Here is a 72,089-nt window from a genome sequence, read left to right as displayed (position 1 = left end):
AAATCGTAGAAATAGACCAAGAGATGAATACACTAAACAGATACAGAAGGATGTAGGTTGCAGTAGGTACTGGGAGATGAAGAAGCTTGCACAGGATAGAGTAGCATGGAGAGCTGCATCAAACCAGTCTCAGGACTGAAGACCACAACAACAACAACATTAAATGAATCATTTATGTTATTCTTCTTGTGTTGGCGTTTCCTCCGTCTAGTACGTGCTCCGCTGTACCTAAGTTTTGGCAAATTTATTTTACTTAACTCTGCCTTTCCGTTCGCTGGAGTCGTCAGTTATGTAAGGTAGGGAAGCACGTGCGCCACCTGTCTGTGAATTGTGGAAATTTTGTTCCGTGTGTTATCGTATTTGAACTGTTTGCGTATCGTATTTTCTGAGACGTAAAGTGGACTCAGACCAGTATTTGTCTAAAAGAGCGAAGAAAGCCGTCTAAAATCACACTCAAGGTGGCCAGTGCACCAGCCATGGTTTTTAAATCCGGCGCGCATATTTGATCTGGGACCGGCTAACCTTTACAAGCCAGCGCGCTGCGAGTTACGCTATACGAGCAGGATGTAATAACTATATTTAGCTGAGTAATAGTATAAATAATAAATATATGTAAATAAAAGTAAACCCTTATGTTCCTAGCACTGGTTTATTCCACAGCTAATTTTTTAATAAAATTGTGTTCAGTGACGAGGCCACCTTCCATACCTGCGGTAAAGTGAAATGGCATAATGTTCGGATATGAGGTGAGTAGAAACCACGTCACGTAATCGAATATCATCAGCGTGATGATTAAGAAGTTTCTTCTGCGGAAGAAAGGGATATATATCCCTTTCTTCCGGAGAAGAAACTTCTTAATCATCACGCTGATGACTTTGAAACATAATTGGTGCACATATGTATTATCTGTAGATAAACCCTTTCTGCTATTCATACTTACTTGCTTGAAGCTGCCATCATTCCGAAGGTAGGTTTGCACGCCGCAATGCTGTACTAAGCACGGTCCTAATCAAATACCTTGTAAAAATAACTAGACTTACCTAGGGCGCTGCAGGCGCAAGATATTTTGAACCTTCGGCTGGACGCAATTGTGCAACGTTTAATTGCAAGAATCAACTCGTAAAAGTAACCAGTACTACCTTTCACAAGTACGTGGATATGTTTAGATGTTTTATATTAGGGACGTTGAGTCATTTTCAGAAGGGATGCATCATTCACTTGACATTCCTTTTTTAACAGTAGCTGCTATTTATAACAGTACTGATAGACGGGAGGATCCGAATGTTTCATTTTGTGGTGCTGTAAAATACGGGTATATCAAATGTTGGCAAGAATACTATACAGTCAGGAATCAGGATTCACCCGCATACTGCAAACAGCACGAAATGATAATAATGTAGCATACCAGATAAAAAAATCATGTAATACTAAATAAATTTCACTTCAAAAATTTGGACCACTAAATAATGGTATGCTACAATTCAAGCTCATTCTGACGTAATAACCTGCAGTTAGGGCGAATTTCTTGTGGTTCCAAACTTAGAAAATGTGTAAACAGCGACTAGTTGTCGTTTGTTGATAAATTAAATTTCTATCTTGTTGTTACATGTTTAAATGAGGCATTATGTTTGCAATATAACTCCGAATAAGAATCGTTACAACCAAAGGCAAGTAAGTTTACCACCACAATGGCCGCTCACAGCAGACCACTTACGGGATTGCGGGGCCTTGGTCCTAATGGAGGTGGTATGGCCTTGATTTCCTCAGTCCTTTGAATTAACTTAACGATCCAGTTATAACAGGATTTTCATTGTAATGTGGGCTCAGAATCATGGCGAAACTCGGCGTTTTTCTCATTAAGAAATATTGCCATTGATGAAAGAAGTGTTATAATGGTACACAAAAATCCTAGGACTGACAAGACTTCTTAACCGAGACTTTTGGATCCTTAGTCTGGATCTTTACCACTGAGCACCGAGCTACAAAAGTTGAAACATAGTTAAAGTCGAATTTTCTCCTTATTTCAAAGTTAATTTTAAAGACCGGAACCGAGTGTGGTTAAACAGTATTTACGACACTTGATTCTCAGCTAGTAGAAGCGGAGGCTATTCTGGTTTAGATTTTCCGTGGTCTCTTTAAATGACTGTAGCTTGCTAGGATGATTCTTTCAAGAGGTTTCTGCCGCTTTCTTCGTCCATCCTTGTCCACTGCTAATAACTGTTGTATCTCTAATGACTATAATGGTTCTTCCAATAAATTCATTTATGAAAAAGTTTTCAGTGTATTGGTCTCTTTTCTTATTTTTCTTGCTTCTGCCATCTTTTGCAATTTAATTTCCTATGAAGCAATGTTTTATAGATCCTAGTTTTGACTTTTCAAATTTCGTTACTGACGCTACTCACAACATTTTTTCAGTGAATGTATTTACTGTATTTTATTCGTATTTTGATCACTGAAGCATATATGACATTTTTCAACATTTTCTCCACTTATTTTTCAATATTGGATTGTGTTTACCAACAGATTTCTTTTTCCTCGAAGTTGTCAGTTTGCCATTATCGCCGACATTTTGCATATATAATTGCAGAAACTGCCGACCAATTTCATAGCTTTTAGTTTGAATTTTCTTTTGTGAATATGTTCTCTGTCCCGAGCGACAACAAATCGGCGTAGTGATGGAAGCCTAATGTCGCTGTATAGCGCCGGCCGGTGTGGCCGTGCGGTTCTATGCGCTTCAATCTGGAACCGCGTGACCGCTACGGTCGCAGGTTCGAATCCTGCCTCGGGCATGGATGTGTGTGATGTCCTTAGGTTAGTTAGGTTTAAGTAGTTCTAAGTTCTAGGGGACTGATGACCACAGATGTTAAGTCCCACAGTGTTCAGAGCCATTTTTGTCGCTGTATAGCGACTGCGCAGGGAACTGTTTGCGACCATATAGAAGGCACCGTTAGCTGTTCACCTGTCACTAATCGGCAAAACCCCTGGAAACTTGAAACCGTACGGCCGTACAGGAATTCGAACGGAAGAGTTCCTTGTATCAATCACTCCACGAACCTGCTCGTTCACAGTTTCATATGCTTTTTATTCCTGGTAAAACTTATTGATTTTCCACTTTTCATTAATAATCACAAGTAACTCAAAGCGTTAATCATTAGCTCCCACTATTACTTACGACGATGTAATGTCAAGTAATATTGATATATAATGGAAAACAGAACTTTTGATTTTTCTTATTCATAGTTATTCAAGAACTGCACAAAGATCGAATATCAAATTTGCGTATGCTAGAAGTAACAAGGGAATAATCCAATCCGAAATGTCCGAACCGGCCCTGAAATTTTTTATACGAGAAGAAACAGAGTTTCAAAATTTTAGCTGCTAAGACATAGCGCAAGTATTTTTTTATATTGAAAATTGCCAAATTCGTAACTTGCCAGGCGGCTGGAGCAATGTACACCACTAAGTACCTGTGCCAGACAGCAAGTACGCAACACGACAGGCACATAGCCTTGATTGACAGAACGTCGGTAAACAGATAACAAGGCGCAGTTCGATCGTAATTTCTAAAGTGAATTTCAGTTTCCGTTGATAGTTTCACTGACACAGTTGTTCAATTACTATTCTCTCGAATTTGCAACTCATTTATTACCCATAATAACTAGAGTTGCGTTTGTGGTATCGCTAAGTGTGAAGAGTGGAGGTAGAACTGAATTAATTTTCTTTGGTTTTCTTCGCATATGCTTGCTAATAGCAATGGTCACTGCGCACGTACCAGAGTTTCACAGTAATGCAGTATTCAGTTTCTGTTTTCATTCTCTCAAAGATAAAAGTAAGAAGAACGTGGTATACGATCGAAACCACATACTTCTCCTGAAGAACTAAATACGTATTATTTACTAGTTAATATCGTGGACATTCGTTCGAATTATGGTGAGTTTCCTCTAGAAATTCTGGAAACATGAAATGAAGGAGAAAGTAACTGTCACGGTTCCGTGAATTATGCTTCGAAAGTTGATTGTTGAGCTACTTAAAGTCCAATGCGAACAAGCTGCGCTTTATCATTTTGAGCGAAAAAAGACAGTCGCTTGTGCAGTCGATGAATGCTATGACACATTCTTATAAAACAATGCCAGTATTATGTACCAGTGGAGTACTGTTTCCGCAGCTTTATATCGGTCTTCAGGAACATCAAGAGAAATCAGCGCTAAAAACTAAAAAAAAAAGTCTTGTAAACGAAGTAGCAAAATGTGAAATCATGGGAGAGACTCGCTGCATCCGAAACGTCCTCCTCAGGAGGAGGATGAAACATGTATTAATATAATTTGGATTCCACACAGAACTAATAGGGTGGTTCATCTGCTCAATAAAGAAATTTTTCGACAGTGTAAAACATTTTCAGAAAATTTCTAGGCATATAGTTCTTTGTCACTCCAGATTCATCAGCGTAACACTATTGTTAAACTTCAGTAATTTCTGCAGTGTCAGTTTGCATAAATACGAATTTGAACCAGTATGTATGGTACACAGCACAATACGCAAAACAACCCACGATCATTTTTTACTCCATTTCAGTTCTGTATAAATAAAACTAGTAATTACCGTGAATTGCTTAAATGCATCTACAAGGTGAATCACCTAAAACCTGCACCGCAAATATTGCGGAAATGGAAAGTTCTACTGGTGTGCGATTTTCACAGACTGGATTGGTAGTCTAGAGCTCTTAATGATGGCCACCGTAATAATAATTAGAAAGTGTATTTTTGTGCAGTGTTCCGTCTAGGAAAAACGCGCATATGAGTTGATATTTACTATCCAACATCACACTTTTACACTCCATGGACACTGGCGTTCCACCTGACGAAGCCAAAGGGGATTGTCAACAGACATCGTTCTCAAAATCGTTTCCACGCAGCTCTTGATGCAGATAGGACACTTGCCTGACTCATGCCGCTTCCTCGTGGGTTTGCGCGGGAGCTAAGGTGCGGGTCAACTGCAACAGCAGCGAGAATATTAATTTCCCCTTCTTCTATCGTCACTTGTTTCCTCCTCTTACATTGTCTAGGTGTTACACTACCGCTTTCACGTAACTGGTTGAAGAGGCTGATAAGTAACTGTCGAGATGGTTGACGCCTATTGGGATATATGGCGCATACGCCGTACAGGAACGAACTGCAGTCTTCCTACACTCCCCATACACCACGAGCAAGTCTACTTTTTCTGCATTGGTACATCCCATCGTCCACTCAGCACCTACTCTTTAGCTGTCACACACACTAACTAACTAGCAAGTCGCAGTGCACTCAACGAACACACAAGCACTCTATAAGCGCCGGCCGTAGTGGCCGAGCAGTTCTAGGCGCTTCAGTCTGGAACGATGCGACCGCTACAGTCGCAGGTTCGAATCCTGCCTCGGGCATGGATGTGTGTTGTGATGTCCTTAGGTTAGTTAGGTTTAAGTAGTTCTAAGTTCTAGGGGACTGATGACGTCAGATGTTAAGTCCCATAGTGCACCGAGCCATTTGAACATTTGAACCACTCTGTAAGCAAACATAACAACATCGTACCAAGGAACTATACAGTTTGAATGGCACAAACAAATGGTACGAAAACTGTTCAAAGTGCGATTTTTCGTTAACGATTAACACTAGAATCCTGCAACAAACACCACTGACTTTCTAATTTACCTACTCGTTGTCTGTTAATCTCATTAGGCATTGTTCCATTTAGAAAATTGTATGCTCGCACAAAAAATACACTTTCAAGTTTTATCACAGTATGTTTATTGACTAAAATACGAGCCACTGACTACCGATCTGTTCTGTGAAAATCACATATCAATTGCACTTTCCATTTCCGAAATATTTGCAGCGCACGTTTTAGGTAATTCACCCCTTATATTTTGTTAGGTGCACCTAGTGCAAGAAAAACTGTTTATTCTCGTCATCCAACAGAAATTTCGCATTTTTATGAAGTTCAGGGAATAAACAAAGAACTGTTTCATTATCAGTAAAATATACGTTACTCAAAAATTATCATAAGAACGGTGCTACAGGAATTGCAAATCAAAGTCCCGTTTGATGGAAGTCGTCTGTAATTTAACATCATACACTGCTTAGATTTTCTTTCCTCTACTAGTGACTTGTGAAACAAATACATCTACGACATTTTAGCTATCGATATCAAAGCAAGTTATTCAAAAAATTATACTGTCACATGTTCGCTATGGTTTAAGTGCTTAAAACTTGCGTGTGCGCGCTTTGAACTACGCGCTGCGCGGCGCAATGTTTTCATGTCACAGCTGCGTCTGCCTATTCGCCGATCGCGGGCTAGGCAGGAAGGCTGTATAAATCGCCGTTATAAGCGATTATTCGTGGTGCAAAAATGAGTAGCTTCAATTTTTAAAAAATTCCTTGAATTACGCCTTAGCAGCCAAAATTTTGAGAGTGATTTTCTTTTGGTGAATTCTTCCTGTGCGAAAAATTTCAGGTTAAGTTTCGACATGTTGGACTGGACCATTCTCTTGTAAGATCAAAGTCTCGAGTACACGCCTCTAAAGCCAACTGTGTTGCGGTATATCATCTGAACACGTAGAAATGTTGACCTTTTTATTATGACATATTTTCTAACCTTTATTTTTCTGTTGTATGTAATGCAGTTTATCTTTTCTGTTTCAGGTGAGTCAGTTTCCCGAGAATGATTGTCCAAGTAGGTAAGTTAAAATTTCGTACATTAAAGGACACAAACTCACATGTGCACATTACCTTATCAATTCCTGCCTCATAATATTTACTGGAAGTTTTTTATGAGTACAGCTTTCCGCAGTATCATACTAAAAGCATCGGTAGTGTTTATTTTATATCCCGTTTGTAACTGCGGCACTAAAAGTAATGGACCATCGAATTTCGTATTAGCTGAACCGTACAAAATCAGAAGCCGACATTTTAAAATATTCGTTTGCTGTGAATTGTGTCCTTCGTACGGCTTTCCAACCATTTAGCTGCAGGCACTAAAACATAGGGTGATATATCAGTGGCTTCATTGTGACAGAAAATAATGTTGTGGCAGGAAGCCAGGAATTCTTAACTGATCTCTCGTCGTGAAAGCCATCTCTTCTCCGAACCCTGGGCGGTAGTATTTAAGCTCTTCAGCTGACGTCTATTTATTCGTTTTCGGTCGTTGGCTGCCGTGCGGAAAGAAGTTTGTTTTACCAGTCGTTAACGAGTCCTGGCCTGTGTAGCGTACACAGCAGCGAATCAGACGGTGTTCAGAGATGTAAAGTTTGCCCGTTCTAAGGAAACGCAGATATTTGCTCAACTTTTCTTCCGTTGTCGCTCTTTCTAAAGCATGTCATTAAAACGCGGAAGCTCTGGGCGGGCGTTAAATCAGAAACTTTTGTCAAAATGAAATACTTGCAGTGCCCTCTGCTGAGCTTTTGACGTATTTCAGACTCTTTGATAGTAGCCCTGGCGAACCTGACGACGACAAACAGATTCGTGAACAGAACTGTAGTACGTAACACGTGACGTTGACATGGTTTTTATACATGCGAAAACTGTTCTGGGTGAAAGAGCTTAGCCTAGATTTTGCTACTCTAAATTAGGAACGTTGTATCTTAGTTGGTATCGAGACAGTTAGAACTACTAAAAACGTAACGATTAAACTCCAGATTAGTCTTTATAAGAGATTTGTTGTATTTGGAAGCACCTACAGAAAAAAACAAACACCAAACTGTGACCGTACGGGCTCATTTGCCATCGGGTTTTTGATTTTTCTATATCATTTGCTTGTGCTGTATTTTTATTCTCATCTACGAGGAATTTATTTTAGTAAAAGCGGCTTCTTGGCTCACAGAACGAAAGCAGTACAGTCCATCTTAGCTTCTCCTCTACAACAGGAGCATTACCAACAGACGAAATATTTCTTTTTTGTGAAATAAAAGCGGAATAACTCCTCCCAAGCAACTGCAAACAGCTATCCAAGTTTAATGAGGCGGTTGTGAAAAGTACCAAGTGTCAAGACTAGCTGGAATTTTCAACAAAGTTAATGAATCTAGAATGCTCTCAATCATTTAGATCAGACCTTTCGAAGTGGTAAAGCACTGGAATCTCATTCGAGGTGACCTTGTTTCAGATCCCGTCCTGCTATCCAGATTTATAATTTCCTTGATGTAGTTAAATGGTTCCCTTGGAAAGGATACGACCGACTCGAACTTTTATTTCTAACCTTCCTGATTCCTTTCAGTCTTCTGGGGTGCCACAAGTAACACACTACAGACAGAAGAGACTACGGAACTGCACACACATCTTCAGACAGAAAAAAAGTAGTCTCTTTATTCAACATGCATTGCTGAAATTTTTTGTACGAGTATAATGATCCACGTATCACTGCTACACATAATAGAATATCATATTTTCATCATTTTAGTTGGCCGCAACTACGCAAACTCACACACTATTCTTCTGTACAGTAACCTGAACTACAAACCTAAGTGTCTTGCAATGATCAGTAATGTTCGGTAGAATAGATCGTATTCCCAGTGCTATCCTTTCGGAATCACGGCGAATATGTACAGTTAGCTGTTTATAAAAACACCACCCTCCCTCGCCCTCAGCGAATATTATCTCTTCAGCGCTCACATAAATTTTCGTTCCCAGTACATGTATACAGTAAATTAATACATTCACTAAACTTATGGGTAGATCCGAGCAGACATAATCATACGCAAGTAGAAACATACATATTTTAAATGCTACAGTCATACCCTTGTATTGTATTGTATTGTATGTTAACCGGGGACATAGAAGCGACGGAGGGGCTCCGTCCCTGCCGCAGCCGCAGTGGTCCACAACCCCACGACGCCTACCGCAGTCCACTTCACCCCTCCGCAGCCCCACACCGAACCCAGGGTTATTGTGCGGTTCGGCCCCCGGTGGACCCCCCAGGGAACGTCTCACACCAGACGAGTGTAACCCCTATGTTTGCGTGGTAGAGTAATGGTGGTGTACGCGTACGTGGAGAACTGGTTTGCGCAGTAATCGCCGACATAGTGTAACTGAGGCGGAATACGGGGAACCAGCCCGCATTCTCCAAGGCAGATGGAAAACCGCCTAAAAACAATTCACAGACTGGCCGGTTCACCGGACCTCGACACAAATCCGCCGGGCGGATTCGTGCCGAGGACCAGGCGCTCCTTCCCGCCCGGAAAGTACAGTCATACCCTTACTCCAACTCTTCACACGCATATTTCGTCTCTATTTTAAAAGGAATTTAACTACAATTCGTGTTCTGATTTATGGCTGTTTTTAGCCAGATATTCAGATATTATATTTACCACACATAGGACGCTGACGTCAGTTGTCCATCGTATTACCTTCCGAATCGAGGCTTGTTTTTTCATGTTTCCTTTTACTGCAGTTAGGATAATGGTCTCCTGGTCGAAAGCCGCCTCGAAACATGAGTATGTAGATTTAGAGCCTTTTCGTGCTTTAATGTGAGATAATTTTATTCAAGAACGACAAATGAAAACTTCAGTATATACACGTAGCTGAGCGATAAATTTATGAAATCTGAAAAGTTTTGTGTGGAACAGAGGACGAGTATGCAATGACCAACTTTTTTTCATTTGCCTAAGGGCCATCGGTTATTCGGTATGTTTCAAGACATTACATTATTCATACAACATTTTCGAAAGCAGCTGTTTAGTTTTGCAACTGCTACATGAAAAACTGAAGTAAGTGGATATGAAAGAACTCGTGACAGTAGAACGTAGCTTTAGCTCGAAAATGTATCGATATTAGCATGAAATGAACAAATTTACCTGAACAGTACTTACAATGACCAAGACAAATTACTGCAATTGATTACGTGAATCTATAAGAAATGCTCCTCCTCCGCATAAAATGAATTTTGATAATAATGTTAATAAGCTTTTCATAAATATGAAGAGCTGCTGCTAATCTCAACTATCCAATACACAGTACACCAGTTAACAAGCTCTACAGAACTTCGCATATTATTAATTTTGTAATGAGCAGCTGAAACATCGGCACCCATATGTTAGGAGTATGGTACTTCCCACTGTAACCAGCCACGGTCCTTTTACTGTATCGCGCGCACGGTACCAGCAGGTGTCAATGTATCAAAAACGCTTAAATTACAGTACAATTATTAATTGACCGGGTTTATTTCGTGACCGTGTTTATTTCGTGACGGTGTAGAAACACAGAAACGTACACCTGGAACAAGTGAGGGAGGCAGAAATTCGTCAATAAAAGCAAAGACGCTCTATTGTATAAGCAAGCCCTCACGTTTTCGTCTTTCTTCGTCAAGCTTTAAAAGAATGACAAAGAAAAGTGCATAGTCCAGAATGGAAAACAAAACGCAAAGGATAGAAACCTGTGCGAGCGCCAATGATGGAGCAATAACTGGAGCTAAGCATTATCGGACTGCCTTCAGATCTACATATACACTCAGCTGCCTGTGCAAAGAGCGTATCCTAGCCTTACTGCAATTGCGAATAGGACGAGGAGAGTAAAACGACCTGTGTATTTCCGTGGACACACTAGTCTGCCAGAAGATATTCGCATGCCCTCTACGTGAGATATGCTGCGGATACGGTAGAATCGTTGCGTAGTTTACCTCAATTACCAATTTTCTAAATTCATTCAGGACAGAACAACGCCGCCTTTATTCCAATGATAGTTTTTGGAGTGTAATTAGCACACCTGTTACAGTCTATGTGAGCCATTCACATTCGGAATTGCATCTAACATCCCGTTTCAGAACTTCTTCGACATCGTCCTATAGGCCGAATTGGTAATGGTTCACAAAGAGTGAATTAGTATTCTATATGGGCCACGCTGCTTTTTGAAAGATAAGAACTACATTTTTCCAGAACACACCCAAAAAACTAGTTTTCCAATAGCCTTTTCTGTTACTTATCTCCTTGAAACATGCATACACTGAAGATAAATTATGGCCATTGCCCACTGTGAGGTTGAATGCTGCCTAGTGGTGTTCGCGCACACGGTGCGGTAAGGAGGACTTGAGAGGACAAAGACAAATGTGAAATCATTCTAGCGACCATACGGGCCGTAAAAGGGAAAAGCGACTGCCATAAGAAGAGTTTGGTATGACCCGGCGCCGAGAACGTACATCTCAGAAATTGCGAAGCTAGTCGGCTGATCTAGTGTTAGTGCCTTGACGATCGATGGCAAATGGTTGAAGGATGGGGAAACTACGAGTAGGCGACAATGTGTTGAACGTCCAAGCATCATCACAGAATATGGAGGTCGTAGGCAGGCCTTTTCTGTAAAGTAGGACAGGAGGCGATCTGCGGCAAAGCGGATGACAGGATACGGTGCTGGGGCAGTCGCAAAAGCTTCGGAACACACCATTCAGCGCACATTAATGAACATGGATTCTTCTGCAGACGACGCCTACATGTTCTCATGTTGACATAACGACACCATCAGTTTCGACTCCAATGGGAACGGGATCGTCGGGATTGAACGGTAGGTCAGTGGAACAGTGTCGCCCGGTGCGATGAATCACATTTCTCGTTACACTAGGTCTCTGGTCGTGTCCGGATTCGCCGTTGTCCTGGCGAACGGCTGCTGGAAACATTGCACCGTGCCACGAATCAGGCAGATGGGACGAGTGTAATGTGCTATAGGGGACATTCACATGAGTTTTCAGGGGACCTGTCAAAGTAATCGAAGACACCATGGCAGTTGCGGACTCCGTGAACGTTATTGCGAATCACCTGCAACCCTTCACCCGTGGTGCCTTCCCCGACGGCGATGTCATCTCCCACAAGGATAAATGTCCGTGTCACAAGGTCAGAATAGTGTTACGGTAGTTTCAGGAGCAGAATTGTCAACTGACATTGATGGCTTGGAGGCCAAATTCGCTTGATATGAACCCCATATTACATCTGCGTTGCTATCGGGCGCCAGTTCTACGCCACAAAACACCGGCCCGTAATTTACGGGAATTGTGTGACCTAGGCGTAGACATCTGGTGCCGCACACCACCTTGATTAGCATATTTTGCAGAATCGGCTTATACTTTATGTGTGTGAAATGTTGTGTCGCCGCTTTAGCATGTCAGTTCTTATGTTCTGTATGTTGAAATAATAGCACCTAATATTTTAGGTTCACTACAACAGATCACAAGTAATAAAGATCTTACAAAATGAAAACAAATGCAACTTCGTGAATATGATATAACAGATTCTGGAAGAATAAAAATGCGGTGAGAGCTGACAGTATATCTAAAAACTGTTCATACGGCATTAATAAGTATAGTAATGAAATTTCTATGTTGCACACAACTGGACTTCGTAATTAAGATTGGATTGGATTGTTTGGGGGAAGAGACCAAACAGCGACGTCATCGGTCTCATTGAATTAGGGAAGGATGGGGAAGGAAGTCGGCCGTGCCCTTTCAAAGGAACCATCCCAGCATTTGCCTGGAGCGATTTAGGGAAATCACGGAAAACCTAAATCAGGATGGCCGGACGCGGGATTGAACCGTTGTCCTCCCGAATGCGAGTCCAGTGTGCTACCACTGCGCCACCTCGCTCGGTCGCAATTAAGAGGCCTTTAGCGCAGTAGTAGATTTCCTGTTTGTGTCGATCTACATTCGCGAAATTGGTTCAGATTGTATTAAAGTGTCACTAAGAGTAGCTTTACTCGGAGCTAGAGAATCTGTCGAATATTCTGGATGTCATAAATTGTAGGTTACAGAACTGGAGATGACTCTACCATCGTGATTGTTCTCCCTTCTTTCCGCACATCACGTGCCCTTGATCTAAGTTCGTGGATATAATCTCATGCATTGAAATGTGTTATAAGGAATTCCCATTTTTGCTTTACGTTCTTTTCGGGTATGTCCAAATGTCCATATTGTTCAGTGCCTCGGCGTCCTGGAATCCCGAGGTTGTTCACTATAATTCCGTATCGCTGTGGCTCAACCACCTTCTGCATTATATTTAGATGATCGATGTTTGCTGCTTGGGAATTATTAACTAATAATATGTAAGATGTGATCAGTCGTAGCTGCGAGACAAACTGGAGAGCCTTCATGATGCTCATTGCCTCTTTTGTGGGCGCTACTCTGTTGTGGGCGCTACCTCTGTTCTGGGCGGTGCCTCTTCCTAGGGCGCTGCCTCCTCCATGAGCACCACCTTTTCCGAGAACAGATTCTTCACTCTGCTAATAATAATTTCATTTATAGGAGTGCATAGTTTCACTATCGATATGTACTAATAAAAGTTTCTCGGGCTTCCCCAATGTCAGCACCATTTCATCGCCGCCTTAGAGTCTCGCGAAACATCTGGCCAACCTCCTTACCCCGCACGTTAGTCACTGTGTGTACCATATCAAGAATACAGCCGACTTTATCAGTCGAATTAAATGCCTGCGTCTTGGAGAGAGGGATATCATGGTCAGCTTTGATTTAATGTCGTTGTTCATGCGCGTTCCCATGAGATACTCCATAGATCTGCTCTCCCAGTTCTTTGACGACAGTGTTGTGGATTTATTCAAGCATACTCTGACCGCTACGGTCGCCGGTTCGAATCCTGCCTCGGGCATGGATGGATGTGTGTGATGTCCTTAGGTTAGTTAGGTTTAAGTAGTTCTAAGCTCTAGGGGACTGATGACCTCAGCAGTTGAGTCCCATAGTGCTCAGAGCCATTTGAACCATACTCTGACGTCATCGTATTTCTTGTATGATGGAGAATATTTCAACCAGACGGACGGCGTTGCGATGGGAAGCCATTAGCTCCAGTTGTAGCCAATCTATTCATGGAGTACTTTGCAAACATCGCCCTGGACACGGCTCCTGAAAATCCTAGTTGCTTTTATCGTTACGTCGACGACATGTTCTTTGTTTCGTCTCGTGGACGTGAAAAGCTGGGAGAATTCGTGGACCACATCAAAAACATACATGACAACATCAAGTTCGCGATGGAGATAGAGACAGATGATGCCTTGCCATTCCTTGATGTCCTCGTCCGCCGCAAAGCAGATGGGTGTCTTAGCCACAGAGTTCACCGGAAACCCACACACACAGACGGATATCTGCACGCTAACAGCTATCACCATCTGTCGCAGAAACGTACTGCTCTGAGGACCTTAGCGCATCGAGCCGAAACCGTCTCAGATTCCGAAAACTTGCCGAAGGAACTGAGCCACTTACGGAAAGCATTCACGGGAAACGGCTACAGCAACAGCCAGATTTCGCAAGCTGTCTTTCCGAAAATACGTAAGCAGAAAGACTCCGAAGAGGACTCGAAGAAGCTTGCGTTCTTGCCGTTCTGTGGCTCAATAACAAGAAAGATAAGTCGGCTCCTAAGGAGGCATAAAATCGATTCGTCCTTCAGGGCTCCAGCAAAAATACCACAACTCTTGAGGCCTGTGAAAGGCCTCAGAACGCTAGGAGTATACAAAATACCATGTGGGTGTAGACAGTTCTGCATCGGTCAGATTGTGCTTACCATTGAACAGCGCTGTGTAGAACACGAGATATGTTTACGTCTATGGTACCCAGAGAAATCAGGATAGCAGAGCATGCACTAGAAAATGGTCATCGTGTTGCGTTCGACAAGACATCTATTACCACTCGGACTAACAGTTTTTGGGATAGCATAATAAAAGAAGCGATTGAAATAAAAATTTGTAACAACACGCTCAATAAAGACGGCGGCCTGCAGGTAAGCACAGCGTGGGACCCGGCCATCGGAAGGTTGAAGCGGGCGCGCCGGCCGCACAACGCAAACATTAACATATATGGTGCCGGAGCGGGTACTACTGACGTCACGGAAGGCATCGCGGCTATATAAGGACGGCAGCAGCAACTAGAAGACAGTCACCACTTGACAATGGCCGAGGAATATTCGGCCGAAAGCTCGTGGATTTTAAACCACTTGACGCGGCTGGAAGCCCGAGAAACATTGATTAATAATTTAATTTCCCCCACATAATTGCAGAACCCATTTCCGTTGAACTATTGGAATTGATCCAATACATCGAGTTTTCAAGTATGGATTCTTTCTGAAGTTGCTACATTCCACTGTTAGATAAAATGATAGTACTATTGGGTTAAAAACGAGGATAAATGGTGCTGTTTTAACTAAATCTGCATTTGTCCTTTTCAGCTTGGCCGGCCGGTGTGGCCGTGCGGTTAAAGGCGCTTCAGTCTGGAACCGCGTGACCGCTACAGTCGCAGGTTCGAATCCTGCCTCGGGCATGGATGTGTGTGATGTCCTTAGGTTAGTTAGGTTTAATTAGTTCTAAGTTCTAGGCGACTGATGACCTCAGAAGTTCAGTCGCATAGTGCTCAGAGCCATTTGAACCATTTTTTTTCAGCTTGTTTTTGACGTTACCCACTCCCTCCTGTGACCACTTGTGTTTTAATTCCTCTTTAGGTGTAGCCATTATGTATCCGCAAGGAACAACACCCTTGGTGCAGTTCTGTTTAAACTGGATAACTTTGAAGCGATTTTACTGCTTGGTGTTTGGAGACCTGTTGCGAAATTGACGTTTATTCGAAGGGAGTTGCCGTTATTAGGAGTTCCACTGATTTTAAGGTACCAGAGACGTTATCGTGATTTCTTTAAAATTGCGTTGTTCGCTTATTACAATCAGACACTTTCTGACATACAGTTTGTGTGAGCAGGTGGTTCGACATCTCGTAGTTGCTTGGGTGTTTGTATCTACACTGTGTGATCAAAAGTATCCGGACACCCCCAAAATCATACATTTTTCATATTAGGTGCATTGTGTTTTCACCTACTTCCAGGTACTCCATATGAGCGACCTCAGTAGTCCATTAGACATCGTGAGAGAGCAGAGTGGGGCGCTCCGCGGAACTGACGGACTTCAAACGTGGTCAGGCGACTGTGTGTCACTTGTGTCATACGTCTGTACGCGAGATTTCCACACTCCCAAACACACGTAGGTCCACTGTTTCAGATGTAGTAGTGAAGTGGAAACGTGAAGGGACACGTACAGCACAAAAGCGTACAGGCTGATCTCGTCTGTTAACTGACAGAGACAGCCGACAGTTGAAAAGGGTCGTAAAGTGTAATAGGCAGACATCTATCCAGACCGTCACACAGGAATTCCAAACTGCATCAGAATCCACTGCAAGTACTGTGACAGTTAGGCGGGAGTGAGAAAACTTGGATTTCATGGTCGACCGGCTGCTGATAAGCCACACATAACACCGGTAAATGCCAAACGACGCCTCGCTTGGTGTAGGGAGTGTAAATATTGGACGATCGAACAGTGGAAAAACGTTGTGTGGAGTGACGAATCACGGTACACAATGTGGCAATCCTATGGCAGGGTGTGGGTACGGCGAATGCACCGTGAACGTCAACTGCCAGCGTGTGTAGTGCTAACAGTAAAATTCGGAGGCGGTGATGTTATGGTGTGGTCGTGTTTTTCATGGAGGGAGCTTGCACCCCTTGTTGTTCTGCATGGCACTATCACAGCACAGGCCTACATTGATGTTTTAAGCACCTTCTTTCTTCCTACTGTTGAAGAGAATTTCGGGAATGGCCATTGCATGTTTCAACACGTTCGAGCACCTGTTCATAATGCACGGCCTGTGGCGGAGTGGTTACACGACAATAACATCCCTGTAATGGACTGGCCTGCACAGAGTCCTGACCTGAATCCTATAGAGCACCTGTGGGATGTTTTGGAACGCCGACCTCATGCCAGGCCTCACGGACCGACATAGATACCTCAGTGCAGCACTCTGTGAAGAACAGGCTGCCATTCCCCAAGAAACCTTCCAACACCTGATTGAACGCATGCGTGCGAGACTGGAAGCTGTCATCAAGGCTAAGGGTGGGCCAACACCATACTGAGTTGCAGCATTACTGATGGAGGGCGCCACGAACTTGTAAGTCATTTTCAGCCAGGGGTCCGGATACTTTTGATCAAGTAGTGTATGGGCGGCATATCAGTAGCGGGTAGGATTTGAAGATGCGTGTCAACATTCCATTTGTATCCTATAAACAGCATTTCGAAGTACGGTCAGCTCAGAGCCACGCTTATTCGGACAGGCTAATAGAACAGGGGTATGAAGGTGCATCGGAGGATATTACTTGAGTTTTGTAAGCTGATACATGAAAGAAAGAATCGTCGTCCTACGTTACTTTGCAGCAGAGCTAGTTCATCCCTCATAACGCAGCAGTCCCGACCGCAAGGAAGGTCTATACCTTTCGTAAATAAGGCATACCTTGGAAACCTAACGCATCGCTCGGAGATTCCTTATGCCTCGGCTGCACGTGGCATTGTGATTTAGCGCCTGCTGATTAGCAGAGTGGCGGCGGTGCAGACCCCTGCACGGGGTTCCGGTGATCGATGCGGCTGATTCGCTGACTGTATCTGGCCGGGGCCTGCCTTCCCCTCGCCGCCCGCGGCGCCGGCGGCGTTCGAGATGCGCGTCGCCCGTCGCCCCCGACAAATTACGAGGCAGAGCGTGGCTCGCGCCCGCGGCGCGGGAGCGCACTGACAGATTGCAGCCTTATACGTGCTGGCGCCGCTGACAGCTGCCGCCTCCCCGGCCCATTCTGCATGCGGAAACGTGCAATTTTTAGCGATCGATGTCGCTGCGCCTCTACTCGTGCTTCTCTGTTCCTAGCCCCCTCCGACACTGCTCCTGAGCGAACGTTACTACGAAATTAACGTCCACTGACAGGACAAAGGGTCCCGGATAAGCACTGTGAAGACGGCGCTATTACTAGCATCTCGTAATTTGGGACGACGAGAGGGTATTGCAGAGCCAGTACTGGACGTTCTGGTGGGACCTAACGACTGGGATGACCCAGCGCCTGTCAGACGACATTCCTGTACCCAAGGAATCACGCGTGTAGCAAACTAACGGTGTTGGTCCACATGGCAGCGTGATGGAAAAGTAAAGTAAATTTGTACGGCATAACTAAAGTGAAGTCTTATACCCGCCAGGTTAGCCGAGAGCGCTAATGCCCTGCTTCCTGGGCTCGGGTAGGCGCACCGGCCCCGGATCGAATCCGCCCGGCGGATTACCGTCGTCGGTCGGTGTGCCGGCCAGCCTGGATGTGGTTTTTAGGCGGTTTTCCACATCCCGCTAGGTGAATACCGGGCTGGTCCCCACGTTACGCCTCAGTTACACGACTCGCAGACATCTGAGCACGCTCGCACTATTCCATGAATTATACTCGACCCAGACAGCCAGGGGTACGCTACTTCCGTCCCGGGGGGTATGGGGTGGCGGCAGAAAGGCCATCCGGCCACTCCTTTCCACTAACCTTGCCAAATCCGTTCCTAACAATGCCGAACCTGCGTCAGCGTGGGACATGGCACCCGTGAAAGAAAGAAAGTAAAGCGAAGTCTTATGGCTCTAAACGTGCGGGCACCGCAAGATGTTCAATCATTACTTTTCCTTATGAATAGTAGTGGTTTTAATTTAAGTGTAGCCGTTTAGTACTGGTGGCCGTGACGAATATGTGCATTGTTGTGTCTCGTTTATGTTGCCGTTGATGGTGAACGGACAGAGGAAGAAGACACCCAGTATTGACAGATAGCCCACTCTTCTCGTAAAGTACACACGTTACCTCGTAAGTAACTACCAACGCCAACGAATGTGTTGCTGTCAGTAGTGTCATTCTGATGTCGCGAGACAACAAATTGGTTGAGTCTGCGGAGTCACAGTCAACCACCTTCCCAGTTCTTGTTCAGCTTGGGGCTCTGCTTCTACAACCGACATCGAAGGAGAGTTGTTGGAAGGGTTCTTGAGTGACCAGCCGGATACGGTCGTGGAATGACCACGATATTTCGGCGAATAACCGTTCCGCCATCATCAGGGGGTACTGATGCAAGGGTCTGACAGCTCTCTGCCGCTAGTATTTATCCTTCGCGGGTCCATCTGCAAATACGCGTGACGGTGCGCGGCGTGTCCGGTGGTGAAACCCTTCAAACAGCATATACGCCGTGAAAGCCTCAGATCACAGTTCCAGTGGAACTATCGAAAATTGCGCGTGAAACGTGTTTGGATTATGACACAATACCTCCAATTATATGACGTTACAGGGATTTATCCCTGTTCCAAATTCAAATGGCTCCAAGCACTATGGGACTTAACATCTGAGGTCATCAGTTCCCTAAACTTAGAACTACTTAAACCTAACTAACCTAAGAACATCACACACATCCATGCCCGAGGCAGGATTCGAACCTGGGACCGTAGCAGCCGTGTGCTTCCGGACTGAAGGGCCCAGAACCGCTGACACATCGGAGTGGCTAAATTAGATTTAATGAAGCTTGTAGAAGACGCAGTATACCAAAGTCTACACTCCGTCGTCGTCTCAATGATTTAAATAAAACATCGAAGTTTGGAAGGCGTAATGATATGACAGCAGAGATGGAAGATGAAGTAGCACAGCATGTAATTAGGTTAGAGAATAGCTCCTTCGGAGTAACTATTGCTGAATTAAAGAAACTTACCTATCACCTTGCCGAGAAATATCATCTACCACATCACTTGAATAACGAAAAAGATAGCCAGTAAAAAACGGTATTACATGTTTATGAAAGACCGTACCACTCTCTCCTTTCGAGTTCCCGAAGCAATGTCGATTGCACGAAGGCAGAGGTTTAATAAAGAGCAAGTTAATGAGTTTTTTGATAAATATGAGAAAATGCTAAATGAAGAGAAGTTTGACTGCTAACCAGATATATAAGGTGGATGAAACCACGTTATCTACAGTTCACAAACCATTAAAGTAACTGCCCGAAAAGGCAAACAGGTGGACTCATCCACAAGCGGAAAAAGGAGTCTTACAACGGCATGTGTATGTGCTGTTAACACAGCAGGTGAATTCATACTTTCGATGTTAATATTTAAACGCAGCGGAATGAATGATGACTTGAAAAGGGAGCTCCACCAAACATAACATATAGATCCTCGACAAATGGATGAATAGCATCAGAAATATTTGTACAGTGTCTAGAACATTTCATGAAATGTATAAAAGTAGAAAAAAGGCATCAGAAACAGATGTTGTTTTTATTGGATGGTCGTAGCACACAAACCAAATATTTAGAGGCACTTGATTATGGTATAATCATGCTATTACTTTCTGCTCACACGACTCATCATCTACAGCCATTAGACAGATTGTACTTCAAACACTAAAAAACAGCTGCTATGAACCTATATCTTCGTGGCTACGTTCAAATACTGGCAGTGTCATAAAACAAGCTAACATTGCAGAACTCCTGGGTAATGTATATCGCATATCAGTTTGTATTAACACAGAGCTAAACGATTTTAAGGCAACAGGCTTGTGGCCATGTGATAGAAAGTAATTGATCACTGTGACGTTTTGTTACATTATTCCATGGATTTAATATGTCATCGCCGACTTCTTATCTGAAGTACGACTTAGGCTATAAGAAGTACGGATTAGGAAACCAGTCACCTTAATCGTAACGAAGCTACAGATTTCAAAAAGATATAAAACTCATTTTGATGAAAGATTTTTTATTTGTGTGGGATGGTTGATAGCTTAAAAAATAAAGATTCAGTGTACGCAAAACAAGTTATGTTATTTAAATTACCCTACCAAATACAGTAATTCTCTCTTAAGAAGTAGGCCTTGAGCAACCTTACCTAGCACAGCCACTGCGCAATATTGCTCGGTCGTGTACGGGCGAATAATGGTACTGGTTCAGCAGCGAAGCAATGAGGAGACCTGCAAGAGAGCCTCTGTTAAAGAAACAGAACAGTCTCACTGGATCGTGGAGGTCTGGAAAGAAGTCAGTAACAGCTGCTGATGTCTTATCTCGTGTCCTGAATATAACTTCCTAACATATGAAATGAGCTAGCTCAGACGTAAAAAGGACTGTCGTGTTGATATTGAAAGTTTAAGGGAATACTCTGAGACTTCCACAAGTGCCGCGTGGCACTTCAGTAAGCATAACGCGTTTTGTTGCCAATACTTGTTTGACAGTAGAAAAATAAAGACGTAGCTAGCGCTATCATGACACAGATCGTACGTCTCGTCTGCTTTTTAGGGTGACCGGAAATGTCGTAACAACTGACTGTAAGCGGACTGAGACTCCGCTGGAACACTCCTCGCGTGTTTACCGACTGTATCATCGTGTAATGAACAACCATTCCGCGTTTTCTACACAGCCAATAAAGAAGTCTTCCACGTATCTGTTTTGTTTTCTTTGCGGGTCGCAAACGTTTGAGGCTGTCGACTTGCCGTAGCCGGACTGTATTAATCGCAGGACCGACGTCTTCCCTCGTAAAGAATAAGCGTAATAGCGGTTGTTTCCTTTGTAGCCGGCAATGAGGCCTATAAATCGGGCTCAATAAAAACGGGCCGGCTTCGTAAAGCGCATGCCTTTTTGTAGAGGGAGAGCGCAAGCAGCTCCAATTGCGCCAATAAAGAGCAGCGCTGGCGGCGGCTGCGGCGGTCGCACCTCTGGCGCGAGGAGGCAGTGGGCCATGCTGGACACGCGTGGACACGCCATTGTCTTCCGGCGCGCGCTGCGGACACGCCGAAACACGCCTGGTGCGCCCTCATTTGCATAGAATCCGGCCGCGTATTTACCGGACAAGCCCTTACTGCCCGCCTTGTACGACTCGCCACTGACGCCCCGATTTATGTGCTGGCCGATGCGAGGCGTGTGTGGCTGCGGCCGTTATTTGTTGGTGACACGCTTATTCCAACAATGCCGTCGTTGTTCCCGTCTTAATGACGTCAGTTTATGACTTTATGACCGAGAACACTCTGTAAGTTTCTGCCTGCGGCACACAAAATCAAAAATTTAGCGACGAAATTTTAGGCAACGGTACTTCGATAGAAGGGAACATTTATTTTCGAAACATTCATTTTTAAATGTTTCATACTTTATCTGGAAACATGATACTTCGTCAAAGTCATTTTAGAAAAAAATTCACTTCTTAGAATGTATAACTAAAGGTGTTCTTACCGAACAAGATAATGTAATACGACAGTGAACTCGTATACATACTGCGCCAAACTTTTCCCCTTCAAATAAGTTTTAACTCGTTGCAGATAGTTGTATCCTAATTCCACCAAAACGAATGATCACCAGTGGCTCGTGTTTTGGTGTGTTCATTGATCGTAAAGATACATATCAACGTTTTTAAACTACTGTACATTTTGCCCCTGAAAAGCAGATGTATGAAGCAAATTCAGTGATGTAACTCTGGGGTGGTGCTAGTTCCCATCAAGAACGCGGTAATTTTACGGGCGGTGAGCCATTCAAACCATTGCAACAACTGTACGAACAGTCTCCACTATCAGTTCATTTCCTACAGGTCTGCTTTTCAGGCGCGAAATGTACCATAGTTATAAAAATAAAATCTTGGTACCAGTACCTCGGTGGTTGATAAATTGTGAAATCCGTTGGCCATTGTTACATGAACCATTATTATGATAAAGTTAAGCACCGCATCCTACATGTCTTCTGTTCATTCAGCATTCATCAGCTGAATTTGGAATCCCCTGTGTTCTAAAATTTACAAATTTCTTCAGGTGGCACATACGGTAATACCGTACTTAAAACAGATTCGTGTTCGAGGAGAGATGCGAAATACGATCTCCGCTTTACGCATCAGCGATTGTACCCCTACACCGTGGACCTTGTTCATCATTTCACAGGTAGCCCTTTACCCTTCTGAAGGAAGGTAAGTTGTAACACACACAAACGTGAGAGTGCAGCGTGACCATGATTTCCACACCTGGTAAAATATAAAGGGCGTTCAATTGAAAACGAGACAGATGGAAAAAGAAAGTAAACTGTTACTATTTCAAAAGTAATGGCCATAACTGTTAGTACATTTATCACATTTTGGAACAAGACGGTCAATGCCTTCATGCAAAAGTATTTGCGATTGTCTACGGAACCATGATTGTAAACCAGTTGTGCCCGTCTTCGTCCGGAGCATGTCGACGTACACGAATGTCTTCCTTCTGGGCTTCAAAAACATGGAAATAGAGTGTAAACAGATCGGAACTGCATGGAGGATGTACACGGAAATGCCAAAGAAAGTGGCACATCTGCCTAATATCATGTAGGGCTGCCACGAGCACGCAGAAGTGCCGCAACACGACGTGGCATCGACTCGACTAATGTCTGAAGTAGTACTGCAGGGAACTGACGCCATGAATCCTGCAAGGCTGTCCATAAATAAGTAAGAGTACGAGGGGGTGGAGATCTCTTCTGAACAGCACATTGTAAGGCATACCATATATGCTCAGTAATGTTCATGTCTGGGGAGTTTGGCGGCCAGCGGAAGTGTTAACCTCAGAAGTGGGTTCCTGGAGCCACTCTGTAGCAATTCTGTGGGGTGTCGCATTGTCCTGCTGGAATTGCATGAGTCGGTCGGAATCTATACTGGACATAAACGGATGCAGGTGATCAGACAGGATGCTTACGTATGTGGCACCTGTCAGAGTCGTATCGGGGGTCCCATGTCACTCCAACTGCACACGCCCCACACCATTAAAGGGCCTCCACCAGCTTCAACTGTCCCCTGCTGACATGCACGGTCCATGGATTCATGAGGTTGTCTCCATACCCGTACACGTCCATCCGCTCAGTACAATTTGAAACGTGACTCGTCCGACCAGCAACATGTTTCCAGCCATCAACAGTCCAATGTCCGTGTTGACCGGCCCAAGGGATGCGTAAAGCTTTGTGTCGTGCAATCATCTAGGGTACACGAGTGGCCTCTCGGCTCCGAATGCCCGTATCGATGATGTTTCGTTGAGTGGTTCGCACACGAACACCTGTTGATGGCCCAGCATTGAAATCTGCAGCAATTTGCGGAAGAGTTGCACTTCTGTCACGCTTGAACGATTCTCTTCAGATGTCGTTGGTCCCGTTCTTCTTTTCCACCCGCAGAGATGTCGGGTATTTGATGTTTTGTCGGATTCCTTATATTCACGGTACACTCGTGAAATGGTCGTACAGGAATATGCATACTTCATCGCTACCTCGGAGATGCTTTTCCCCATCGCTCGTGCGCCGAGTATAACACCACGTTCAAGCTCACTTAAATCTTGATACCTGCCATTGTAGCAGCAGTAACCGATCTAGCAACTGTGCCAGACACTTGGTGTCGTATATAGGTGTTGCCGACCGCAGCGCCGTATTCTGTCTGTTTACATATCTCTGTATTTGAAAACGCATGCGTATACCAGTTAATTTGGCGCTTCGTTGTATAAGGGCTTCCCAGCGAAACTTCTGCAGCGTAGTCGAAAGAATCTTCGCCATATATGGACAGGTATTTTCCTTCAACAGAATGGTGACGTCCGTCGTCATTCCTGTGTGTTTGGATATGATGGCGCCCTTTAGTTTTTGCGAAGTATCCACCTACCACTGTGCGTTAATTGTGGATTCATGTTCCAGAGGCCGGCCGGAGTGGCCGTACGGTTCTAGGCGCTGCAGTCTGGAATCGAGCGACCGCTACGGTCGCAGGTTCGAATCCTGCCTCGGGCATGGATGTGTGTGATGTCCTTAGGTTAGTTAGGTTTAATTAGTTCGAAGTTCTAGGCGACTGATGACCTCAAAAGTTAAGTCGCATAGTGCTCAGAGCGATTTGAACCATGTGAACCATGTTCCATAAAGTCAATGAGTAGCGGGCCCTTGCAGTCGAAGATTAAGTTCATAACTTTGCTGGACCTAGCATGTAGTGCATTGTATTTTTGCTCTGGAGGTGAATCCATGTGCTTCCATTGTTGGCTCTGGCAATTGCTCTCCGGCTCAAAATGATGATACCCTGTTTCATTTTCCGCGACGGTGCGGGACAGGAAGCAATATTCTGCATCGTGATTCCGTTCCGGATGCAGGAGTGATGTCGACATCCTCTTCAGCTGCTGCTCCTCCTTCAGGATAAGGGGACCCCACCACGCACAGATTTTCGGGGATTTCAGATGCCCTATCATAATGTCGTCAACGGTACTGTCACTGAAACCCAACATGAGTCGATGTCTTTCACCGTCCGCCGTCTGTCATTTCTGACGGCAACATCCACCGCAGCAATGACAGAAGAAGTAGTGACACGACTGCTGTCTTTCAGTGACACCCGACGTTTTCGAAACTACACGCAAACCCATGCGCCCGTGTTCATCATACACAATGGATATTCGGGCATGATTTGCACTTCTATAACTTTTTCCGCAGTCAGAAACTGCACTTCAACTCAATTTTCCTCCTTCCCGGCCTCCACAGTGAAGTTGGATGCACACAGCACCTGCTGACCTCACATCGAGCATGTCTAATAGACAAATGGCACAGCGGTGCACGTTCGCACTGTTGTTTTTTGATTCCCAATACAGGGACTTCCGTACACACGCCTACCTGCGTTACCGACGTCCACATCATGCTCGCTTCATAGTCTGCCTCTTTGTCTGCCTGTACGCTTGTGCTGAGTTTTCTACCATCCGAGAGTAAAGTACTCAACAGTGTATAACTGCGTGTACCTTGTGTCTCAGCTGTCAAGTTTTTTACTCTCTTTCCCGCAAGAGTGTCTCCACGTCGCCTATCTCAGATGTGCATAACTGCTGAACGCTACTAGATGTACACGCTTGTAGATTTCACTACATCTGGCAAGTTCCACCAGCAATATCGCACTGTTGGATGGAGGTCAGATGTTCATTGCGCTAAATGGTGATTGCGAGACTCAGCCGATGGCGAAAGGGATGATACTCTCACATCCTAGATGTTGTCTGCTTTCCTCGCTAAATAAATTTTAATAGGTTACATCGTAGAGTTCCACTGCATGTAATTGTTCGCTAAATGGCACTGACTTGGAACTTCCCTCAGGAGCTTTTTCCTAGAAATAATTTCTGTCGATCTTACTGCTGTGTGCGTCCCAGACCATTACTTAGTCAACCGGGACTGTGGTGAAAATATAACTGCTGAGCTGTAGTGACGAGATTTGGGGGATTACGTGAATAGTATTTTTATTGGGTCAATTAGTTAATATTAACTACCTGTAATAGAATTTTCAAAGTGAATTGCCGGCCGGAGTGGCCGAGCGGTTCTAGGCGCTACAGTCTGGAACCGCGCGACCGCTACGGTCGCAGGTTCGAATCCTGCTTCGGGCATGGATGTGTGTGATGTCCTTAGGTTAGTTAGGTTTAAGTAGTTCTAAGTTCTAGGGGACTGATGACCTGAGATGTTAAGTCCCATAGTGCTCAGATCCATTTGAACCAAAGTGAATTTTTATGCTTAATACTAATAATAAGGTTATTATTAATTTAATTTCACAATATTAAGAATCGATGTCATTATATTTGTGTTTTTTGTATATGCAGAGTTTTGCATATACAGGATTTAAAAAAAGTACACATGCAAAATTTATAGTGTTTCGAGAAGATAAAGAGAAACACGGTTTATGTGACAAAAATGTCACAGGTGCACCGTTTCCCCATTGGGGGCCATGAAAGTTTTGACGTTAATGATGTTCACGGAGAGTGTGATGAATATTGTTTCATACATACTGTTGAAAATGTCCACTTACTTTAACACACAGCTGATATCTGCTTGGTAATGAATGTCTAAGGCGTTCAAAATAACCATTTGTTTCAAGAAATTATGGTTGTTACTTCAGCCAAACGGGCGAATAGCTTTTCTGGAGTGTCTGTCGGTCTCTCATACACTAAAGAGAAATACGTAAGATTGAGGTCGGGAGAACATGGTTGTCGCGGTGTACTGACTCATCCCTCCCAATGCGACAGTTGGGAAAAACATTGTGTAGTTTTTGTCTGACACTTAAGTCATGTGTCCCCATAAATGAGATGAATGTTAGCTAATGCGGTTAGAGTGTAAACAGCCACCAAGAACTTACAAAAATCAGTAGAAAGTCTCAGGTAAACGCTACATAACGTAAACAATACTAATTTAATGTTTATCAATGGACGTGGACACTACTAGCAACAAAGAAAACTTCCCCTTCCTAACAGTAAGGTCTAATTGTGTTGCAGATCAGATTCCAGTGTCAAAGTGTTGCCTATGAAGTAATCAAAACAACTGTGAACGTTGATCTAAGGGGGGACCCAGCGTCAGATCTTTCACAGGCGCCTAGCTGGGAAGCGGTTTATCTGAGACATTTGTCATATAAAAAAGTGTTTCTTTTTATCTCCTCTACTAAGTCTACAAATTTGTATACATAGTTTTTTTACACTTGTGAAAAAGCATATTCAATTACCATGTATCATATCCACAAAGGTGCAATGGAATAAAAATAAAATAATAAAATAATCATGAAATATTTCTAGGTTGAAAAAGAAAATATTTTTACTCAAGGGTAACGTAATCAGTCAGCTTCTTGTCTTCCCCGAGTTCTTGCACCGGAGACGATCTATTTTGCTGCAAATATCTGTCATTTGTGAGTCAATAGTAGCCTATTAGTGAAGAAGTACGGAATTCTTCCGCAGCTCCTCTTATAGAAATCCTATGTTCCAATTGTTTTATTTACACGAACGACTCGAATCGTGTTGAAAAAAAAAAAAAATAACACGTAACCGAGTCGTAATTGGGAACCGCAGCGCTAGATTTTAATAACCTAGAGGATATGGTGCATTAGCCACTGACGGACACTTTCCGACGTATGCCTGGAGTCGTTATCGTCTTAGACACACAAATCGTACCGGAGTGCATCTTCTAAGTCTTGCATCTTACCTTGGTGATTTCTCTTATGTATGGCTTAACTCTCTCTGCGCCGATCCTATTTTAAGTGCTTCGCTTCTTTGGAAATGGCATTTTTAGGTCGGTCCCGGCTCATCCAATTACGCACTTGCAATCTGCAAGCGTATACAAACTCTGGAAGCCTAGCAGTTAACTGATAGAACGTATACACCGCGATATTTTCATTGTCCACATCGTTTATATTAATTCTTTTATCTGGTGTCGAGAATGGAAATAAAGGGAAGACTCGTTAGTTTGCCACATATTTCCTGCTCTCTCGAACGGTTTCTTCACGACATCTTTGCCTTTGGTCCGTTCCGTCTCTTCACAATTGGCCTCGGCCTCTCTTCTTAAATTTTCGCAAGAATCGTTTACCTGTAGGTGCAAACTGATTTATAGTTCTGCCAATCGATCTATATCTTCTTCTGTCGTCTGTGCATTGTTTTATTTTTTTCAATAATACTCGGAAATTTTAATTCTGCATGGATATCTTTGTTCAGAATTAAAAATAGTAGCTAAAGTTCATAATTCGGGTTGTTGTTGTGTAAGATTTTTACGAGCTATATAAAAGTACCTGCAGATGTAAATCTAAATTGTAGGAACGCACAAATCTGTCCACGTGTGTAAATGTGGGAGTATGTTCTTATTGTTTCTCAACAGGCGCGCGTGCCGTGTTAGGGGAATCTGAAATTCTATGCGTAAATTCACGATCAATCCTTGCGGCCTGCGACAGTCTGTGTTTTTTATCTTACTGCCGACGTCAGATTCTGTTTCAATGGCGAAGAGGTATTAGCAAATCAAAACTGTCAACCGGTAATCCGCATTCATAAAAACGGAAGAAAGAAAAAGAAACACTGCAGGCCACGAAGTAGAATTGTAAGCGGAGCTAATCCTCTTAACAGAAAAGCGTAAGTCGCTCGAGGACGAGGTCAGCCGTGCGTCTCTTTGGATGCCTGCCCGGTGGCCGGTTGCCGTGTTCAACCTGCAGCGCCATACAAGGCGGCCGCCTCGTGGGCTATTTTTTTTAACGCCAGTACCTTATTTATCAGGGCACGTACGCGGGCACGTTGTTTACTGTTTGTTTAGTAGTTAGGCATAATTCGTAATTCTTACTGATATCCCACTTCGCAGAATTCGCATTGTACCGCAGTTTTTCTTCGTAGATCTTGTACTTCTTGACATGGAAAGATGACCTTCTTGGCGCCACGACAGTTTAATTTAAAAGGAGGAATTTCGTGCAAGTTACATGTCTGCGACTCTTTTAAACTCTTTGCTATGTGTTTTAGTGCAACTGTTCATGTTTTTCGGGGGCTGATCAAGGACTAGTTCGCGTAAGAAGATCATCTAAAACCAATGTAGAGCAACGTCTGGCCGACACCCATGTCTTCAGATCTAAAGCTCCAGTGATAATTAAAATATTTCGCATTGCTAGGATGGTGGAATTCGGACTATTATTGTGTTGTCTGGGTTGATTAATACTCACAAATTTACAATCACTGTTTATCTACACCTCGATATTCACTACTGCAATAAAAAAGAAACTGGTCCGTGTTCACAACTTGAAATAATACAGATTCCAGACCAGATTAACCATCACTATGTCAGCAAGCTACGGACAATGTGTTCCAGCACTTAATAATGCGACCACTGAGCCGGCTATTAGCGCTTAAGTGTCGCCTGCCGCTTTCTTTAACGGTGAAGACGATTAGTCTTCAGTTCATCCGAAGACATTTTTGGTTCTCAGAATACTCCCCTCTAGGAGGTTCACCTGTTCTGCTTCGGAAAAATCTGCTGCCGGCGTGGAACTAGTAGTGTGTATATTGTCTTCAATTTCATAATTATTTAGTAGCCTCTGTGTGCCTTTTGAATCCTGTTAAGAACGGTTCATTGTTCTGTTTGAAAAACGATGTATCGGAAAAATAAGTTTTAATCTTAACAGTACCACAAAAACTAACATATTGGCCTAAAATCGTTTTTTGGATGTCTTACTTCAGTACGTCCCAGAAGCCGCGCGGAGTCGCCTCGCCGTTAGAGGCACCGAGTCATTGACTGCGCGGCCCCTCCCGCCGGAGGTTCGAGTCCTCCCTCGGGCATGGGTGTGTGTGTGTTGTTCTTAGCATAGGTTATTTTAAGTGAGTTTACGTATTGTGTAAGTTTGGGGACCGATAACCTCTGCAGTTTGGACCCTTAAGAACTTACACACATTTGAACAACGTCGCAACATTTTGGAATATCTGTGTTCACAGTTTGTGGACTTGCACTGAATGTGAAATAGATACCTCCATTAAAACTCGATTAAATAACAATTTTTAAATGCAAGCAGACATATTTTCTTTAGAATGAAGGTTCTGTGGCACCCGTTGAACTTTTGACGATGCTGTTTAGACACTTATTTCATTCGACCACTGCTGAGAGAAACACCAGTCAAATCATTTCGTCACTGAAACGTCAAAGGTTACTTCCGTTAATCTAGTGATTATAACAGCGCTTAGAAAAGTTGTACTAAATTAACATATATTTTTAAAACTCTCTGCGGTATACAGGGTGTTAAAAAGTGTCCAATATTTTGAGAGGTGATAGTACCCACAAAAACAAGAAAAATGTCACGTAAACAAGAGCTCTAAAATGCATACCTTAAGAGCTATTAGCACTTGTCCATCTTCGATACTGTGAAATCCGTCTCTTCTACTGCAAGCTCTTTGCGTTCCGCAGGAACAAGTGCTCATAGCTCTTAAGGAATAGATTTTAAAGTTCACGTTTACTAGATTTCTTATCTTGTTTTGGCGGGTACTGACACCTCTGAAAGTATTCGAGACTTATTTCTAATACCACGCATATCTATGTGTTTATATGTGAGTCACTCCCAAAAGTTGTCAGGTGCATTTTCACGAGTGTTTCGGCATATACTTGCAATTTGTTTTTTGCAGTGTGTGGTTGGAATCGGCCCAAACAAATACTGCTCATCACTTATTTCATGCGACGCCGAGCGTAGGCTGATAGAGTCGATTGGTTTCGCGTTGTAAACAAAATGATTCTTAAGGCGGAATTTTGAGTTCCCATTCGAAAGAGCGGTGCCAAATTAGTCTAGTGCGATGTCCCTTTTAACGATGTGTATTGACAGGGACAGTACGAGGTGCATTCAAGTTCTAAGGCCTCCGATTTTTTTTCTAATTAACTACTCACCCGACATCGATGAAACTGGCGTTACTTCTCGACGTAATCGCCCTGCAGACGTACACATTTCTCACAACGCTGACGCCATGATTCCATGGCAGCGGCGAAGGCTTCTTTAGGAGTCTGTTTTGACCACTGGAAAATCGCTGAGGCAATAGCAGCACGGCTGGTGAATGTGCGGCCACGGAGAGTGTCTTTCATTGTTGGAAAAAGCCAAAAGTCACTAGGAGCCAGGTCAGGTGAGTAGGGAGCATGAGGAATCACTTCAAAGTTGTTATCACGAAGAAAATGTTGCGTAACGTTAGCTCGTTGTGCGGGTGCGTTGTCTTGGTGAAACAGCACACGCGCAGCCCTTCCCGGACATTTTTGTTGCAGTGCAGGAAGGAATTTGTTCTTCAAAACATTTTCGTAGGATGCACCTGTTACCGTAGTGCCCTTTGGAACGCAATGGGTAAGGGTTACGCCCTCGCTGTCCCAGAACATGGACACCATCATTTTTTCAGCACTGGCGGTTACCCGAAATTTTTTTGGTGGCGGTGAATCTGTGTGCTTCCATTGAGCTGACTGGCGCTTTGTTTCTGGATTGAAAAATGGCATCCACGTCTCATCCATTGTCACAACCGACGAAAAGAAAGTCACATTCATGCTGTCGTTGCGCGTCAACATTGCTTGGCAACATGCCACACGGGCAGCCATGTGGTCGTCCGTCAGCATTCGTGACACCCACCTGGATGACACTTTTCGCATTTTCAGGTCGTCATGCAGGATTGTGTGCACAGAACCCACAGAAATGCCAACTCTGGAGGCGATCTGTTCAACAGTCATTCGGCGATCCCCCAAAACAATTCTCTCCACTTTCTCGATCATGTTGTCAGACCGGCTTGTGCGAGCCCGAGGTTGTTTTGGTTTGTTGTCACACGATGTTCTGCCTTCATTAAACTGTTGCACCCACGAACGCACTTTCGACACATCCATAACTCCATCACCACATGTCTCCTTCAACTGTCGATGAATTTCAATTCGTTTCACACTACGCAAATTCAGAAAACGAATGATTGCACGCTGTTGAAGTAAGGAAAACGTCGCCATTTTAAGTATTTAAAACAGTTCTCATTCTCGCCACTGGCGGTAAAACTCCATCTGCCGTACGGTGCTGCCATCTCTGAGACGTATTGACAATGAACGCGGCCTCATTTTAAAACAATGCGCATGTTTCTATCTCTTTCCAGTCCGGAGAAAAAAAAATTGGAGGCCTTAGAACTTGAATGCACCTCGTAAAACAGGAAGAATAACCAGTACTTCAGCAGCGACAGCACCGCCCTGGACCGCGCCATGCAGAATCTTTGACCAGTCGGTACTAGAGTTTGACCATTCTTTGTGTTTTACTGTTCTAACACAAATCGATATACGAATAACGCATCAGACTAATTTAGGACCGCTCCATCGAATGAACACATAAAAAAAAGTGGCCGTGCGGTTAAAGGCGCTGCAGTCTGGAACCGCAAGACCGCTACGGTCGCAGGTTCGAATCCTGCCTCGGGCGTGGATGTTTGTGATGTCCTTAGGTTAGTTAGGTTTAACTAGTTCTAAGTTCTAGGGGACTAATGACCTTAGCAGTTGAGTCCCATAGTGCTCAGAGCCATTTGAACCATTTTAAAAATCGTTTTGTTTCTAAAGGGAAACAAACCGACGCTTTTCGTCGACGCTGGGCGTGATACGAAAGACGTAATTTGCAGGATTTGTTTCGGCTCATTCCAGATACACGTTGCAAAAACAAAATTGCAAATGTGTGCCGGAACTCCAAAGAAGATATGCCTGACGGCCCACAGGAGAGATACCCGCTGTAGTCGATCAGTTGCTCTTTTTAATCTCTTCCTCGTCGTCTGAAATCATTTTCATTATTTCTTATTAAGAACGTTATATATTTGACCCCTTCGCGTATAGCAGGAGACAGATGGAACAAGTACTGTCGTGATTTTTCTCTCTGTTTTTATTTCAAGATTACTTGGGTCATGCCGGCCGGGGTAGCCGAGAGTTCTAGGCGCTAGAGTCTGGAACCGCACGACCGCTGGGACTGATGACCTCAGATGTTATGTCCCATAGTGCTCAGAGCCATTTCAACCATTTACTTGGGTCACTTCGCAGGTAATATTTTACTGACGTTTTGAGAACAGGCTGTATAAAAATGACACGGAATAACTGAAGAATTTTAGTTCTACGAGGGTCATCCCAAAAGTAAGGTCTCCTATTTTTTTTATAAGTACATAGACCTGTTTATTTCTACAATGGCTTACATCAGTTTACAGCTTGAACATTTAGCTATTTTTCGACATAATCACCATTTCTGTCGCATTTTTGTAGACGCTGTGGCAGTTTTTGTATGCCCATGTCATACCTGCTTGCCGCCAAGCTGTTAAGAAAGTTATGAACCTCTTCTTTCACCTCGTCGTCGGAGCTGAATCGCTGGGACTACAATTAACGCTGAAAGGTACTGTGAGACTCTGAAAAAACTCGAACGGGCAATTCGGAATCGGAAAAGAGGAATGTTGAGCAAGGACGTATACATTCTCCATGACAACGCTCGCCCACGCTTCGCTCGGAAAACCGTTGCTCTCCTGCAACAGTTTCAGTGGAATATAATCACCCACCCACCCTAAAGTCCTGACTTGGCACCCAGTGACTATCACCTGTTCCCTAGGTTAAAAGAACATTTGGCCGGAAAGTGATCCAGCTCCGACGACGAGGTGAGGTAAAGAAGAGGTTCATAACTTTCTGAACAGCATGGCAGCGAGCTGGTATGACATGGGCATACAAAAACTGTCACATTATCTACAAAAATGAATCGACAGAAATGGTGATTATGTCGAGAAATAGCTAAATGTTCAAGCTGTAAACTTATGTAAACCATTGTAGAAATGAACAGGTCTATGTACTTATTAAAAAATAGGAGACCTTCCTTTTGGGATTACCCTCGAACCATGTATTGGACAATCTTTATGTCTTGTAAGTCAGGGGCGTTTAGTGATAGAATGCGCACTGCTTCAGTTTACTCAGTTCTGCAACTATCACAAAACTTCAGTACCATCTTTAGCGACCGGTTTCCACTGAGCTGCTTTCTGATTGCAGCGGTGATCTGTAACCAACAGCCGGCCGATGTGGTCGAGCGGTTCTAGGCGCTTCAGTCTGGAACCGCGTGACCGCTACGGTCGCAGGTTCGAATCCTGCCTCGGGCATGGATGTGTGTGATGTCCTTAGGTTAGTTAGGTTTAAGTAGATCTAAGTTCTAGGGGACTGATGACCTCAGATGTTAAGTCCCATAGTGCTCAGAGCCATTTTTTTGTAACTAACAAGATTCTGACAGTCGCCGTGATTAGCACATCATGGTCATTCCTGATCCACAGCAGTGTTTCATTGTTGTAGTTGCAGGTAATAAAAATGGCGAAATGTATACTTACAAAGAACGTGCTAATGTAAAGCAACAACCTAAGCATTTCCGAAGCAAAAGCCACTAGCATTCTGGGCAATGAGCGTTCTGTATAATGCAGGGAAATCATTTCGCTGCCGTGAGTAAGTTACTAGTGAGGGTCGTTTCCATTTGCTTTTCTCTGACACATTATGTGCAGAGTAGCGTTTTGTGTTACGTTTGCTTTATTCTCTAAGTGAACTGAAATAAAGAGAAGGAAGTTCTTGAATCCCGGTTGCCTAGTTCTCCCAACTGGACAACAAAGCTTGACGTACCGAATCAGACGGGTGGTTCATGCTGTACAGTGTTACATGCTGTCTCTTCACGAGACAATGCCGAACGATTTGGTTCTTGACACAAGACGTTTGTATAGAAGTTGTATGTCGCCATATTTTCTTCTGCTGCCCGCCGAAGGAAGACGAACACGTCAAGGAGGAGGCTCCAAGTAATAATCAAACCTAATTGTTGTTGAAGGCAATAATGAATGAAATGTGACGGTAATGTGGATGAGAGATGTGGCGGCTGGGCTTCGATATCGATCTGCGCACGGCAAGGCGTAACAGCGGCTACCGGACGTCGAGTGGTCACGCTTGATGGATGGCGGGCGGGAGTCGCCGCTCTATTGGCGGCTAATGTCACGTTAAGCGGCGATAAGGCAGCCCGCTGGCTCCCGTTACAGATGCGGCGATATTTCATCGCGGCCGGCGTGTCCGGTGAGATGCGCAGAAGCGCGGACCACCCAGGCGAGGAGCCGCCGGGCGCCGGCCGCAGCCCGTGCCAGCCGCCGGCGAATAAATTACGCCAAACGCCGCTCTTTCCCTCATTAACTTCAATTAATTCGGCCCCGAACAGTAGCTCCGTGCTACTAAGCGGCCGCGTCTCCCGGCTGTTGCCGAATAAATTACCGGTTCGACCTCGCAGTACTGAAGATATAGTTATTTGGGGCGGTTTTGGAGCCGCGTCGCACAGGATAATGCTGCAACGTTCCGTCTCATTAGCTTCAATTAATTCGGACCGAGACAGTAGCTGCTACTGGGAAAGGCGGGCCATCCTAACAACTGGGAGTAAATTACTGGCCGATCGCGGCCGGACCGGTGGGCCGAAAACGCCGAGGCAGCCCGCTTTGCTGCCCGGGGAAAAGAATGCTGTGGAAAAAACAAAAGGATGGATAAGATGCGGCTCTAGGCGCAGGTGGTCGCCAGCTGGGTCTCCTCCGTAACAGCTGCAACAACCGCCATTCTGCGGGGAAACCCAGAAATAAATTTGGGACCAGTAGCCGTGTCCATTTCCAGAGTTGAATCACAGGCCTGAAAAATTATGTGGACGTAACAGCCTGATGTTTACTTCTTCTCCGACAGAAGGCTGTAGCGTACTGTGTCATCCCCGTTGTGAGGGTTACTACTTCAGCTGGAGACCAACTGAGAAAACTAGCGGTGCGTTCTTCCGAATCAGTTTGTAAGGTGTCAGGCAAATCGAACACCTTCCATGAAAACCCCGACATGATAAGCAAATCCAGTAGTATGTCACATAGCTCCGAATAAATCGTGACATTAAATTAACCAAAGTAATACGAGTAAAAAACACAAGAATGCCTAAATGCGTGTCATACCTTCCGACCGTGAGACAGACGCAGTTCTGAGGGGAGAAACGAGAACAGAAGCCGAGAGCAGAACCGTGTTAAGCTGGAAGGCCCTACGATAAGGGACGGACAACCAGGTCGCCAGCTAACCGCTAGGATCACCCCCCCCCCAGCCCATGTTAAAAGCTAGAGCCCTCCAGAAGAACAGTATAGATCTTACGATAACACAAAAAGGGCTATCCCAGCCGCAAGTTTTAGCGTGAGACTTTTTCGCGTCTCTGTTACGTTTCAAACTTTAAAAACATTGCCCCACCACGAAAAGTAAAACGTTTCTCATTGGATAGACAGAATTTTTGTAGGCGCAGCTTAAGGTTAACATTGAGACCCTGATTGGTCAGATGAAAACACAGCCAGATAGTTTTTTTTAAACCAACTTCGGTAAATTGTAATAAGGATAAGTTGGGAAGGAGAGTTGCTTCCGAGACGGCGAGGTGAGCGGAGCTGTGCTGTCCGCCGCCCCCTGACGAACACCGACAAGGTAATGAACGCACGCGATGCCGCATAACAACCCATAAAGCTTCTCTCAGAACTGCAGAAGTCTCATCTGTTACGCCCCCTTTTTGCGTAATACTAGTGTCGATCGTCAATTAAAGCTCATGGTGTTCACATTTGCCACTTGAAGTAAAAATCTGAAACGCGATGATTTTTCTGTTATATAGTTATTGAGAAGCCACATCAGCCACTGTAATTTACGACAAGTTAGATAAGTAATTAAAGATAATTGAGGGTCACTGTAGACCATTTTGATAGTTTTCTCTTTTGTGAAACTTAATTTAAACCTAGATTATAGATGTGATATGGCATAGGCCATCCTTCGATCCATTGTAGAACTTGGAAACCCATTCAGGGAATATTCGTTCACTTTTTTGTTGAACGCAGTTGGTTTTTACCATCCTGTATTAAAACATTTCCTTTTATCAATAGTGCAATTTATAAACAATGTTTTGTGAGTAGAATAAAATTTCCAATGGTAAACTTAACTGCTTTTTCGACGTTATTTTACCAGCTAACTAAAAATAGGAAAGCCTTGAACCCCTTCCACTAAATTTAGTTAGTATTAAGATTCTTTTACAGGGAGTGCAGTGGAGCTGACGCTGAAATCATTAAGTATTTGGTTATATCATCGCTAGTCTCACTGAACTCTTCTGAACTCTACATGTCATGTGTGGTCTGGCGTCTCCTTACCAGCAACAGGTCCCAGGTTCAAACTAGTCAAATCCCTAAAAAACACGCTCAGAGCGTCGTTGCTCGAAAGTGGTAGGGAGACACGACTTAGAACAAACAGACACCACGCAGAATGTTAGAAGTTCAGAGTAAGAACTTGAATCTGGTGTCAACTGATAGATCAAAATCCATCCTATGTATTATCATTGTTCAATTAGGTGCGATATTTTAAAGTTTAATTTCTGTTAAGTCTGTAGTTTGTGTAGTGAGACTCCGTTCATTAAGACGTGGCGAGCAGGAGAAAAAAAAACTAGGACTAGGCGAACGAGGTGAGAATATCAGTAACTTTATTATTGTGTAGACTATAGAGACTGCAGAAATAGTATTCAGGCTGATACCAAATAAAGGCAAGTTGTTGTCTTACGTATTTTAGCGCTCATAATTGCCTCGTGCCACAGATGCCGATGAAATTCTTTCAGCCCCTACTGGTATCCACTACAATTACCACTGCACGAGAGCGAGCAATTTTAAGAATGACCAAACGTATAAATTGAAAGGTTTCTTTGGATTAACTTAGTCCTTTCCGTCTTTCGTTCTCCATAGTTCCGACTTCTGGCGACTGTTGTTGTATTCTGTACGTATTAGCGAGAAAATGGCGCAAATGGCTCTGAGCACTATGGGACTTAACTTCTGAGGTCATCAATCCCCTAGAACTTAGAACTACTTAAACCTAACTAACCTAAGGACATCACACAAATTCATGCCCGAGGCAGGATTCAAACCTGCGACCGTAGCGGTCGCGCGGTTCCAGACAGTAACGCCTAGAACCGCTCGGTCACCACGGCCGGCTTAGCGAGAAAAGATTTTGTTATTTGCCGAGACCCGAATACCATATAAAATAACATGTATGTGTGAACGTAAGTGGTAAGTTTCTCTGTAACGTATTACAGTCAAAATACTTCCAACAGTGTGCTATCTGAGTTTCAGCCTCACTCTGATCCATTGTTTAAACTTATCACGCGTATTAGTCATGCGCATTAGACACATCTGTCAGGTTCAGTGAATTCGTGGAACTCATGAGAGCCCCGCTCTAACGTTTCAATACAATTTCAATTCGGATCAGCTCTTATACAGCTCACGCATAATTCACAACTTATGTCTAATAATATGTGTTGCTAACCACCACAACAATTTTAGTAGAGTGGTACATCCGCGGTTTGCAGCGCTTCGTGAGCAAACGAGATGTGGTGCCTGCAGAATTTTAACTCTCTCTTCATTTCTGAGCCTTATTACCTGCAGCGACTGTTTACAAGCTTATGTGAGCTATAGCTTTATCAATTCTAACTGAAAAATGTTCACAGATTAATATTTATATGGCGAATGAAACACTTGATGACATGTTACATCAAGACGACGCAGTTGGTCGCTTGATGTCCCAAGGAGCTTCCATCAGTACCTTTGTCTTTTTTTTTCCTTGCAAAAAATATGTGTGCTGGATGTCCGCAAAATAAGAATAGTTGTTTCTGTGATACATTTATCCGATAATAATTAACTTTAGTTGTGCCATTTATGCTAGTATGTGAATGGAAAGCAGTCGAAAGCGAGTAAAATCTCTGAAACTGATTGGACGAACTAGCAATAAACATCTTTGGCCATTACATTTCCAGACCTGTCAGCGTGCACTCTGCGCTTCCACCCTAAAGCTGTGAGTGAGTGACAAAGGGAGTCACTCAGCCATTGAAATACAGCGTGTGTAGATGTGAACTTGAACGGGCAGAACGTTTGTCAAGGTGGATTTCTTTTACTGGTAAGCTTTTTGGAAACAGTAATTTATCTACGAAATAGATTTATTTGGAAATTTTTGTGAGGCCCATACGAGTTGCCTGTGTAAGGGGATGATGAAAAACCTTGACCGGAATTTCGCCAAAAAAATATCAAAAACCCATTTTGTACGTTGAGTCAACGAAAATTCTTCAGGTCTCAACTTACTGCTTCCATTGAGTATATGAAAATAAAATTAAACAAGAAGAAGCACTCAACAAAGTATATTCTTCGCACTCTCAATCTTTGAATGGACTGGAGAAAGTGCTAATGTATAGTACAATAATCAACATACTCTTCTTTTTACAGTGAAGTATAAGTTAAGTATAATGGTTCAAATAGCTATGAGCACTATGGGACTTAACCTGTGAGGTCATCAGTCCCCTAGAACTTAGAACTACTTAAACCTAACTAACCTAAGGACATCACACACATCCATGTCCGAGGCCGGATTCGAACCTGCGCCCGGAGTGGTCGCGCGGTTCCAGACTGTGGCGCCTAGAACCACTCGGTCACACTGGACCGGCTTTTACATTGATCTACAGGACAGAAGCACAACAGAAACGCAGTTTGCTTTATTTCAACCTTAAATATTGTCATAGTTGTAGAGATATGATTGACTTGCGGGAGAGGAGTGTAGAGATGTTGAAGTACCTAAAATGGTGAGAGTACTAGTAATTCGATAGCACCTCTCGGATAAGTCTAAAGTCATTGTTATTGTGAAATCTATTAGTAATCTAATGTTTATACATGCAGCTTTCATAGAGATCGCGAAATTCGTATTAGAGAACTAACAGATCACACAGAAGGATATACACTGAAGAGCCAAAGAAATTGGTATACCTGGCTAATATCGTGTAGGGCCCCACGAGCACACAGAACTGCCGCATCACGACGTGGCATTGACTCGACTAAAGTCTGAAGTAGTGCTGGAGGGAATTGACACACAAATCCTGCAGGGCTGTCCAGAAATCCGTAAGAGTACGAGGGGGACCTCTTCTGAACAGCACGTTGCAAGGAATCCCAGGTACGCTCAATAATGTTCATTTCTGGGAGTTTTGTGGCCAGCGGAAGTGTCTAAACTCAGAAGAGTGTTCCTGGAGCCACTCTGTAACAATTTTTGACGTGTGGGGTGTCGCATTGTCGTGCTGGAATTGCCCAAGTCCGTTGAAATGCACAATGGACATGAATGGATGCAGCTGATCAGACATGGTTCTTACGAACGTGTCACCTGTCAGAGTCGCATCTAGAAGCATCGGGGGTCCCATATCACTCTAACTGCGCACACCTCACACCATTACAGAGCCTCCACCAGCTTGAACATTCCCTTGCTAACATCCAGAGTCCATGGACTCATGAGGTTGTCTCCATACCCGTACATGTCCATACGCTCGATACAATTTGAAACGAGACTCGTCCGACAAGGCAACATGTTTCCAGTTGTCAACACTCCGATGTCCGTGTTAACGGCGAAAGCTTCGTGTCGTGCAGTCATCAAGGCTACACGAGTGGGCCTTCGGCTCCGAAAGGCCGTATCGATAATGTTTCGTTGAATGGTTCACACTCTGACACTTGAACGATTCTCTTCAGACGTCGTTGGTTCCGTTCTTGCAGGACCTTTTTCCAGCCGCAGCGATGTCGGAGATTTGATGTTTTACCGGGTTCCTAACATTCGCGGTACGCTCGGCAAATGGTCGTACGGGAAAATCCACACTTCATCGCTTCCTCGGAGATGATGTGTCCCGTCGTTCGTGCGCCGCCTATAATACTGCGTTCAGACTAACGTAAATCTTGGTAATGTGCCATTGTAGCAGCAGTAACCGATCTAACAACTGCGCCAGACACTAGTCTTATATACGCTTTGTCGACCGCAGTCCGTATTCTGCTTGTTTACATATCTCTGTATTTGCATACGCATGCCTATACCAATTCCTTTGGCTCTTCAGTGTATATAACCATTTTCAGACGTTCCATCACCCAAAGCAACTGAATGTACCATTGATGTACGGCTCAATAAAAATCACTTATGCCTCTTCATTATACAATAATGTGTGGGGTCTAAAAGTTGACATAATCCAAAGGATGTACTGTGTGACGTACAATATTACTGTTTCAGCTTTTCGTATGTATTTCTTTCAAGGAAGATGAAGTGGTTTATTGACACATCAGATACATTCTTCTCCATACCAAGGAAGTCACAAACATCTGCTTTCAGATGCCCTCAACACAGCTATAGATGGTTGCTCAGACCGAAAAGAAGAGTTCACCGTCTGAGGCAATATGATATAAAAATTGGAACGCAATTTTGTATGGAGCTCCTTCACCGAACATCTCACATGATTGTTTTACATCTGTTGCTTATCTGATGCTATCATGTCAGAGAAGTAACAGAAGTGGTTCTATAGGAACCAAAGTCAGATTCAGAGGATATGTAATTGTTTTGTAGGAGTCTAGGTCAAAAGTAAGAATCAGAGGCAAAAACAAGACTGGTAATCACCTCAGTATTCTGTCTAATAACAGCACCGTGTAAAACAAGTTCTATTGTAAATTACTTATACAGTTAACAATTGGAAGATAAAATGGAAGTATGTGTATAGAAAATGAATGGCGTTCCCTTAGTTTGTACAACAGATTTCTTTAAGCATTGTAACCGAGACCGTGAAACTGAACGAAAGCTCTTGAGGGGCAGTCATTTCACAAATGAGGTTGCCAGTTTCTTTTGATTCAGGATTAGACATATCCCATTCATAATTTCTCATCAGACATTTATTTAACTTACCTGTTTCTTAGTTTTGTGTAGTGAGCTCAAGTAGAGGATGGGGAAATAGTGCGTTTTTATGTGTTTGAGCCGGCCGGGTGGCCGAGCGGTTCTAGGCGCTACAGTCTGAAACCGCACGACCGCTACGGTCGCAGGTTCGAATCCTGCCTCGGGCATGGATGTGTGTGATGTCCTTAGGTTAGTTAGGTTTAAGTAGTTCTAAGTTCTAGGGGACTGATGACCTTAGAAGTTAAGTCCCATACTGCTCAGAGCCATTTGAACCATTTTTGTTTCAAAAATGGCTCTGAGCACTATGGGACTTAACTGCTGTGGTCATCAGTCCCCTAGAACTTAGAACTACTTAAACCTAACTAACCTAAGGACATTACACACATCCATGCCCGAGGCAGGATTCGAACCTGCGACCGTAGCGGTCACGCAGTTCCAGACTGTAGCGCCTTTAACCGCTTGGCCACCCCGGCCGGCGAACCATTTTTGTGTTTGAATTTCAGGTATTCTTCAAAAATGGCTCTGAGCACTATGGGACTTAACATGATGATGATGATGTTTCGTTTGTGGGGCGCTCAACTGCGTGGTTATCAGCGCCCGTACAATTACCCAATCTTTGCTCAGTCCAATTTCGCCACTTTCCTGGATGATGATGAAATGATGAGGACAACACAAACACCCAGTCATCTCGAGGCAGGTGAAAATTCCTGACCCCGCCGGGAATCGAACCCGGGACTTAACAGGTGAGGTCATCAGTCCCCTATAACTCAGAACTTCTTAAACCTAACTAACCTAAGGACATCACACACATCCAAGTCCGAGGCAGGATTCGAACCTGCGACCGTAGCGGTCGCGCGGTTCCAGACTGAAGCGCCTAGAACCGCACGGCCACAACGGCCGGCAGGCATTCTTCATATTCAGGAGCGTGTAAAAAAAAATTATTTTTATTTTCAGGAAAAAGTTGTACTTCAATTTCGTAAATGATTTTTCTCGGAAATTTTACGTTTTACTGAAGTAATTGCGAGTCACACACTTTGCTACATTTACGTCCACTCCACTGAAGTAATAGCAGATCATAGTTCCCTAGGCTTCATGATAATTCATTTCCAGACTCAGAAGCCGTTGATGAATCCAGACTGCCTCAGGCACGGAGTAACTGAACAGCAGGTAAACCGTAGCACTTAAAGACCGACTTTAAAGACAATTCGGATGTCTAGCCGCCACCTGAAATCCATTTCTGGGATTTTTATAGTTTACGCGTCCCGGATACTCACCACTGTTGCATAATGTTCTCAAGAAATTTTACTTATATACCTCCGACGTTTTATAAAAGAAGACAGTTCCTTATGGTAGGCCGCATCAGCTCGGCAGACAGCGACGATCGTCGATCACCCGGAGTGCACAACTGCGAACGTTGTTGCTGCTATTTGACCCTTTCATTTCTGAAATTCATACTGTGAACATTAATCTTGGGTAATACCTCCATTTCTAAACACTGCGGAACCGGAGGCACAATTTCAATCAAAAGCGTCAGCCTTTCGGAACCACACTAGGGTTGCCGCCTCAAAAAGTTGTAGAGTGCTTCGCACAAATCAAGACATTTAAAAATAACGCTTGACTATTTAAAAATCAGTAAACTGTTTATATTTGACATAGTGAAACATGCTCTATTCCCAATATGAGCAAAAAGTAATACAGTGAAAAATCTGCTACGGTAATGAACAGTGATATTTCATTGTTGCAAATACAATGCAGTCTACTTGAAGTAATAACAAAAACAGTGGGTTGAGAAGTTGCAAGGTTAGGCTTTTTCAAATTATCTGTAATGTAGCTGGCAATACGTTCTGAAGTTTAGTTCGACTACTTTATTAGTCAAGAACCTTTGTTTGAATACCGCCGTTTTCGTAAGCAAAATACTGAGTTACAATTGGGAATATTTTCAGAGTATCGTGCTTTCTGTATGTCTGAGAACTTGCGTGCCCTTTTCTGATGTCACTATTGTTGGCTAAGAAGACGTCTTGCTTCTTATTAGTAGGATACAGTAGTAGACAACGTTAGTACTTCAGTATAATTCTGAATGGAGCCACAATTCTAAACTCGGTAAAATACAAGAACTCCAACTTCAGATGATTAACAAGGAAGCTTTCGTTTCAGAGCGTAAAAATATCGTGACGATGCTAGACTAACTATAGCGAGTTACCTCGAATCAAGTTTCGTATACGTAGACTATGAATACAATGTTCCTCCGAACAGTCACACTGTTAGTAGCGAAACTCATGAAGATTACAAAGCGAAGTGCGTGCAGCTTGTAATTCGGCCCAATTACCCTACTTCGTAACCAAAAAGCTGTACATTTTCTAAAAAAAGTTAAAAAAAATGCCAGCTGGACACTAAGAAAAAGCATCGAAAATGTACGGTAAAAGCGGAACGGTTGGTATAGCTAAGCCGTTGGCGTATCCACGCTACATCTCAACACTCAACACCATGTATACGAGGAAGGTTCCAGTGGTATGGGAAGGAAACGGAATTTGGTCACTGAAGCGCGCAGTCGTGCGGCGTTTAGGTAAGGTAAGGTAAGGTTAGGTTGGAACGAGCGGACACACTGGCCGCGTAGGCGCCCGACCGGAACCGGTTCGACTGGCCGTCGCGTCGCGGCGCGCAGCCTCCCGCGACTCGGGTCCCGAAAGCCCGCGGCCGCGGCTGTGCGCCAGCGTGGCGACTTAATCGGATCTTCGTGGTGAAGTGGCAAGCGCGCCCGCCTAAGCCGATTAGCGTCGTTGGTACCAGTTTCATCGAGCGATACGGACTGGAACAGCTTACTGGCTACCCAGAGGAGAACAGCTGGCGCAGGCACCGCTTCCTATTTATCTCTGCGAATGTTCGTGGAACTGATACGTTGTGTGGCTAGGTGGGCGGAATCTTAGAGTAACTGTACAGAACAAATCGGAAACTGACAGCAGTCAACAGGGTCTGTCCCCGTAAGAATCGGTTTATTAGTCTGTGCAGCAAAGGGAGGTGACGCATCGTAAGCATTGATCAATTACCACGGTTGAGGTTTCCTATAGGTTACTTGCATTGCTTAAAGCGAAAGCAACGATGATTAATGAAATGAGATCACGTCCTATCCTATCTAATGATCCCAATGACCTCTTAAGTTGCCGCTACGGTCGCAGGTTCGAATCCTGCCTCGGGCATGGATGTGTGTGATGTCCTTAGGTTAGTTAGGTTTAATTAGTTCTAAGTTCTAGGCGACTGATGACCTCAGAAGTTAAGTCGCATAGCGCTCAGAGCCATTTGAACCATTTTGAACCTCTAAGTTGTCGAAACATTAAACTGTCACGTTCCTACCTTCCCTTCAAAACGCTCAGTAACACGATAGTTTGAATCCACCAAAGAGTGAAAAATCCTTCCTACACCACATTTTAGCTGCTGATTCTCTGTTGGCATATGGAATTAACGACCCCTGTAAGACATCTGTGGTCCTATACTAACCTCAGGTTGTTTCTCTTACGCTTTCGTTTAGTTGAACCAAGTACAACAATACTTCAAAGCACAAGGAGTCGACGAACTGGGAGTTTAACTCAAAAACTTTTCGTACTTTCAGAAACCAACATATTTTAAGCAAGTATACGATTTCGATGTGCTTTAGAGATTCTGATGCCTCGTCTTCTACATACAAGAAATGTCTAACACCACAGTGAAAGTGACTGGAGTCGTCTGAGGTATCGTTGCTTGAGCTCCATTCACTTATTCTTACTCTCCTGGCCCCACAGACCGCAGCCAATTTTTGGGCTAGCCGTGTAGGCTGCTGCAACGGCCTTGCCGCAGTGGCTACACCGGTTCCCGTGAGATCACCGAAGTTAAGCGCTGTCGGGCGTGGTCGGCACTTGGATGGGTGACCATCCAGGCTGCCATGCGCTGTTGCCATTTTTCGGGGTGCACTCAGTCTCGTGATGCCAATTGAGGAGCTACTCCACCGAATAGTAGCGGCTTAGGTCAAGAATACCATCATAACGACCGGGAGAGCGGTGTGCTGACCCCACGCCCCTCCTATCCGCATCTTCCCATGAGGATGACGCGGCGGTCGGATGGTCCCGGTGGGCCACTCGTGGCCTGAAGACGGAGTGCATGTAGGCTGCTCCACAGGATTCTGTCCTTGGCATTTTCTTCCCTTACAGTATCTGAAGATCTCTCTCCCTAAAGGTTTCGTCCTTGGGGTTTCTTCTCTGGCCCTTTTCTTTATCTCTGCCCCCTTTTCTTTATCTCTGCCCTTCCTCCAATCTATAGACGGCCCATCTCAGCCCCTGGCCTTGCCTTCTACAACTAAATGTGGTTCGTTATGTATTTCCCTCACCTACCTGTTTTTTTCTTCTTCACCATTCTCTTCCGTCACAAACTGTTCCAAATATCTTTCGCAGGATTTTGTTTTCAAAAACCTTTAGCTTCCTCTCTGTATACTTACCTATTCTCCATACTTGTATCCTATATCGTTTGATCATGCTTCGGTTAATCTTGAAAAGAATTTCGATGACTGCGTTTTGTTGAGCTAATATGCCTCTTTGATTGTCACTTCTATTTCTTGTAACCAATCTTTTTTTTTTTTGTTTACTGCCAGCCTCCCCAATCCCTCTTCCAGATATTTAAACGCGTCTACTTCTTCAAACACGTATTCTTAAATGTGCAGGTTTCCCGCATTTTGTAATTTCTTTCAACCCTCATGAGTTTTGTGTCTCGTTATTTGCTCCTACTCCAACTTTCCATACTTTTTAAATAGCTTTCCTGTTAGAGCTTTCATTTAGATTTTCAACGACTGAGCTCCACACTTGCGAAAATTTATGTTCTCTGAGGAGAAGGAAAACTTTTCGATTATTCAATAAGTTACTACATCCCTATGCAGTGTAATCTTCGGGATAATGGGCTGCGTTACACTCATATTTGTAAATTTAAGCTTCGTGAAATTCTTGAAAAATGTGCCATTCAAAACCGCTTATAATACTACACAAAAATAAAGAAATAAATTGAAGGATTTTTTTTTGTTATTGTGCCAATTACTTTAAAGGATCCATGAAGTTTACTGTGCCGAAAGTGCTGTACAATCCGTCATACGAGTACTAATATGTTCTGTCTACCAATACATCAACGATTGTAGTTAGAATTTAATTAGAGCCCTGTAGCCCTCAGCACTCTCTTTCGCCCTGGTGACGAGAGAACCGTGTCGTGCACGACCCTATAAATCAGCGATAGCGTTGGGGAAGCAACCTGTTCCCTAATTGCTCAACTGCTGCCTCACAACCCATACATTAGTCGAAGTTGGGTCAAAAGAATGCACATCTCTGTCTATGGCGTCCCAGCTGTCGTCAATATGATTGAGATCACGTGACGTGATATTTGGGCTGCATAAACATCCTCGCAACCATATAGCGATTTCTACGTTTGCCAGGGTAATTTTTTTACGTTGTAACATTTTTCAACGCTGCCTGTTTCTTTTCTTTCTTTAAGTAGACATTTCTCTAATTAAAAAACTGTCAGTATGGAAAAATATAATATTAAATCGCATAATTATAACAAAATCCAGAAGCGGTAGTATGGTACGTTTAATTGACGAAGATGCAGGACGCCTGAGGAGTGTACTAAGCGGAAAAACGGATGCACGTCATCGGGGGGTCGGTAGATTCCTATATTTGCTCCGGTGGGTAATGGTGCAAAATTGTCAGGTACCGCATTTTATCCCATGTGAGCGTCATTCACACGAAAATACCTCCACATATTGACAGGGCTTTATTACGATGGATCGCTGCGTGTGGTTTCTGATATGTTTGTACCTTGCCGTACACTCGTTGCTACTTATACCGCGATTAATCAGGCCAGGTGATCTTTTACAACGCTGGGAGCGTCCAGTGGCAATCCTCTTGTGCTCATACTGATCACCAAATCCGGGACATGCAGTGAAGTGAGGCGCACGTGTATGGCGACAGTTTCTGTTCCCCTACGAGAAGTTGGTTGTTGATAGGATGGCTGTTCAACAGTCGTTGACCAGTACTGAAATAAGGCATCAGTTGCTTCACTGTGGCACATATATCTGCTGTTACAATACTCATTAGTCATCGGCCATCCCTAAAATCAGTATGTTGATGCTAATTGCAGTTCACCCTTGCAGGAGATCTCACGGAACGCCCTCGACACGGTGCCATGTGCAAAGGCCAGCGCCTATGGAGGATCCGATATATCCGACACACACAATCTGATCGCGATCGATTGCGCTAAAATCTCACGTTTTTACCGTCCTGAGCTCTATTGTCACGCTGACAGCCAGTAAAATATATGACTATTTCCTGCTGATGTGACGTCATTTCATTAGCAGCAACGACAGGATCGCTAGCTCTTCAGCGCAAAAAATACCCTGACGCAAATGGAAACTGTTTTACCACGAATACTTCGACCGAACGCTACCAAGCTAATTCTCCAGTATTTCCATACGTGTGTGGTAAGTTGATGAAAACGCACATTCTTATGTTTAATGCAATGATTATAAAATACATAAAAATTCTTATATTTTCATATTCTCCTTGCTTTTCCATGTTGATCCCATAGAAAAGTTAGGAACTCCTAAGTGTGTAGCAGGTGATGGATGAAGTGCGCTGTTTGGGCTACTGGGCGACAGTCCACGTGGTTGCATATCTCTTGCAGACAGGAAATGGCGTAAAGAGTGGTGCCGCGTTGCTCTTGCGGCGAAATGGTTCGGCGGGGTTGTGTTTATAAGGATGAGAATTAGTTTCTTTCCAAATGTCTGCGACCGTTCGACATAGAATCCTGTACTGCAGAGTCCCTGCACAAGTCGCAGGCGTTTTTCCTAATCAGGTGAAGGTCTGCTAGTATTTCTGTTGTTCTCAAGAATGTGAAGTAGGAAAAATAGACAATATCAACTGCCTTTTCTTCCTTACGAAAAGCAATTTTAGTTCTTCTTGTGAAACGCCCTGTAGCGCCCTGGTAGAGCGAGTAGTCTTGGGGTCGCCGAGTAATTAATGATGCCGCATACCCTTCTGCATCTGACATAGGCTGCTGGCGTCGGCGTTGAGGTAGGAGTGAGGTAGAAGGACGATACAAAACACACAGATACATGCGCAGCTTTCTTCGGACTTTATGTTCCCACTGTCATCCAGAGAATGCTGCTAGTCGCGCTCTTTTCTCTTTCGCAGGAATATGGGCCTTGTACTGTTTTGTTCTTTTTTTCTTAACGATTATGCGATATGTTTCATGGAGCAGAACACTTGTTCCCGATAAGCAAGGTTAGCAGGAAGAACCAGTCATATTCCGCAATGGTCTATGACACCGGTGTTCTCCCAAACTAGTTTCTCGCAATTGGAATTTTTAAACAACGTTGATGAGACAGATTTGAATTGCGATCCTTTAGCGTCCTGAAACCAGCTTTATATCGAAGTTTATTCTTAGTGGTGTTTTTGTATACGAGTAGCATGGTTTGAATCTTAGAACTGTGTTATCTTGTTAGTGAGATACAAATGCATCATCGAGCTATTCTCGGAAGCAAAGGCGAGAACCTTTCGTGTATGTGCCAATGTAATGACATCTCATTTGTGCCCTTAATTTGTACGGACCTTTGTTCAGGTACTGTCTATTCAATTAATTATACGCGTCTGTTTACATCCATGCACTTTTCCGTTTGTTGAGAAAGAACATCGTCGAAACAGTTTGTGACTGAATTGTGGACTTCCTTGCAGATAGCACATAAACGGGACAAAATCTACAGCTGTAAATGTAATTTCGGGAGAAACCTAAGGGGATGTTTTATGGTAGTTACTATTTACAGTTTGTGTTAATAATATAGTGGGAAATATTGGAGGCTCCGTAAGGCTATTTATGTACGATATTGCTGCGTATAGTAAGTTTGACCCCAGAAAACGGTAGCGAAATGCAGGAAGACCTACAGAGGATCGACGATGGTTGCAGGAACTGGTACTTGAAAATATAAATTGCATCTAACGTACTTCGCAGAAATAGATGAAGAGATCTACTATTGCCCGATTACACTCTTTGTGGCAAATTACTGGAAGCAGTAACTATCGTAAAATAGTTACAAGGGACACCTGTGATTTCGAACGCTCGGAACTGCACGTAACCATCCTTCGAATAACACACGTTCATTAACGAAAACAGTTGTTTGTGTCATTTCCATGCAAAAGGTTTCAGTCCAGGACAAGCAACATTTTAATAGAGAAAAACAAAGTGAAAAGGTATCAAACCGTAGGGGGGAAATTACACATAAATTCAGTGACATCATTGTATCATTACATTTTCAATCAACAGTGCCAAAGACCTTCTGCTTAAAGCAATTGTAATAGAGCAAAAACACGCATCCTTCACACCTAATAGTGCTTTTATTAGTCCTCATAGTGCAAATACGGTATTTCGATGAAGTGGTTAAAACGAAGTAACAGAGAACATTGTGCACACGTCACTAAAGCCATGTTTTTACATTCAAAGTCGCTTTCGCATTTAAGCAGTTCAATATCAAAAGCTACACTAATTACATTTTCAAATGATGATATGGGTATGTCAATGTCATGACCCGCCTTTCGCCAAGCGTATTGCAACGTATACTCGTACCATGGTGCAGAACTCATAGAGTGAAGTATGGTGATGAAATAACGATTGTGTGTCTTCACTTGTGGTTTGGCACATTGCAGTCTTCAAAATCTGCAATTCTTCTGATATAAAGCCTTTATTGCTGAAAGAAGTAAACATCAAGAGGATGGCAATATTTTATTGTCTTCGGCGCAATATCTTCAGCACAACTACTTTGTTTGGAAAACTTGCATTTAGAACGATACAGTCTGTATGACTGGACCAGGAATTAAACAGTCGCCAAAGACTTAAGTTAGGAAACGTTCCATGTGTTCTTTAGTCTTTTTTCCACTTTCTCTTGCCTTCGCATGAATGTTTCCTGGGCAGGTTGTTTCAAGTTTCTTTGAATTATTTGGGCCGAAAGTGCCTTGTGCCTCTTAAAAACGGACGTACGAATTATGTGCTGTCTCTGTGCACAGACTGCAACACAGTTTCTGCAGTTTTCTCTCCTCCGTGAGATACTGTTGAGGATGAATACATTTCCTACTGGAGTTGATTCTGTTCACTGTTTCTCTATACCCTGCTATGTCATGAACATTTTCATTCCTCCACAAACTGTTTTGGCATCTGATGTATACTATGACCGTCTACGTCTTTACGTGTGACAAATGTAGTAATACGCCTGGATCAAATGCATACGCAGCCTTAAAGTTGTCGATAAAAGAAATCGAAGCTTTGACATTGTCCAAGCAAACCATTCTAGATGATTCTAGTGTCCACATTTGCAGACGCCAATAGTGAACTGTAGAGACATACGACATTGATCTATCAAACTGTGTTATTACGTACTCTTTTATGGTTTGTGATTGCTACAGTCTTTTGATAGACACACAGTTTAGAATAATCTTCAATTTGATTTATTGTTAATGCACTTACAGTGCATCATGCATTTGCTGTAGGAACTGAAGCCACGATTGTTATTGTCTTCATAAATGTTCTCTAGTACGCTGGTATCAAGATCTTCTAATTCAATGGACCTCGACTATTTGGGCGGAGACAGTTTGTACTCACTTTAACAGGGCTGTTGCTGTGAAGATTGATGTCGCATATGGCTTGAACAGCCGTCTTCAGGGTTAGGTTCGTCCTATCTTTTCAAAAACAGTATATCTATCCAGCGTACCGTCATGTATTTCTGTGACATCGCCATTATATTTCTGAATTATTGTGTTACAATATCCGTGAACTCGCTATCCTCGACACCGATTTCATTTCCATATTCATCACGTCGCAACTTTGTCCCTAATATTTGGACCACATTCGTAGGATTAATTTTCTGCATGATATAACACTTTACAGAGTACCCCCCACCCCCTCCCGTGCGAATATTCCAACACACAGATTTGTACTGCACCTGTACCATTCACGCAACTCGAGCACTTGTTAGAGCAGCTACTACATGCCACCGTTTGATGGCGCTAGCAGACAAGTGCGGAGTTTTGTATGGAAGTGACAAAGATCAATGTTGTTTTTATGATCGAGTGTTTGCCCAAGCATGATTTCGTGCGATTCTGAGCGTTCGTGGTCAAACGTGTCCCTTGCTAGAAGTAATGGGAGCGACATATATACTCATAACAGGAAAAGCAGATCCACGGTGAGATTCGTTAGGAGTATCTTAAATAATTGCAATTAACCTATGAAATAGCGTCTTTGTGAACACTTGTTCTACAGCTTCTTCAGTCTGCGACTCTTACCATGGATTAGGGTAGAAGGGGGAGAGAGGGGGGGCGGTGGATGGCACACTAAATGAGAAACATTGTGCGTCACGGACAGGTTTGCTGTTGAAATTTCGAGAACATAATTTTCAGCTGTATCCGGGAGACATATCATCACCTCCCGCATGCGCTTCGAGAAATGGCCACGACGAGAAAATCAGAGAAATACGGCCCATACGGAGCTACTCCGGCAATTATTCTTCCGAGGTGCCATTCGTCAATCTACATCCATATCTCTATGGTGCTAAAATTGACAATTGACTCTACATAATGAAAAGTATTAGGTCATCCACATGAGTGCTAAAAGGAATCTGTATAACTTCGGTTACACGATGAATCAGTCAAATCTGAAGCCGTAAATTCAACTAAATACCTAGGAATTACAATTAGGCACAACTTAATTTCGAAAGCACATTCAGAAAATGTTGTGGGAAAGGCAAATCAAAGACTGCGTTTTATTGGCGAAACACTTAGAAAATGTAACAGATCTACTACTGATATTGTCTGCACTACGCTTGTCCGTCATCCTTTGGAGTACTACTGCGTGATCTGGGAGGCTCACCAGACAGGATTAACATAGTACATAGAGAGCACGTTTTGTATTATCGCGAAATAGGGGGGAGAGAGTGTCACTGACATGATACCAGATTTGGGGTGAACATCATTAAAAGAAAGGTATTTTTCGTTATGGCAGAATCTTCTCACGAAATTTCAATCACCAGTTTTCTCCTCTGAATGCGAAAATATTTTGCTGACCCTGACGTACACAGAGAGAAACGACCATCATAATAAAATAAGGGAAATCGGAGCTAGCACGGAAAGGTATGTGTGTTCGTTTTTTCCGCGCACTGTTCGAGATTGTAATAATAGAGAATTGTTGTGAAGGTGGCAGATACTTGAGTGTGATTTGCGGAGTATCCATATAGATGTAGACGTAGATGTACTCTGTAAACCACTGTGAAGTGCACGGCGGAGGCTGCTTCCCATTCCATCAGTTCTTAGAATTTCTCCGTCCCATTCATGCATGCTGAACGGGAAGAATGTCAGTTTGTATGCCTCTGCGCGTGGTTTAATTAATGTAATCTTGTTGTTGCCATTCCTTACGAGAGGGGTACGTACAGGCTACATTATTTTCCGAGATTCATCATGCAAAGCTGGTTCTTAAAAGCTTCGTAAGTAGGCTTTCTCTGTATTGTTTACGTCTATCTTCAAGTGTCCATCTGTTAAGTTTTTTTCGGAATTTCCATGATATTGTCCCACGGGTCGAACAAACGTCTGGCCATTCGTGCTGTCCTTCTCTATACATGTTAAACGTCCTCTGTTGTGGTAGGGGTCCCACATGCTTGAGCAATATTCTAGGGAGGGTCGCACGAGTGATTTGTAAGCAATAACTTTTGTAGACTGATTGCATTTCCGTAGTATTCTACCAGTGAACCGGAATCTACTACCTGTTTTACCTACTACTGAGCCTATGTGATCACTGCACTTCAGATCCGTACAAACTGCTACGCCGAAATATTTGTGTGAGTTGACCGATGCCAGTTGTGACTAGTTGATCTGTAGTCATAGAATACTACTTTTTTGTTTTGTGATTTGCACAATTTTCCATTTATGTACATTTAAAGGAAGTTGCCAATCTTCGCACCACTTTGAAATCTTACCAACATACGACTAAATATTTGTGCATGTTTTCAGACAGTGCATCATTATATTATAGAAAAGCTGAAGCTGTTATTAATATTATCTGCCGGGTGCTTAATAAACAACACGATTAAAAGGGTCCCAACACACTTTCCTAGGGCACTCCCGAAGTACTGCTGTATCTGCCGCTGTTTCTCCATGCAAGATAAGGTGCTGCGTTCTCCGTATCAAAAAATCCTCAATCCGTCACAATTTTCGCTTGATACCCAATACGACCCTACTTTTGATAAAAGCGTAGGTGTGGTACTGAGTCAAACGCTCTCCGGAAATCGATAACTACTGTATCTACCCGACCGCCTTGATGCCTGTGTCGTAGTATGTCATTGAGAAAAGTGCGAGTTGGGTTTCAGATGACAGATGTTTTCGGAGTCCATAATCATTGGCATGGAGGTGGTCATTCTGTTCGAGATACCTCTTTACATTTGAATCTAGAATATGCTTAAAGATTCTACAACAAATGATGTCCACAAAACTATAACTCAGGGGGATAGCAAGTGTTTCAGCCTTGGGCTGCGCAGTCATTGCCTCTTCTAAACAGCTATCCGGCGATTAAAAGTTATGAAAGATACTTCAGAAACGACGCTGTAGTTGAAGATGGCATTTCGATTTCCGTGCGTGGAAGTCACTGATCTTAATTAAGAAGCATGTCTCTGCCGATGTCAGATCTCGTAAACTCTGGCAGTCTAGTGGTCCATTCGACAGACACGTCGCCAGTTGATTCCCTCTAATATCTGCCTTGGCCTCACAAGGCAATAAACGTAAGTCTGTACTACAGAAAACTGTACACTGTTGACTATTGCCTGTCATCAGTTTACGTCACATTAGGAAACAGTATCATGTAAAGCTTCTGCGACATTGTTAAGTACTTCAGATAGTTTTAGATTCCTGAAGAATTCCGATTCTGCTGATGCTTTTGTACACTTGAATAAAATTTCAGCACCTAAAATGAAGGCGCAGTTATTTTAGTAAGGGTATTCGTAACTGTTAAGCTGTGAAGCATGTGCGTGTCGGTCACTGACGTTATTGCGGCGACTGCAAAGCAAAGTTGGCCCACATCACACTGCCATTGTATTCGCTCAGAGTAAGAACGAGATGCTTAATTTAATTTGCCCTCAACATGTATAGATGTCGCTTTGATATTATGATCGGCTATAATTTGTAAGCGCGTAATTTAAATGTTAGTACAGAAGATAATGCATATGTTGACGTAGACAACTGCAAATTAACGTCCACTGGAGATACAGCTGTTACCAGTGTGTGTGTGTGTGTGTGTGTGTGTGTGTGTGTCGCAGAATCACTCTAACGTCAATAACATTGGCGTGGGGGACAAACTATTGTCATAATTAGAGGGCCTGAAGTTTTTGAAATTAATCTGACTGTGATAGCTTCCATCTATGAAGTTGCGAGGTATTCATATCGCTTTTGTATGCAACCCAAGTAAGACTTACTGTTCTGACTTATTAAATGGTGCCTATGAAAACAGAAAACAAACTACAGGTGTGAAAACTGAAGTTGTCGAGCTCCTTGCTACCCTGTAATTGCTGACAGCGTTGGTGCGAAAGAAAACAACAAGAAGAACATCGCACAACGATACAATGAAAAACCAGAGACAGTTCCATCTAAACGAGTTTCTGGCAGTCAGTGGTCTATTTGTGTTTCCCTTCGATATTCCCGTATTTGGTTCTGTTGCACATTTTGCATCGCCAATTATAAAGTCAAGAAACGGCGCATTTCGCTTGAAGGCCCGATGGCCATCATGGTGAGATCTGCAGAAGTGCCCAACGATGCTTTTGTACAAATAATTCGCAGACCGACAACGTCTCGAGGGATGCTATTATTCCGCAGTTATTTTCTCTCGGAGAGCCAGAAGGAAAAAAACTGGGAATTAATGGAAGTTCGATAAGTGGGCAATAGTCGTTTCTCAACGGACACGCCACTGGCGAGGAAGCCCATTATTCTGGCACAGAGGTCCTAAGATCACACAAAACAAGTTTTCGATATTTCTCAAGATCCTTTTTTTCCCTGCTCTTTTTTTCGCGATATTCGCACTGTTCAACATACGTTGATGGACGCAGCTTGTCGATGGCTTAGTGCTCCTCTGCTTTTCCGTAAATAACAGAGACCGATTAACTTGCTCCTTAGATAAACTAAGCTTCTTTTTTTCTACTTGCCGCGCCAGCTTGTATAATAACGCCACGTAGTGTTTGTGGGCAACAACACTTTCGAGGATGCACTCACTGTTGTGCAAAGAGACTGCGTCACTGTGAAACTGACTTAAACAGCTTGATACCGATTCTACGGATAGAGATACGCGTAACTGATTAAAATTACGGTGCAGACTGCCAAAACTCTATCCCACATCAGTGCTGCGTTATGCTAATATTTGCTGATGGAAAACAAAGTCGCGAAATCAAATTAGCGAGTTATGTGATGTGTCTCTGAGCCATCTCCTGGCAGAATGTGTCCATCCAAGCTAAGAAAGCAATGCTTCTTAGTTTACTGCGAGGATGACTTCAGTACTCAAATACTGTTACGTTGTGCATTGTTTTGTCGCATATAGTTCCCACAGTACTACCCACGATTCGCTATTAATTATATTTCAAGATGGCCACCGAATGATACACAGATATATAGTTCATCCACAAAAATACTAATCGAAGGGCAAATAGCTTTTAATTTAAATTTATTTTGTTTTGTGTTCTTACTGTAGTGTTCAGTCTTGTGAAACAAATGACTATTTAGCTTTTCTGTTTTTGCTTTTTCTCAAGAACAAATTGCTATCGGGATTCCCGGAACACTGTCGGGATTTTTGCCCTTTCCAAACATCGAGAATTCTATTTAAATTTTCTTAATAATGTAAATTTCTTTAAAACAATGCATATTCTAGTTTCAGTTATATTTATTGACGCCACAAAAGTATCTCTAACGTAAACGTTTCTAAATCATATTTCTGAATACATTTTGTTTTATTTACTAGCTGCACTGACGCGATGTACGCCTATATTTTCCGAGTTATAAACGTTTGAAAATCTTGCCAAACAATCTCGGTAATCCGATTTCTCTAAAATAAAGCAACTAGTAATTCATTCTGTTATTAAATCCATAAATCAGTGCAAAAACAGCAGCAACAGCACAAAGCATTTTGATGTCGTTTTTATTTGTATAAAGGCATACATCTGTCATTGGCAAAATTAACACATTCGTTGAAGTTAAATTTTCTTTCGAAACTGGCTATGAGCGGGAAATGTGGGAGCTGTTACAGAGCAGTCAGTATGGGGATTCGCTGTCTATCATACATGAAATATTTTCGCTGTGCGGGAGTGGGGCGGGGGGGGGTGGGGGGCGGGGCGGCGGTTTGTATCTTGAGGAAAACATTGGGGGAACAGAACAGACTCTCTCCTGGGTTTACAGAGTATGCAGCAGAATTGTTGGATGTAAGGTCCGCCTGTTACGCAAAACACCGTTTTTTCCAAGTTCCCAAACATGTTTCAGCACCACTGTTCCATCATCAGTGGGTTTATGTTTTAATCTGTAATGTGAACATTTTGCTAAATGATTACAAAATTATGTGGATATTTAGTTCAAATAACAATTCGTTTCTCTTTGTTAATACTGTTAATACCTTTACACTCGGTTTGCATGGTTTTTCAGGACCACTTGTGTATTATTTATTACAGGAAGCTTGTCGTCTGCAACTTGTAACAAATAATACACAAGTGGTCCTGAAAAACCATGCAAACCGAGTGTAAAGGTATTAACGAAACAAACGAATTGTTGTTTGAACTAAATATCCACATAATTTTGTAATCATTTAGTAAAAATCTTCACATTACAGTAAAAATGTTCACATTACAGATTTAATAAAATAGAAACCCACTGATGATGGTACAGTGGTGCTGAAACATGTTTGGGAACTTGGAAAAAACGGTGTTTTGCGTATCTGGCAGACCTTACATCCAACAATTTCAACTGCAAACACGGTAAACACAAGGAGCTGAAAATCCAAATGACTAATATGCAGCAGAATATTTTTATTGAGGAGCAGGAAGAGACATACCGTACCCTACAGGCACAATTAGAGACAGCAAGGAAGGAATTGACCAGCGTCAAGAGAGATGGAGATGAGGAATGTAGCTAGGAATTGAAAGGCAGGAAGAAAAAGAACGTGATCTGATATTTGTATTTTACGCATTAAGAACAGTAATTTACCGCTGACAAAGCTAACTGCAGAAGAGCCTTAGGTAGTACTAGGAGTAGGAAATGTGCAGCAGACTTCAGGCGAGATCAGTCAGCCTAGGAATGTGCAAAATGTTAGGAACAATAAAGTGCTGCTGCTAGGTATAGACAAGGGCGAATTGTAGGCTTGGAAAGCTTAGGGGCAGCGTACCAGGCCACCAGTATCTTCAAACCAAATGCGTGGCTAAGTTAAGTGTTAGAGATCTTGATGTAAGGGTTTTTCAAAAGAGTCATGTAGTGATGGTGGTGGAGTCGAAAATTACCGAGATGGGACATACGATACAGGTGGTGACCTGGACAAGATAGCTTCTCTGACTCTTAGCACTATTGTACGCTTTGTCGAGTTGTTCCAGCGCACGATCGGCCGCACCTGAATGGAGCTGAGAGATGGATCAGTGTAAGCTTACAAATGGCACTGATGCCAGACGACTTTAGGCATCTTGCTCTGGTATCAGTCAGGACAACCAATAGCAGGGGTCTCACTAGGCCTGGCCTATACTGGACTGGAAAATGAAGATCGGTACAGTTGATTCGTGAAAGCATAGGGGATGGATCTCGCGTCACAAATGGCGAAATACCTGTTGTTGTGGGAAGAGGAAGTAGGTCTTTTTAGGTTCCTCTGCCTAGCGAGTACCTCCAGTATTCTAAAATATTCTGAAATAATACACTCCTGGAAATTGAAATAAGAACACCGTGAATTCATTGTCCCAGGAAGGGGAAACTTTATTGACACATTCCTGGGGTCAGATACATCACATGATCACACTGACAGAACACAGGCACATAGACACAGGCAACAGAGCATGCACAATGTCGGCACTAGTACAGTGTATATCCACCTTTCGCAGCAATGCAGGCTGCTATTCTCCCATGGAGACGATCGTAGAGATGCTGGATGTAGTCCTGTGGAACGGCTTGCCATGCCATTTCCACCTGGCGCCTCAGTTGGACCAGCGTTCGTGCTGGACGTGCAGACCGCGTGAGACGACGCTTCATCCAGTCCCAAACATGCTCAATGGGGGACAGATCCGGAGATCTTGCTGGCCAGGGTAGTTGACTTACACATTCTAGAGCACGTTGGGTGGCACGGGATACATGCGGACGTGCATTGTCCTGTTGGAACAGCAAGTTCCCTTGCCGGTCTAGGAATGGTAGAACGATGGGTTCGATGACGGTTTGGATGCACCGTGCACTATTCAGTGTCCCCTCGACGATCACCAGTGGTGTACGGCCAGTGTAGGAGATCGCTCCCCACACCATGATGCCGGGTGTTGGCCCTGTGTGCCTCGGTCGTATGCAGTCCTGATTGTGGCGCTCACCTGCACGGCGCCAAACACGCATACGACCATCATTGGCACCAAGGCAGAAGCGACTCTCATCGCTGAAGACGACACGTCTCCATTCGTCCCTCCATTCACGCCTGTCACGACACCACTGGAGGCGGGCTGCACGATGTTGGGGCGTGAGCGGAAGACGGCCTAACGGTGAACGGGACCGTAGCCCAGCTTCATGGAGACGGTTGCGAATGGTCCTCGCCGATACCCCAGGGGCAACAGAGTCCCTAATTTGCTGGGAAGTGGCGGTGCGGTCCCCTACGGCACTGCGTAGAATCCTATGATCTTGGCGTGCATCCGTGCGTCGCTGCGGTCCGGTCCCAGGTCGACGGGCACGTGCACCTTCCGCCGACCACTGGCGACAACATCGATGTACTGTGGAGACCTCACGCCCCACGTGCTGAGCAATTCGGCGGTGCGTCCACCCGGCCTCCCGCATGCCCACTATACGCCCTCGCTCAAAGTCCGTCAACTGCACATACGGTTCACGTCCACGCTGTCGCGGCATGCTACCAGTGTTAAAGACTGCGATGGAGCTCCGTATGCCACGGCAAACTGGCTGACACTGACGGCGGCGGTGCACAAACGCTGCGCAGCTAGCGCCATTCGACGGCCAACACCGCGGTTCCTGTTGTGTCCGCTGTGGCGTGCGTGTGATCATTGCTTGTACAGCCCTCTCGCAGTGTCCAGAGCAAGTATGGTGGGTCTGACACACCGGTGTCAATGTGTTCTTTTTTCCATTTCCAGGAGTGTATCTCACATGATAGATTCTCACACACCAAAATGACTACTTGCCGTAAGGAAAAAGAAATAATGGGAAAAAATAAGAGATTTAACAATGCTTTATCAAAACATGCGGTTTACAAAAAAATAAAATACAGCAGTTTAAAGTTCCTCTCCAGTCTTTAAAACTGCACAGTAGGTTGTGTCATTGAGCAGTGGCGTAGAGACACTGCAATCCAACGTGTAGTATTATCTTTGAATGAAATGGGAGACTTATTTTAGGACTTCTTCAAAGGGTGTATGATCATGCATTTACATCAGAAAAGCTACACAACTTAAATCAAGACATGGCCTTAGCACAGCAAGTGAAGACAACACTTTGAAAACTCAGCTTTTGAATTAGAAGGGCTTGAGATCACCAGTAATTTAATCACTTTGTGTGGGTATCGATTATGCAATGGTCACGCGGACACATTTTCAATAAATAAGCAGGAGGTCTAGTTAAAACTGCAAGTACAAAGATCAACATAATATTGTATGGAGACATAAACATGAACACAGATAACATAAATGCAATAAGTAGCACCCTCATTAATAACAATCAAAGTTTGGGTATGTCCCTGTTGGTCAACTGTGCAACAAGCGTTACTACAGTGACTGCATCCGTAACCGACATTACGACCACACATATGGACAGGGGAAAGTATGATGTAGCCGTAGAAGATCTTGGACACTAGGACCATTTGTGCCTAATACTTACAGTAATATTGGTGATGGGAAAAATCCCTAAATGGCATGCCTACAAAAGATAAGTATGAAACACAAGATTTTTCAAGAGAACAAGCAAACCAGAGTTGAGATGAAGTATACAGAGAAATAAATATCCGTGCGAAATTCTCTAAATTCTCAACGTTATTTAAATTGAATATCGAAAATATCAATGTGAAATTCTCTGAATTCACAACATTATTTAAACTGAATTCGAAAAGACATTTCTAAAAGTGCCGACATCAGTATCAATGTCTCACAAGAGCAAATGAATAATAGCTGATATTAAGAAGTTTGCCCCAACCCTTAAAAAACATGAATTCCACGAAAAAGTCATAAAGAACCAGAGATCTTAATTATCTATCATAGCTACAAAAAGATTTATAGGAAGGAGCTGCTTGCTGCAAAAAGTTTAATAACAAAATAATACAATGCAGGAAACAGAAACAAAGCAGTGTGGGAAGTAATTAAAAAGGAAATAGGAAGGGACAAACGAAGGCATAACAACATAAGATGAAGTACACAAAGTGTGTGCTGAAACTTTGCGTACAAGCTTCCTTAACGAACGTAATAAATGAATCATTCATATTAGGAATAATTCCAGAGTATTTAAAACAGGGAAGAGTTGCACCTCTGCTAAATAATGGTAATGCAGAAGACATAGAAAACTAATAGCCAATTTCACTGTTGTCATTAATCTCAAAAATATTAGAATCAGTTATGAAAGATTGATTAATCAATCACTTGAATAAATACAACCTATTAAGCGAATCGCAATTTGCTTTTCGAAGTGGTAGAAATAAAGAATCAACTATAGCAGAATTCACAAAAGTGGTACCTGATGCTCTTGACAAAGATGAGTGTGTCACAGATGTATATTTCGATCTTTCCATTCTCTTGATGCTGTTGACTATGAGATTTACTAAATAAGCTAGAAGAATCAGGAAGAATAGGCGTAGCTAATGACTGGTTCTGATTATATCTAGCAGATAGAATACAAAGAGTAGAGATAATGCATACCTCTAATAGCTCTAAACTTTTTAGTAGAACACAAAACCAAAATAGATTAACATAGTTCATCTGGGTAGCACATTAGGGCCAATATTTTCCCTTATATACATCAATGACTTCCCAATAGGGTTAGTCACGGAGAAAAAATTCTCTTTGTTGATGATAACAATACTACAGTCACTGTGAAAACCTATAGGACTCCTTGTAGAGATAGCAAATAAAACCCTCAAGGAAGAATCTAATCCCCGGTCCTAGTATCAGTGCCGCGTGGTTTGAAGCAGTTAAAGAAGTGATCTCAACCGACGAGATACAATACACAATAAAGCTCTGAACAACTCCATACTGCGATCAGCGTAATTTAGTGGAAAAGTTACAGCACATCGTTATACGGAAAGATCACACATGTTTATGGAATTGGACTAAGAAAAAGGTGGCCGAGATAAACAGAACCTCAAGGGAAGTCAACAAACATCACAGATGTAATACAGCCATACTCGATACTACAACCAGACGCTGAAAATAATAGCTGCACTTGGTTAGTGGGAAATTTGTGTACTACACAATATTGAACGAAATTCCAACACTGATAGAGTGTCTGAATTATCTTATGGACAATTACTACCCAAAATATGAGGCGTTGTTTCAGAATGATCTTTATGTTGTTTTGTCTCGAGCAGGAAAATTAATTTCAAAATGGTTCAAATGGCTCTGAGCACAATGAAACTTAACTTCTCAGGTCATCAGTCCCCTAGAACTTAGAACTACTTAAACCTAACCAACCTAAGGACATCACACACATCCATGCCCGAGGCAGGATTCGAACCTGCGACCGTAGCGGTCGCGCGGTTCTAGATTGTAGCGCCTAGAACCGCTCGGCCACCCCGGCCGGCATTAATTTCTAGATTAAGTAAATTACTGAGGCAGACTGAAGGAAATGAACTTCAGGACATCGCGCAGCTGCTACTCGTTCATAAACTACTACTTCTTTTAATTTTTCTATTTCAGCGTAAAATGTTTTAAATAAGTGAAGTGCCGTAAGGAAATGGGCGTGGCATATCTCTCGTATCGTATCGCCCTAGGGGCGTGGCATATCTCTCGTATCGTATTGCCCTAGGAGATTGCAAACAGCTAGTTCTTGGTAGCAGTCGCTTCTCAGATCCGTGAGTGCGTGATGTTGTAGAAGACAAGGCCGTACACCTCCTTTAACATAGTTTGAAATCTGTATTTCAACAAAGAAGCCCGCCATAACGTGTTCCCTGAAATTAGAAGTTAACAGCACATGAAAATCGCTTCTGCCGTGGCCAGCTGTTAGTCTCTGTGAACCCGATGAAGCACGTACGAGGTTAGGTCACGCAACAACTGGGCCATCTTTACTCGTATCCTCCAGATGTGAGCCTTAATTTTAGATTCACGTCCTAAGACCTGGACAGATGATACCTCAGAAACACTTCAAATTCGTCTCGGCTATCATAATGTATTGATGTCAAAAATATCTCGCCTCATCTTGAAGTGGTATCATACAACGTTTTTTTTTTCCAGTTATTAATCTGAAGGTTGACTCATTTATGTATATCCCTTTTGGCCACTGATGTAATAAATTTCACATTTGCTGGTGTTTCTTTGTGGTGCTACAATAATACTGACCGACTACGTTCATTCATGGCTCATCTAGTTGTTCATTTCGGCATATAATTTTTTTTTCGTCTCCCTAAGTAGTTGCTATTCCTTGTCGGTACACATGTTCTCAGGACATACTGTCCACTTCTATGCTTATGTTTTTATGAAAAATATTTTGCACATAAAACATACAAAGAAAAGAATTGCTCCATTGTTGTCTACTGTTGAAGAGTAGCGAAAAGACGCTGTTCGTCCTTTTTAAGTTATGTAATAAGTATGTCGATATATAAAATCAGTTCATTAAAATCTCATAGTCATAATAAAAACACTGTACGGGATTCTACAGTTTACATTAGAAGGACGCTCGTACGATGGTACTAATCACATGAATGACAAAACATCTTGGTTTTTGTTTATTTATTAATTTTTTGGTTTTTGTGTTTCGTTTTCTGCGTTTATAACCGTACCAAAAGGGACTCAATTAGAATGGAATATTTTTAATGAAAACACCTAAACCATAGAGGTTTTTGTACATTAATGTAAAAACTCAACGTTATGGCAGAACTCCATTATGAAAATCATTTCAAATAACTGTTCGATTGATGAATCCTTAGCAAACCAGAAATATTATCCAAATATTTTAGGAAGTGATTGTCTTTAACGCAAGGTCATCAGACTGCTAAACTGCTGTATGTTGAATCATAACTTTGTAAAGAAATGCAAGGGCTCATTTTTGTTGACAAGTGTGACAGAAGACGTATTAAGAATTGTTCTAGGCGCTACAGTCTGGAACCGCACGACTGCTACAGTAGCAGGTTCGAATCCTGCCTCGGGCATGGATGTGTGAGGTCCTTAGGTTAGGTACGTTTAAGTAGTACTAAGTTCTAGGGGACTGACGACCTCAGCAGTTAAGTCCCATAGTGCTCAGAGCCATTTTAGAATTGTAAATGTTCAGCATGTCTCCTGTTGTCCATACGCTGTGTAGTTGGCTACACTGGGAAGCCAGAAACAGTTTGAAAAGCTTGTAAGCGTGTTGCTGGGTAAGTTGTACTGAGAGGTAAATGTTAAGAAAAAAATCCGATAAATTGGGCCATTTCCGAGTTAGTTAACAGTGAAGTTACTAATCAAGCGATTGAGCTCGCAAATTGAAGCGGCCGGCCAGAGATGGTGTCGCCAAACGTGTTCTTCGCATGGTCTCCTAAAAGCGAACAAGAGAACACCATAAATGTTGTACATGGGACGGTAGTAAGGATCGAACCCGAGTCAAAGGCTGAGCAGTATTGCACGCTTTCATCCACGCTATGGGAACCAACTGATACTAATTTATCTGCCGGACCGCTTGAATTTGCATGCGCAACGGCCTCACTGGTTTACTTCAATGCTAATTAACTCGGAAACGGCCCAACGCATAGAATTTTTTCTTAACAGTTATTTCTCCGTTCAACCTACCCAACACAATCTTTTTAGGCTGTTTCTAACCGCACCGTGTTATTTGTGGTTAAGGTCGCGATGCAAAATTTGGAAGCTGGCAGTAAACATGGACAAATACACACATCTCTAAGAATCAGCTAAAAACCTCGATGTCAACTGAATTAAACTTCGTGATAAATCAGTGTACTCAATTATGACTGTTTAAATACTAATACGTGTGACCGTTTATTGTGATCGGAGTGCAATTAATATTTCATATAGCTACTAGCGAAGTAACATGTGTAAAATAGGATAAAGATAATAAAAGAGGGTAAAGTGGAGAGTACATGGCTGTTGTAGCAACTTTTGCGTTCTGTCCGTGGACATTCTGTTTTGAAGTGCATCTTATTTTTCAGTTTCCCAGTAGGAAAATGTACTTGGTTGATACATTTTGTAATTGCCAGGATGTGCTACAATTAGACAGACGAAACGGTGAAGCGCACAGTGCTTAAACGAGCACAACTGGCGCGCCTTAGCATCCACTACTTCATTCATCAGCTTAATCTGAGGAAACATTCCTATTTCCAGTGCTCACTGGAAAGACGCTCAGATGCTGCTGCTGAATATTCTGTCCTTCGTAAGCACGATATGTCTTCTAGTTAAAATGTAAACATTAATTCAACAAACAAAATATTCGTAATAATTATGCTGTGTTGCATCTGTTTCTCTATGAAATGAAATAGTTTTAAAGATGCTATCCTTGAGAAACTGCGTGTTTACAGGCTCACTGCACTGTTTCCAGTAATTAAACCATTTCCTGTTTTTTGGTTTCACAGTGCAACCTGCGGTGGCCCGGTGTAATGTTAAGCTCTCTCTATACAGCTTAAGCGTTTTCGTGGACTTACTTGTTGAAGAATGCTGGTTCTGCTTTCTTGCAGCGCCAATGTCTTCTGCTAGCACCAGACGCTTCTCTGAAGATTTCACTGCTAGGAAGGGGAAATTTTCACTCTCGCTCTCTCTCTCTCTCTTCTTATTTAAAAAATACGCTACTCTTGGAGTATGATTCAATGCACCAGAACATATTTATTTCCACTTTGTACAAAAAAAAACAACTAAACTTTATGACGTAAGCCCACACATTGCCGGGTACCCAAGATCAGTTACTTACACACTTTCGAACACAATTAATACATAAGCTTTTATCGTGGCTGACTATCCACGTCCAGTCCACGTACTCTCAACAGCAGTTCAACGTCTAATAAACAGTCACTATTTCGAGTCTCCATTTGTTTTTCAACAATACAAAGCTACATTACTCTTTGCAGCCGGCCACGGAGCTTCCGGGCAGTATTTAATTATTCACGGCAGGTCGCGCTGAACACTTACCAGCGCCGACGAATTATCTCCCTTCCAGTTTCGCCTGCACAAACAATAAATGGGTGCAGTATCCCATTCTCATCCCTACGCCCTGCTATAAAATAACGCGTGTTCGAAACGGCTGGAACACAAGTGTCTCCAGACTTTCGTAAAATTCTGGAGGCACTACAAACCTTTTTCTTTATTGAAGCTGGTGGGTTCATTGATGTCTTATCCTGCTCGACATTCTATAGTTCCGTGATATCAGATAATTCTTAAAAAATAATCACAATCGTTTGAAGAAATGGACTCGCATATTCCATCAAAACAGAACTGACTCTCAGTCACTTTCATATCATTGTGCACAATCCTTTCGTAATACTGTTAAGTATAAATTTTTTAGACTACTTTGTATATTTCTGTAAGAAAAACGGAAATGTAAAGGAGGAGGTCATACTTACACTTCGATACATTTAAGATGAAGCTATATTACACGTGAATTTTGGACGCAGTATTTCTACGCAGATGCACAATGAATATATTGTACAATACTTTTTTATCGCGAAAAAGGCAATCTTTTTTGATTCTACGTCTCGCAAGGAAATAATACCAACCATGTCAACATGTCAACTAGGAACTTTGTCATACTTTACTAAAATTTTGTCTTTTGATAGAGTTCCTGTAATTTCAGTGATCAAGACATGAAACGTTTATTCTGGAGAAGAAGTCGTCAGTCTCATCCAAGCAATTAAGACTTGCATCCGTAAATCACTCCACGCAGATTCAGAGATGTTGCCTTTAACCGATTTCCTTTCCCATCCCCGTCCATTCCGAACGCGTTATCCGCTTTTGGCGTCCTCCTGACGGCGCCGTCGAAGTTCCTAAAATTAACTCCCTCCCATGTTTCTGAACGCCAAACTTTTAACGAAGTTCTACGCATGGTTCGCTATAATCTATATATACTACCATATGATGTTGAACCTGCGGTGGCTTGAAATCTAGTAAGTCGGTGAATAAATATTTGAAGACAATGACTCGCAACTAGTTCTGTTCACAGTCGCAGAGTTTAGCACTGTTGAGAGTGCGCGAGATAAACTGATCGTTGTGCACAGAATGAAGAGGAGTGTGTTTTATGTGCGTCTGGCGGACCAGGAAGATACATTGTGTCAACTGGAAACAAGATTTACCCGTCCGTTCAATTACAAAATCAGAAGCCTGGAAAGTGCAGATATGTAAACTTCTGATGGCAATTAGTCCCGTTGAAGTACAGGAGAACGCCTCGCAAACGAGATCAATATTTCGCTAGTTATCGAAGCCGCAAGGCAATCGGACGCTGAGTTGCAAAAGTGATATTTAGTGGGACAAAATAATCACAATTCGGTGGGTGTGTTTGCCGATTTTGCGACAGCCTATAGTATTTGGTCGCTAGCGACTACAGGCTTCTCGAAGTCGTAATAGACTGTTTGAGACCGGGAAGCAGCAACAGGAACACTGTAGTGTCACTATTAAACCTGCCATTTCAGAAGTTACAGTCTTATCCCTGTAATCGATAGGACATATCCAGGCTTGTAGAGCGTCTGAGATCATTGCCGCCAAAGAGACTAGGTCTACTCGTGACATGGCGGAAATCAGTAATTCATATTAGAGGATTAGGACGGTTCCTGGAAAGAGAAAAACGTTTCTGGCTCCGCTGTTGACGGCAGCGGAAGCTCCGTCACAGGAGCTGGACAGGTGCCCGCTGGCCGGCGGTACCTGGCTGGAGCGACTCGGCAGCTGGGACAACACGGCGGCTCTTTCCTCCGTGGGAAGCCACCCGCCGCGACGGCTTACTTCTTGTTTGCTCTGCGGCCTCTCTCTCTGAAGATGCTCCCAGGCTGCAGTCAATTATGTGTCTCCCTTTATGCCAGAAATACATGAGCGCCAGCAGAGGAGCAACCTGCTTAAACACCTCAAACGTTTAAAAAATGAATCACACCTGCTACAGACACAGTGACATTCATCTCGTCACCCTGTGCGTGTTTCCGTCTAAAGAATAAATAGGCTTCACTCTGAGCGCAGAGCGGCACCAGTGAGTAGTGGTCAAATTAGAAATAAAAGAGTACAATATCGTAGACTTGCTCCCATAATTTCATTAATCTTTCTTTCTTATGTACGACACAGGAATATCCTCACCATCGTTTGGATGCTGTTAACATTTTTATGAATTTTCATGGCGTAGCGGGGCTATTACGCGGTCCCAAAGATTGCATACATGGTTCGAAGGAGCTTTAAACGACTTGCTGTGCAAAAACTACTTAATACACTTTTTATTCTTAAGAAAAATATTTCATTTTTTACGAATGTTCTGTCTGTGCTCGAAACTCCATTTGCTGACTACTTCACGTATGCGTATTAATTTTGCATTGTGTCTGTTCTTTCCCCTTAACTAGGAGACTCTTAAATATTCCAAATAAATAATGTGATGTGCAGATATAATGCCTGTGTATTTCAGAACAAGATTTTCTCCTGCTTCCGGTGTCTGTAATCAAGAAGAACGGACTCTAATATCTTATACATGTGAAAAACTAGTGATACATTACGATCAGATGGATCTTCACTTGGCTTCCCAAGGGCAATCACTCAGCACTTTAACCACATCATCCGTAATGTTTACCTTTGCTTGCAAGGATTCACGAATTGTTCTTGCTTTGGTATGGAAGTGTTTAATGCAGTGCTGCTCCCGGAGCGGTTTTTCCGGAGGCGGAGGTTCTGAGCCATTGAAATCGGAGCCTGGTAGTTGTTACGGCTCTGCAGCGAACCTCAAACAGCCGGCGTCCGTGGTCTCGACTTGGCGTCACTTCCTCGAATCCTACATACTGGGTGATTAATTACGCTAAGATGCTAAATATTACTTGAGTAGCATTAAATAAACTTTGTCACATGTCCGATTATGCCACACCTTTTCAGAATTTGATTCCACTGAAGTTCATTCAGATCTTCAGAATAGTGATGTATGTTCCTCCATTTCCACATAAGCTACACATAGCTTGTTTTTGATCCTCCGTTCATTCAAGAAAGTGACACACACCTATAATATTACAACACACAGTGTCAATCTGCGTCCGCTGTTACTCGTCAGATGAACATCTCATCTGATTCTTCATCGCCTCTTATGATAGCACTGTAGATACAATCGGAGGCAATCCGCTAGTCGTAAGCTCTGCTTCACAGGCTAGTAGGCCAGACCCGCTACCTAGCTGCACTCCTGTCAGGTGACTGTTCGCTCCGGCCGCAGTCTGATTGCTTGTCGGCTGCCGCTGTAATGCCGGAGGTAACCGTAAGGAGTGCGTTACTTGGAACTCCAACTTACTCGCTGGCTAAGCGGATTGTCTGGGCAGGTCTAGTTCAGTCTGTTGCACTATCATTATTACCTGGGCCTGTCACTCTACCGGCATGTGAAGCGGAGGCGAGTAGTAAAAAAATCTTTCTGATACACTAAGCTGAATGAATCTTTCAGCCGAGGTGGGAGACACCCCTCGTTAGCTCAGATAAATGCGTGACTCGTCTATGCAACGCACTTTCGAGCAGTTATCATTTAATTATTACTGTAACAACAATGATTATTATATACGTCGTCTCCACCCTCCCCCAACCCCCCCACCCCGCAAATTTTGCGTATAAGGTTGCACGCATCATTGAGTATCACAGAAATTATGGAAAATAATCGCCTAGAGAATATGGTAGGTGATTCAACAACTATTCGCGTCAAAAATTTCCGGAAATGTTTGAGTAATCTTAATTCCCTTTTTATTTAGATGCATTATGAGAAAGTCGTAGCTCAAAGAGGTATAATTTGTTAGAGTTACATTAACTTCATATATATCGATATCAAGTTGGCTTTTTCAAATGGAGCTATGGCAATTTTTTGCTCTTAATGTCGTAAGTCTCAAAGAGACGAACCTAACAATGTTTCATTCTCCGAAATCCAGTAACTAGCTCCTCCCTTTATTGTTACATTGCTAAATGAAATGAAGGTACCAGTCTGCTATTTTTTTGTATTAATGTCATTACGAGGAGCGTTCTATAGTGATTTACACTTTATTTTTCCCATTATTCGTGTTGCACCATTTGACACCTTATTAAATCCATAGTTCTTTGATATTACCGTAGGCGCCAGGATAATCACTGAAAGTATAACGCCTGTATAGTACAGCCCCATTTCCCAACCACTGGCATTACGTGAGCGATCAACACTGAGTATGCCGGCCGCGGTGGCCGAGCGGTTCTAGGCTGCTACGGTCGCAGGTTCGAATCCTGCCTCGGGCATGGCTGTATGTGATGTCCTTAGGTTGGTTAGGTTTAAGTACTTCTAAGTTCTAGGGGACCTCAGATGTTAATCCCATAGTGCTCAGAGCCATATGAACCATTTTTTGAACACTGAGTATTATCATCATGTACAGCGCTAGACGACTTGGTTTCTGTGGAAGGACTGTGCAAACAAAGCTGATATTCACAGGCCGTTGGCGTCAGTGTCTGGGGAGGAACCGCCACGAAAAAACCTGTTCCAACACGACAGCGCACATCCCCATTCGAGTCAGAAAACCATGGCTGTTATCGCTGAAATGGGGTTCCAGATAGAGCCTGACATGGCGCCTTATGATTACTATCTGTTCGGGATTGTAAAGAAACCTCTGTATGGACTTCCTTTACAGGCTCCAGGAATTGGGAGCAGCTGTCCTGCGGTAGGAGCGCTAAACTCCAAGAGAATGGTTTCAGGAGGGCGGGCAGAAGTTAAACGGCCTATTCAGGAGAATACGGTGTGTGTGGCAGTACCTGGAACCCTGTTTCAACAGTGGCAGCCATGCTTTTCCCACTCGTATGGGGACGAGCGTTGTCGTGTTGCAAGAGCGCGTATCGTAACGGTGCACACCTCACACATTGCCATCAGTCTCCTGCGAATATTCGGAGTGTTGTACTTCCACCACAAAAATCATCTCTTTCGGTGCTGTCCTTGATGATCACTTTCCAGGTTGTCCATTCACGTACTGACAGAAGTTAGGAAATTGGGCAGTATTGTGCAGGGATTACACTTGCAGTGGTTGTCCTGCCACCTACGGTTAGACCAAAGTACAGGATACTTGCAGCTGTAATGATGAGTCAAATGGCGCACCATGTATGATGAGAAAAAACAAAGTATAAATAAATATGGAACGCCCCTCGTATTAATTATTAAGGGTCTCATGCTGCTGAACAGCTCCAAATAAATGTACATTTCCAGTACTGCTACCATTACACACAAAAAACGTGACTTATCAATAAAATAAGCAGATGGTTTCCCAACCACCCGACTGTTTCGAAGCCAAACTGATGCAGACTTTCAAGGCAGCAGTTGACAGCCCTGTATAATACCTGACGCCTTGCTACAGTCACAGCAATTCTTCCTGTCAGAGATCTACATCTACATAAGTCGGCAGTCGAACGAAAACGAGAAAAAAAGGCAAACTGTTCATCATTTCAAAAGTAATCATAACTGTTAATACATTTATCTCAATGTGGGACAAGACGATCAGCGCCTTCATGGAAAATGTCTCCTGTTGCCTATGGAACCACGATTGTCCCCATGCGTGCCCCTCTTTGTCCGAAGCAAACTGATGGCCGGGAAAGTCTTTCTTTAGGGCTGCAAAATACGGGAAGTGCATGGGGAGAGATCGAGACTGTATGGATGTGCGTAAGGGCTTCCTAGCGAAACTTCTGGAGCTTAGTCGAAACAAACTTGGCAACATGTGCGGGCGGGCATTTTGTCGGCAAATCGTTTCGACTACGCTTCACAAGTTTCGCTG

The 72,089-nt window shown here is 43.2% G+C and overlaps 1 pseudogene; it reads left to right on the top strand.

Annotated features, from left to right (window-relative positions):
* Positions 1-45,571: 45,571 nt before the first annotated feature.
* Positions 45,572-45,689, top strand: LOC126095558 (5S ribosomal RNA; annotated as a pseudogene).
* Positions 45,690-72,089: the final 26,400 nt, after the last annotated feature.

This window comes from Schistocerca cancellata, chromosome 1 (assembly GCF_023864275.1).
Source record: "Schistocerca cancellata isolate TAMUIC-IGC-003103 chromosome 1, iqSchCanc2.1, whole genome shotgun sequence".
NCBI classification, from domain to species: domain Eukaryota; kingdom Metazoa; phylum Arthropoda; class Insecta; order Orthoptera; family Acrididae; genus Schistocerca; species Schistocerca cancellata.
This window is presented reverse-complemented; position numbering and strand designations above follow the sequence as displayed.